Source organism: Mesoplodon densirostris, chromosome 5 (genome assembly GCF_025265405.1).
Source record: "Mesoplodon densirostris isolate mMesDen1 chromosome 5, mMesDen1 primary haplotype, whole genome shotgun sequence".
NCBI lineage: Eukaryota > Metazoa > Chordata > Mammalia > Artiodactyla > Ziphiidae > Mesoplodon > Mesoplodon densirostris.
Window position 1 is genome coordinate 46,697,023 of NC_082665.1, and position 72,089 is coordinate 46,769,111.

The window sequence follows — 72,089 nt, forward strand, 5'->3', positions numbered from 1 at the left end:
GTGTCTCTATCACAAGTTGGGTGATCCATTAGTGGAATATCTCTTTTTCTCTGTCTCTCTCTCACTCTCTTTCCCAGATTGCTCTTACTTACAAAACCGTCACTTCACACTGAGAATGACTCATATTCTTTCATGATCTTAGGTGTTGTATCAGGATCCCAGGAGGAAAAAGGTGGCATCCCAAAATTTGTATAATTTAAGGGGGGCTTAATAAAGGGAGATCACAAGGGTTAGTGCACTAGCCTGGGATTGTAACAACAGAGCTTATATCTATGTCCAAAAGGAAGAGGAGAGGGGGCAATTGCCAGCACCTGAAAGGGGAGCGTTGTGCAGCCCTCTCTAGCCATCTCTAGAGAGGGCTGCCAGCTTGAAACAACCGCACAGGGAGAGGAGCCAGGGGAATAAATACTCTTGAAGCCGATACATGGCATTTTGAAAACATCTGAATCCCTGCTAGTTGAAGCACTTCCTGAAGTAATTCTCTTAATATCTCCAATCTGCTGAAAGTGTATCCCTACTGAGGAGAGGCAGAGGTAGAAAATTTTTATCTACGAATGCACTCTCAAAACAATGCAAAGTTTCTGGTGTGGAATAGGTGTAAGTATACAAATCTAACATGATTCTTTACCTCCAGAATGTACTCCTCTACCGGAGATGAAAAGGTTGGCCAAAAAAGTTCTAAAAGTTTGCTACTTGTTATTCTTTGTAATTAAATACATGAAAGACTGGTTCTTCTTCAGAAACACTCTGTGACTATACTTAACCCATGACCAAACGCCTAGATTTAAAAAGGGGGAAGTCACTCTAGAGCTCACTCTTGAATGCCCAGCATTGCTTCAGAAGGCCATTAGGGTCAAACTTCTACAGTCTTACCATAGAGCTACTTCAGTCTGAGAATCTTACACTGTGTCCTGCTTTATCTGGTGTGTTTCTTTATTTTAAAACCCCAGTTGGATCTATTCTCTTAATTGTGTTTCTACCCAAAAGAATAAGTCAAATTATTCAGCGTCTAACCTGGGGTAGCCAATATATGGCAAAGTGTTTCCACTCTTCACTCCAGTATACTCACAACAGATGTGACTAATCCACCGTTTCTAGTTCCTGGAAATTGCAAAATATGGTAGTGAGTGTCTCTGTCAACAAATTTTCTGTTGGCCAAAGGAATGAGCTTCTGTTTCTTTCGTCTTTTAGTCCTCTGAGGTTTTTCAAAATGGGATGTGTGTATGTATATGTATAGCTGATTCACTTTGTTGTAAAGCAGAAACTAACACACCACTGTAAAGCAATTATACTGCAATAAAGATGTTAAAGAAAATGGTATGAACATGTGCTATAAAAGCCTTGTTAGGGTCTACTGCAATAAACCATCACAACATAATAATAGCTTACTCCCTGAAATTACCCTTCTGCCAGCTTACTTATAATTCCTGCTTCTCTTTCTTATCTGAGCCTCTTAATCTTGTAACATCCCTGGTGTTAAGGAGTTGTCACAACTAATTAACATTTATCCTTCAGGTAGGTCATGCTGTAAATATTCCAGTAATCAGTGTGTTTTCTTATGGGAATGTTGTTTACAACCAAAGCCAGCATTCTTCCACTTCTGAGTGAAACAGGGAGAGGGAGGGAGAACATCAGCTTGAGGGTATAGCATTCCTTCTGCGTCTTATACTTTAAAACCAAACAAACCAAATCCTGGAATACCAAAGTTGGTGGGGGGGAACTTTCTTGATGTTCAAGATAGGTAACTTTTAAGATAATATAAGACAATTAAAACAAAGAACCTGTCATGTACAGTTGGTAACATAAACTAAGATTAGCTTCAAGGGAACGTAGATAATTACGTGTTGGTTGACTTCATTCCTTTGTTCAGCAAATGTTAATCACTCCTAAGCCAAACATTTGCCAGGCACTGTTATTGGCATTGTTTATAGGCTCTTCCTAAACTTAGGAAGTTGTCTGGAGGGCAATCAGCAGGTCATTGCATATATTAACTCTGGATCAGTCTGAAACAGGTGGAATTAGGATGGATGGATCATAGATCTGACCCAGTTTGGCATTTCCTATAATCTAATAACATTTTTATTGCAGATATTGATTTGCTCAAATACATAAGCATAATATACCTAATATAAACCCTGTGATCTGAGTGATTATAAAGAATGTATAAATAGACAAAAATAAACACTCCACCTGAAGTCCCACCTGTTCAGCTGATTAAAATTCTATTTTTTTTTTTAAGACAGATGCTTTGGAAAAATACTGAGTTGACTTTTTCTATCCTCTGTACTGAGCTAAACCAGTTTCTCGAATATCAAAGTTTCCTTTTACACCAACTTTATCCACTCTCCTGCTGCCCAAAGTTCTCATCCCCACAGCTTCACTCTACCCAGTCTGATGACAATACACTGAACGCTTGCAAACAAGAAGGAATGCTTGTGGGATACGATGACAAGTGACTAAATAATTTCAAAATGCTATTGACTTGCTTTCTTTCTAGAGCATACATATAGGAACAATAATAAAAGTTCAAAGGAACTAAAATCTTTATCCCTTTCACCACACAAATTAACACCTCCTTTACATGAAAGTGATTAAGTACAAAGCTGTTCAAAAAAGTAGTTTAGATTTGGGTTTCATTTAGAATTTCTCAGTGGCATATTTTGTTTTTCTCCTATTATTTAACAACTATTTTAATGTACATATCATTCCTAGTACTGAAAACAAAAAATTGTTATGATTTTTAAAAATGGAGTTAGAAAAACAACAGAGAAGAAAACATGGCACCAGTTAGGAAAACAGTCATTGAAACAAAATTTATCTCAAGAAAAGGAAACCAACAGTGCAGCATAAGCAAAAAGATCTTTCTAGCATTATACTTGCTGACTAGTAAGTGACTGATAATTAAGAGAATAAACATACCCACCCTCTTCTATTCAAAATACCTTCTCTTTACACATAATTATGCAGAATCTTACCTTAAAGAGGAAGATCACAGGCTACTATATCACTGCTTTTTTATTCAAACTAAAAATCATACCTTTGTGTTTTTAAAAAGTTAAATGAAATTCTGAAAGCCAAATACAAGGCAAATAGAGAGAGAGAGATAGAAGCCAGATGCATGCCTGTATTTCTGGAAGAACGGTTTCTGAAGGGGTTTTTTTGAAACTTCTTTAGCTCCAGCTAAAGTTAAGGTTAGCCTGAGCATCGCGTGCCATTTTTGAAGGGTCCTTGGGGCTGACTCATTTGCTTTATCACATCTTGTGAAAACGAGAGGTGGCAGGTATCACTAGAGGGCAAGGGGTGACTTGGTGACTGATCTCTTTACTGAACTGAGGGAAGCAATCACACGCAAGGTTCAGAACCTCCCCACTCCCAGAGAAACCCAGCAGCTTTGTAGAAAGGAAGTTATTTCTATCCAGGAAGACAGGTGGTAACTGAAAATACAAACCTGAAGAAAAGAAGAATAAATATCCTTTTCTGAAATATATCAACAGTAACAGTCAGAATTATTCTACTTCTCACCTCTATCTGATGCTCTTAACTGTATATTTCAAGTTAAAATAGAATTGATTGTTGCTCTGTGTTTTAAAAATTCTCTCCCTTTCTAAATGCAACACTTCACTTTTAGCTGCCCGAAGAACCCTTTATAGTTTACTTCCTCTAAAACAGGTGAAATTTTAATAGAATGATGGGGGCAAAAGCCACAAACCCACCCAAAATGTTGAGGAGTGAGCAATGTGGACAGTGCAGAGGGAGACAGAAAGCAATAAATGCCCTAAAAGAAGTTATGGGAAAAGTCAGAGATTCTTCTTTTCTGGGCCAGTGGGGCTTGACTTCTGATTGAGCTGAACTTCAGAGACAGACAGTAATGTCTTTTTGCGTGGATTTGGGAAGGAAATAGAAACAACAAAAACCTTTGTTGGATACTTACTGAGATGGGGGCTTCCCTGGTGGCACAATGGTTGGGAGTCCGCCTGCCGATGCAGGGGACACGGGTTTGTGCCCCGGTCCGGGAAGATCCCACATGCCACAGAGCAGCTGGGCCCGTGAGCCATGGCCACTGGGCCTGCGCGTCCGGAGCCTGTGCTCCGCAACGGGAGAGGCCACAGCAGTGAGAGGCCCGCGTACCGCAAAAAAAAAAAAAAAAAACTTACTGAGATGAAAGTGGGGACAGACAGGCACTTCGTTAAACACTTTACAAACATATCTTTTTTATCCCAATTTTAGACATGGGAAAGTTCAGACACCGAGTTAATGGAAAAGAAGAGTAAAACAGGCAGACTGATCCCACTGTCAATCTGGAGTCTAAATGTTTCAAAAGCGCATCTGCCTTCTTTGTGACTAATAACCAACATTTTTTTTAAAATTTATTTTTTATTTTTGGCTGCGTTGGGTCTTCGTTGCCACGTGTGGGCTTTCTCTAGATGCGGTGAGCCGGGGCTACTCTTTGTTGCGATGCACGAGCTTCTCATTGCAGTGGCTTCTCTTGTTGCGGAGCACAGGCTCTAGGTGCACAGGCTTTAGTAGTTGTGGCTCGTGGGTTCTAGAGCGCAGGCTCAGTAGTTGTGGTGCACAGGCTTAGTTGCTCCGCAGCATGTGGGATCTTCCCGGACCAGAGCTCGAACCTGTGTCCCCTGCATCGGCAGGAGGATTCTTAACCACTGCACCACCAGGGAAGCCCAACCAACATTTTTTATTACTTCAATTAATGAAGAAGCATGTTCTCCTATATTAACTGAATTCATCTTCATTAAAGCACTAATAGGACGCTCTTATTATTTAGCTTGTCACTCAGGTGAGAAAAACGCGTCATGGGGAGTTCTCGAGATCACTCATCCTGGAAATGACAGGGCCGAGATCAGAACATAAATCTTGTGCCCTCAGTTCTGCTCCTTCAGTTTTTCCTTTTGCCTTTCAACTCTGCTCCCCTCCTCCCCTTAGGGTTCAGAAGGCTGTGATGTTCGTAAACTCTCACATCCACCTGCAAGCCAGAACTGAAGCTTTAGCCCATCAGCTTTACAGCTTCTTTCCCCGTTGAAAGACAAAGGTCCTTAAGAGAGAGAGCACTTGAATCTTCCATCCATCATTTGCACTTTAGTATGACAAAGGGTCTGAGATCAGTTGCTTGTTTTTTTATAGACTTGTATTTTAGGGTGGTTTCAGGTTCACAGCAAGATTGAATGGAAGGTAGAGAGATTCCCCCACGTACGCCCTGCCTCCACCCATGCAGAGCCTCCACCCACCCCCCAACCCCTGTTATCAACATCACCCACCAGGGCGCCACTTTTGTTATAACTGATGAATGTACATTATAAAAACATCGTTATCACCCAAAACCACAGTTTACATTAGAGTTCACTCTTGGTGTTGTATATTTTATAGGTTTGGACTAATGTATATATCCACCATTATGGTATCATCCAATGTAGTTTCACTGCCCTAAAAATCCTCTGTTCTCTGCCTATTCCCCCCTCCCTTCACCCTAACTAAACCCTGGCAACCACTGATCTTTATACTGTGAAATTAGTTTTTGATGGGGGGTGGGGAAAGAAGATTAAAACAAACAATCAAAAAACGCAGAAGATGAGAGCATTTAGTCCTAAGGTATACGGGGGATGTGGGTGGAGAAACTGAAGACCTAAAGAGAAACTAAAACAACTTTATAAGCAAGTTAGACACAACTTTTTCTGCCCCACTCATCCTCGCATCTTGCTGAAGACTCAGCTCAGTGGATTTGAAACATGTTTAACAGTGAAAACCTATACTGAAATAAAAGCTCACATTTTTATACATAATATAGTAAGAATGTAATCGATATAAATATGTTAGCATGAACGTTTAGCTATCTTAATGAAAGTTATAGTCTTATGTGCATCCCAGCATCTACCTCAGCTGGCAGCATCCAGTCCATTTTTTAAATTTTGATTTAGTTTAATTGCATTGAGATTAAAATCCAATTCATAATAACAAATATTTGCAAATGGTTCTTTAAAGGAACTCACACTGCAGTTTAGGACTACTTCCATTAAATTGAATCAGAAGTTTTGAAGAGCACTAACAGCTTGCTTGCATTCTGCAGTATAAACATAAAAGGCTAACACACATCTAAAATGTACAGTCCGTATTAACACCATCTATGTCAAAATATTATCAAAATATGACCAAGTTATGTGTTCAATTGCTTTTATCCAATTGTACTGTATTGTATTGTATTGGTGCATGAGGAAAGAATTCACCAAAAAGCGTTCCTGAGTCTTGCCAGGAACATGATCATGTAAGCATTATTATGGTATAGTTTTAGTTGTGCATATTTATAGGCTTAACTTTTTTTTTTTTTGCGGTATGCAGGCCTCTCTCTGTTGTGGCCTCTCCCGTTGCGGAGCACAGGCTCCGGACGTGCAGGCCCAGCGGCCGTGGCTCACGGGCCCAGCCGCTCCACAGCATGTGGGATCTTCCCGGACCGGGGCACGAACCCGTGTCCCCTGCATCGGCAGGCGGACTCTCAACCACTGCGCCACCAGGGAAGCCCTAGGCTTAAATTTTTTAAATGACCAGTGCAAAGCCATAAACCTTTCTAAACCAAGGGCACATCTGTAAGAGCAATATATGAACAGAGCCAAGGAAAACTCTGGAATATCATTTAAAAGGACTAGCCTTGTGAGGTATGAAAAGATATTATAAAACTCTAGTAATTAAACTGTTTGTGTGGGGGAACAGATAATCAATGAAAGAGACTACAGGGTACAGAAATAGACCCAAATACATATAGGAGATATGAATATGATCGAGTTGAGCACTTCAGTATAGAAAAAAATGAATTTGTCACTTGGAAAAAAAAGCCATATGGGGGGAAAAAGCTGGATTTCCCTCATTTCTTATGTCAAAATACATTTCTGGTGCAGGGACGTGCTGGACCTGGCATATACCAGCTGGCAAGAAGCAATTATGAACATCTTTTTCTAACTAACTCTGTGTTCAGTGAAGTTACATTGATAGCTTGTAATTGGGCATGGTGGGACTGTTTACACTCCAGAAATTGGCAAATACTACGTATCAGGGCTTTTGTTTTTATTTTTTGAAATTCAATTTTCTAGTCACCACTTCTGGTAGGGGAAAGAAAAACCATGTAAGATATGAACCAGAAGATAATATGAGTGTTTTTCTTTTTCTTTTTAATTGGAGTATAATTGTTTTACAATGTTGTATTAGTTTCTGCTGTACAGTGAAGTGAATCAGCTATATGTATACAGATATCCCTTCCCTCTTAAACCTCCCTCCCCCACCATCCCACCCATCTAGGTCATCACAGAGCACCGAGCTGAGCTCCCTGTGCTATACAGCAAGTTCCCACTAGCTATCTATTTTACACATAGTAGTGTATTTATGTAAAACCTAATCTCCCAGTTCATCCCACCCTCCCCTTCCCCCTCTGTGTCCACATGTCAGTTCTCTACGTCTGCCTTTCTATTCCTGCCTTGCAAATAAGTTCATCTGTACCATTTGTAGAGATGTGGATGGACTTAGAGTCTGTCATACAGAGTGAAGCAAGTCAGAAAGAGAAAAACAAATATATATTATCGCATATATGTGGAATCTAGAAAAATGGTACAGATGAGCATTTTAATAATTTTAGAGATGCTAGAGAAAACTTTATACAAAAATCTAAAATATTTTTTTAAAGATACAGTTTACCACAAAAAGTAAAAATATTCTACTCGGAAAAAACTCTGTAAGTAATGTCTAAATGGGTGAAAATACGTACACAGGTAAGACAGGGCTAATTTTCTTATTATACAAAGAGCTCTAACAAGTTAATAGGGAAAAGATGAGCAATTCAGTATAAAGCTGAGTGACAGACATCAATTGACAGCTAACAGAAATATAAATATAACTGTCCAATAAATACATGAAAAAATGCTCAACCTTATACCTAAGAAATCCAAATCGAAAAGAAACATTTTTTTAAACCTATAAAATGGCCAAAATTTAGTGTGGGCTGTGATGATGAGGGCAGATATGGGGAAGCCTATTCATTCACTGTGAGACATTGTTAACTTAAATTTGATATTAAGTAAAACTTAAAATTCACATTTGTTTCAGGACTTTCCTGGTGGCACAGTGATTAAGACACCGTGTTCCCCAGTGGTTAAGAATCTGCCTGCCAATGCAGGGGACATGGGTTCAATCCCTGGTCCAGGAAGATCCCACATGCCATGAGCAACTAAGCCCGTGCACCACAACTACTGAGCCCACATGCCTAGAGCCCATGCTCCACAACAAGAGAAGCCACCGCAATGAGAAGCCCATGCACCGCAATGAAGAGTAGCCCCCACTCGCCGCAACTAGAGAAAGCCCACACGCAGCAATGAAGATCCAATACAGCCAAAAAAAAAAAAAAAGACTCCGTGCTCCCTCCATGTAGAGGGCCCGGGTTTGATCCCTGGTCAGGGAACTAGATCCCATGTGCATGCTGCAACTAAGAGTTCGCGTGCCACAACAAAGGAGCCCACGTGCCGCAACTAAGGAGCCCACCTGCCACATCTAAGACCCAGCGCAATAAAATAAATACATTTTTTTAAATTAAAAAAAATAAAATTCACATTTGTTTCAATCTAGTGATTCTACTTCTAGGAATTTGTTTTATAGACTTTCATAGACTCACCAAAGTGAGTAGACATGGATGATTATTCGGGCATTGTTTAGGTAAAAGTTATCTACTGCAGCATAAGAAATTACTCCTGGGCTTCCCTGGTGGTGCAGTGGTTGAGAGTCCGCCTGCCAATGCAGGGGACACGGGTTCGTGCCCCGGTCCGGGAAGATCCCACATGCCACGGAGCGGCTAGGCCCATGAGCCTTGGCTGCTAAGCCTGCGTGTCCGGAGCCTGTGCTCTGCAACGGGAGAAGCCACAACAGTGAGAGGCCAGCGTACCGCAAAAAAAAAAAAAGAAAGAAAGAAATTACTCCCAAACTTAAAGCTTAACACATACTAAACATTACTTTTTTAAAAAAATAACTTTATTTATCTATTTATTTATTTTTGGCTGCGTTGGGTCTTCATTGCTGTATGCGGGCTTTCTCTAGTTGCTGCAAGCGGGGGCTACTCTTTGTTGCGGTGCGCGGGCTTCTCACTGCGGTGGCTTCTCCTGTTGCGGAGCATAGGCTCTAGGCGTGTGGACTTCAGTAGTTGTGGCTCACAGGCTCTAGAGCACAGGCTCAGTAGTTGTGGTGCACGGGCTTAGTTGCTCCACGGCATGTGGGATCTTCCCGGACCAGGGCTTGAACCCATGTCCCCTGAATTGGCAGATGGATTCTTAACCACTGCACCACCAGGGAAGTCCCCATACCAAACATTATTATCTCATGCAGTGTCTGTGTGTCAGGAGTTGGAGAGCAGCTTAGCTGCGTGGGTATCTCACAAGGTTGTAGTCAGGTGTGGGTACAGTCATCTGAAGGTCTGACTGTGGCTGGAAGATCCAGTTCCAGTGTGACCCACTCTCTTGGCTGACAAGTTGCAGGAGGCCTCAGTCCTTTGCCCCATGGACCTCTCAGTAGGACTGTTGGAGTGTCCACATGACATGACAACTGGCTTCCATCAGAGTGAGCAATCCAAGAAAGAGCAAGCAGAAGCCACAATGCTTTGTATGACCTAGTCCTGGAAGTCACATATTACCATTTCCGCAATATCCATGTTACATAGGTCAGCCCAATTCAGTGAGGGAAGTGAATACACAAGGGCATGAGTACCAGGAGCTAAGGATCATTGGAGGCCATCTTCTGAGGCTAGTTACCACAGTTTGGACTAACAAGAAAAAAAAAAAGGAATCTCAATATTCATTAATAAAGTAAAATTTTAAATTTTTTAACTTAATAAAATGTTATAGAACCATTGGAAAGAAGGAAACTATTTATGCTGCTATGGGAAAATGCTCAAAATATAAAGTGTGTGAAACATATATCTATATGTTTATAATAAGATTCCCTCAATATTCTTTTTTTTTTTTTGCTGTACGCGGGCCTCTCACTGCTGTGGCCTCTCCCGTTGCGGAGCACAGGCTCCGGACACACAGGCTCCGCGGCCATGGCTCACGGGCCCAGCCGCTCCGCGGCATGTGGGATCTTCCGGGATCGGGGCACGAACCCGTGTCCCCTGCATCGGCAGGCGGACTCTCAACCACTGCGCCACCAGGGAAGCCCCTCCCTCAATATTCTTATAAAAATAGGCATGTATGCACAATTACACGCATAAGCACATGAAATTTCTGCAACAATTTATAAGGAGATCTATCAGTGGGCCGTGGAATTGGAGACGATAGTGGTTAGGGATATATAGCTTTTTATTGTATGCTCTGAACTTATAGAAATGTTTGAAAAAATTTTACTATGCACATATATCACATTTATAATTTTTAAAACTAGTTAACAATATGCTCCACAGATATTACAGGACAGACAGCCAAAGGGGGATATCATTTTAGCCAAGCTCAGGCAGACTTCCTCCAGACTCAAGTTCCTGCTCGGAGGAGTTGAGTAGAAAAGCAGGGGAAACATAAGATGGTTTTCTGAGTTGAGGACTCACTGCTGCCAATCTCCCTAGTCTCCAGGTCTCCAGCCTCTGCAAAGCTGGATTAACATGAGATGGGAATTATCCCCCAAATAGAAATCTGCTGTGGTGGATTTCTCCCTATTTTGAGGCCACAGGGTCCTTTGGAGTATCTGGCAGCTGAGATGTGCAGGAATAATAAGGTTTGCCGTAGGCAGCAGTTACATGGAGTCACACATCCACGGAAAGCCTCTCAACACCTTGACGTTAGTGAAACTTGGCTCCAGTGGATTTCCAAAGCATCCACTACCAGGAAAGCTGGAGCATGTGAACACCTGTCCTGGAAGATCTTCAGGGACTATAGCTGCTGGAAGTTGAGTGATCACTCCTGATGGATTACCTTGAATAGGTTGGAGACCCAGGAAAGCCCATGCTCAGTTTATTATAAGGCCAAGTTTGGGGTTTAAAGCTTAGAACTGGGAGTTTCTTCCTCAGGTTGAGGAAGAAAATAGCTGAGAATTGTCTACAGCAACATGAGCAAAATAGAGTCACAGAGCTTTACGGAAGCCTCCTAATAGCTTATATCAAATGCCAATAATACAATGATAATAATTATAAAGGTGCATCTAACATTTATTAAGTGCTTATTATTCACTTACTAGTTATACTCAGTTTACAGGTTAAAAAGCTGAGAATTGGAGAAGGTAAGCAAACTTCCCAAGGATATTACACACGCTTTTTTTGAGTTTCAGTTTGGCAAATAATTCAGAAATGTACTTTTAAAAAAACAAACATGGAATCAAACATTTTAAGAATTCATGAAGCACTTCTGCCCAAGGAAATGGAAGACAACTGCTTGCTAACCTGTCACTGGAACCAATGAGTGGCATTTACAGAAGGGGAGATTTCTGTTCAGTATAAAGTATAAGCTTATTCATAATCAAACTATTCAGTCATGATGCATACTTTCCTGAGAGGCAGTAAGCTCCCCATCACTGGGAATGTTCAAGCAGAATCACAATTACCACCTGTTAGGTGTAATATAGAGAAATGTGGGCAGCATATCATTGGGTTCCATTTCAAATCTAAGTTCTGATGTTCCTATGAGAATAGAGGCTTTACTTTGTTATGCTTTGGGTTGAACTGAACTGAAGCTTCTAACTGCACAAGTCTGGATTAAGTATATTTCCTGATATCGTGCGGTTTTAAAAATGCTAGTAAACACTTAAAAAGTGCTTATTATGTGTGTGGCACTGTTTAAAGTGCTTTACATAGATGAACACAGGTAATCTTTCTACCACCCTAGTGAGGTACATATTATGTACACAGGATTTACATAAGATCCTAACCTCAAAATCTGGGAACCAAACTCATGCTCTTCAGCACTCTGCAATGTTTATGCTCCACGTAGTGTGATAGCTGCAATTATAGGACCCTACAGGTGGAGAAGAGTTTAGCTAAGACACTGCAGATAAATGAATAAACAGACAAAGGAAGTGGTTTGTTGCATAATAGGGAGTTTCTATCCATGTTTCTATAGTTATGCCACCAAACCAAAGACTGATACTAAGAAAAAAATCAGTGCCAGAAAAGTCTCGATATCATTAACATTCCTTGATTCTGAACTCAGTACAAGTCAGTTAATCTAAAAATTTTAATTTAGTATGGGAAAAGAAAGATAAGGAGAAAACAATTAAAATAGCATTAGTAGAACTTAAGTTCCCAAGCCTTTGTTTCTTTATTTTTTCTATAACAATAGGATTTTTTTCTCAGAGCAACAACCAGAAGACATTTACCATCCCTTACTGGATGCAATTCATGGTGAGGTGCTGGCGGTACCATGGTGAGAGGCAAGGTCTTGGCACCTGTGCACTTCTGTAATTCAATGGTTCAGTTGCAGCCTCAGAGCCAGACCATTGGTGGCTGGACAAGTGGTTTTGGGGTGTTGAGCAAATACTTCATCTATCCACCCTTCAATTTTTCTCACATATGCAATGGAAATAATAGCACCTCTCTCATAGGATCCTTTCAAATATTGAATACATTAACTCATGTAATTTTAGAACAGTGCCTGGCACATAGTAAATCCTCAATTAGTGTTAACTATTAATATTAGCTGGTGTGAGGGGAAATGGAACATCTAAGTGTAAATCTAAATTTGCAAAGAGATATATAATGTTACTCAGTGGTATGTGAGAATCAGATGAGAGTTACAGATACTAAATATGCCTGGGTTCAAAGCAGGGTGAGATGGTTACAGGTGTGAGTGGTAGGGGCCACTGGGACAGATTCTCAAGGCGAAGAGTGGACCAAGGCCAAGAAACAAATTCTTTTGCCCACCTTTGATGTGGCATACTTTGAAATGCTGTCACGAGTAAAATGTTCTCAGCTAATCTAAGGTGGTCTATGATATACACTTGACCACAAAGGAAAAAAAAAAACAAAGAAGAGAATCAAAAAGTTAAACAATAGGTGGAAAACAATAATACATAAAAGAATTAAAATACACAGAGAAGTGACTTGTTATTTCCTTCCCCAATAAAACATACATATGTATAAAAATATGTGCTTAATATTCTGATATATGTATAAATACCTATCACTGAATTGTTTCTCACTTTTCCAGCTAAATTCCTCCATCAGATTACTCAAATTTCTTAGCTTTAAAAATAATTATTATTTTTGATGTTGACCAGAGAAAGTGAAAAGCAACTGACAGAGGCATCTATCTATATAACGTAAACATACACGTATATGTATATTTTCCACCGGGAGGGGAGCAAGTGTAACCTGCAAATGACTAAACTCTTCTTCCTGACTAATCTCATCTACTCCTTTTCCTACTTGTAAAATGATAAAAATTATTTACCTCATTTTCTTTTTATTAAATATCTGATCACTTGTTTTAATGTCTTCAGTACAGCTTTAACTGATTTACTAAATATGTAATGTCTGGATGCACTTAACAGTTTACAGAGCTCTTTTCCATGCATTACCTCAGTTACCTCTCACAGTAATTTTGAGAGGAACACATTACTCATTCTATTTTACAAATGTGGTAACTTAAGAGTAGAGTCTGTGTGACTTTCCCTAGATCCCACAGCTGTGACTGGTCTGAGATCTGGGCTCAGGTGGTATGGGAATATTAGCAAAGGTTTCAGAAATGATTGTTATACATTTAAGGGTCCTCGGTTGGCTGGTTAAAAAAAGAAAAGGGGGGGACAGTACAGACTGATATTTGAGTCTCTGCCTATACATTTTTTAGTGTTGCCATTTATTTGTCTTATTTCATTTTTATTTTTGCTTTCCCTGTTGAAAGCTAGAGAGTTATTTTTCCTCACAAGCTTCCAAAGCCTGCCAGGGTCAGTAACTAATTCCCACAACCCCTGACTATGGTCTGGGCTTTATTCTTCAGGGGAGGAAGAGAGGGAGTAAAGCAGAGACACACAGGATGGCTAGGTCCTGGGAAATTTTCCCAGGAACTGTCCTATTGTTTATCCTCATCAGGGATTAAAGTAAATTGTTAAAGCTATGGCCTGGGTACTGGCTTCATTGGCTCCAGAAGATGTGGCCTAGGTCAGCAGAGCTACTTCCTACTGTGAAACTCTTTAGCAGAAGTGCTGGCTCATAACAGGCTTGCAACAATGTAAGGAATTTTTACAAAGACCTCGGGGACAGGGCTGTTGGAGCAGAGGTTAGCTGGAACCCCAGGATAACCTAGAAGCCTATTCATAAGCAATTGTTGGCCACCAGAAAAGAGAGGAGGTTCACCCGATACTGGAAATAGAAACTCATGGCCTGATGGCCCCTATGGAATTGAGTCTCGCAAGTGTAAGGAGTGAGAAAAAAGGATTAAGAGAAACTTCATGGATTAGGGAAAATGGAAGGGCGGATGTACCTCCCCAAAAGGCAAGTGGATTGTAAAGGCAAGGAAGGAGCAGGCTTCAGTGGTGTTATGGTTACCTTTATGTGTCAACTTGGCGGGGCCGTGGTGCCCAGATGTGTAGTCGAACATTATTCTGGATGTTTTCGTGAGGGTGTTTTTCAATGAGACTAACATTTAAATGAGAAGATTTTGAGTAAAGCAGATTTCCCTCCATAATGTGGGTGGGCCACTTCCAATCAGCTGAAGGCCTTAATAGAACAAAAGACTGACCTTCCCGAGCAAGAGGAGATTCTGCCAGCAGATGGCCTTCATTTGACTTGAACTACAGCACTGGCTCTTCCCTAGGTCTGCAGGCTGATGGCCTTAGAACTTGAACTGCTTAGAATAAGATTTGCTAGCCTCCATAATTGCATGAGCCAATTCATTAAAATAACTCTTTTGAGACAGAGATAGAGATAGAGAGATATGTATCTCCTATAGGTTCAGTTTCTCTGGAGAACCCTAATACAGGTGGGTTGTAGTCCTCAGCCTACAAGGATGGGACTTGAAGCTGGTGAACAAAAACCAGGGATTGAGCACCAAGCCAAACTGTGACTATCTGGCAAGTATTTGGGTACTGATCTCACTCTTGGCTTCTTAATTTTCCAACATTAATTTCTTCTTGCTAACTTTTCTTACTTTTAATTGAATACATCCTATTATATATTATGTGTTATAAATCACCTTAATTCCTTTTTAGGATAAGTCAGAAGAATAAATAAATAGATCCTCATAATTTGAAGGAATTATTTATGACTAGATTTAGATTTCTACATATAAGGAAGAAACATATGAATTATCCAAACCTAAGAAGAAAATGTTGAGGAAAAAGGAAAGTATTCTAGTAATAGAACAGAAAGTATTGAAATTAATCCAGAGGATAAAACATCAAACCACAGAGATATAAGCAAGAACCATAAACTCTATATTTAAAAAAAAGGATCAGTTATGAAGAGGGAAATGAGTTATTTGTTAGTATGCCTACCTAAATTTTTATGAAAGTTATATATATATATATATATATATATATATTTTTTTTTTTTTTTTTTTTTTTTTGCGGTATGCGGGCCTCTCACTGTTGTGGCCTCCCCCGTTGCGGAGCACAGGCTCCGGACACGCAGGCTCCGGACGCGCAGGCTCAGCGGCCATGGCTCACGGGCCCAGCCGCTCCGCGGCATATGGGATCCTCCCAGACCGGGGCACGAACCCGTATCCCCTGCATCGGCAGGCGGACTCTCAACCACTTGCGCCACCAGGGAGGCCCGGAAAGTTATATATTTTAAAATATTTTCTGGTGTGAGAAAATTAAAGGGTTCAAGGATATGACATATAAGTAATGAAAACATGATGCTATGTCGTCTTTGTACATATACTTTTCAAAATGTGTATGCTTCTAACTCTAAAATATTTTTCTAAATTAAAAAAATGCAGGTAAAATTTCATGCTACGTCAATAAGAGGATTTTAGGGCATTTCTGACTCTAACTATGATTACAGCAAGACCTAAAAAATCATGAGGAACAAATAACAGTGAACTCAGAATGTCACACCACAAAAGGAGAGTAGGAATGAGAGGAATTCACCCACCTGGCCACACAAGAACCTGGCCAGGGTGAAACGAAACCACGTAACAACATTGAGAGAAAGCCCATAGACTTCAGGAAGAAGCATTCTTCATCTAGTAACTCATTTTTCTTAAACAGAAAATCTCCTTCAATCTGATTTCCCTGCTCTCCTATATTGTATCACACCAATCCAACCATGAATTAATGACACTGTAGTGGCAGCACATAGATTGTATGATAGTCCAGGAAGGAGGCCAGATATTTTTCCCAAGTCCCAGGCTGGCGCATTCCTTCCACTGAATTTCTTCTAATCTGGAGGGGATTGAGGGGGAGCAGTGAGGAGTTGTGGGCTTTTCATTGGGTAACTTTCATTTCCATTTCATATTCTAGTGATTGCCAAGGAAACCATGTTGAGGTTTTCAGCCACTGGTAGCAAGCTCTTCAAGTTGTCATTAAAATAAACTTGAAGAAAACAAAGTAGAGCTATAAAAACAGGAACGTTTATTTTTTTAGGTTTCTTTCTTTACAAACACAACTCTGCTCAAGTTCCTCTACAACTCATGAGATGCTTTTGTGGTTAAGCCAGAGGGCTGCTATATTTAGAAAATATAACCCCAGAAACAGTGGTCGTTAGATGGTCATTGATTTCAATATAACTTCTAATCTCCCAAGCAGAAACTTTAAAGAGGTCACATATCTGGAACATTGTCCAGCACCCACCCTCTGAAGTGCCTTCCCTGTATACCTTTATGTGTGTGAAATCTGTGACAGTTTATTTTATGAGCAATAGTTTCACTTATTAGCATAGACAGAAAAGATACTTTAGTTCCACGGTGAAAGTTTTATGGATCTTGAAGATTACAACCTGTTAAATAATTCTTTCCTCTGAGCACATCTGATCTCTTAAACTAGTTAGAAGATACCATGCATTTAAAGAATATTAACATGAGGTTAAAAACAGGAAGAGGTCTTTAAAACACTGATAGGGTAATGGCAACTCGTGATAAAAAAAAAAATCAATGTAAGAGAATGGAAAGTTCTTCTGATAAGAAACATCTATATGATGGAAAAGTATGCATAATGAAAACAATGTTTTGAGATCTTAAAAAAATGCATGGCCTTTACTTTTTAACTCTTTTATTAATCTAATAAATGTCAGCAGTTAAAAAAATCAAATAGTAGTAAAGGCTTGTACTGAAAAATACCAGTTCTCTGTCCCAGGGGCATCTACCCCCAGTCCTGATCTCCAAAAGCAACCAGTTTTAAATGCTTTAGCTTTATCTTCTGTTTACCTCTATATTACTAAATGATAAGTTTAATCTCTTTTCTGAGAATGTTAACTAGAGGTCGGTCTGTCTGTTATCTCTGCTTTCTCTCTCTCTTATATACTTGGAGGCTTTCCTCCAATATCTGATTATCTCTGCCCTTAAAGAGGCACTATAAATTGGACTGAAAACTCTAGATTTGAGAGGTGGTGGGAGGTGGGTGGAGCGTGTGTAAGGAAAGAGTTGTGTGTGGTGAGAATGCCAAAGCTCCCTCCTCGTGGTGGAGTTTGGGGGGCTTTTTGTGTTTTGTTTTGTTTTGTCTAGAACTGTTCTACAAAATTGTTTTCTAGAAAAGAGCTCTTGAATTTCCTGCCCAGCTGAAGGCCAAATCCCTTGAGGGAAAAGGGCGGACAATAGTTTAGAGCCCTCAGTCAATAGGTCACTTTTCCAGAAAACCCCTATTTTCACTGCCAGCCTGTCCTCTGCCTTTGAAGATTTTAAATGAGAGGGAAGTGTTTAAGATATAAAGATAAGGGGGGGAAATCAGGATACAAAATTGTATACACAATTTAACTAAATTCAAATTTACATGAAGTAGCTAGAAAGAAATACACCAAAATATTGAGTGGTTATGGTTATTTCTAAACAGTGGCACAAAATGTGATGATTATTTCCTTTTTGATGCTGTTATTTTCCAAAATTTCCACGAAGTATAGGCATTAATTTAAATATTAGGGAAAAATACTCGATTTTTAAAGACACACGTATCAGGATGCCAAAAGGAAAACCCACAGAAGTAGGTACATGTTGGTATCCAAGTAAAAGAGTTTTTCTGCCCTAGCTTAAAGGGTATAATTATTTACTATTAATATTTAGGAAATATGAGGATATTAAGAAATATCTCCTTCATATATTCAAATACTGAAATGGCCTCTTGTGTACCAGAATCCAGCTCAAGAGATAGGTCACTGCTAACTTTGAAGCTCTCTGGAAGCTTTGCCTCAGTTCTTTCCCCCACTCACCAAAATTGTATTTGCCCTTGGTTTTTCATTATAGTCTTATCACCTAAACACAGTCTATGGCCTAGCTTTGCACCTCCTGAATTTTATACAAATGGAATCAAACTGTATGTATTATTCTACAGGTTGCTTTTTTTCACCCCATATTATGTTTGTGAGTTTTGTGGATAATTCTGGTTTATATTTTTATTCCAATGAACACCTCTATTATTACATCTTTATTTAACATCTTTGTTCTCCATTTCTTTAGACAGTATCCATTAGTTCCCTCTAAAGCTGATAAGAAATTAGCACATTTACATTTCCTCTCTGGTGACTCCAGCAGGGGTAAGAAGACAACTTTATTGTTATTGTTTTCTTCCTTTGATTTATCAAGATATTCTGCTTTCTGATTTCTCCAACTTCATTTTTAGTCCTTAAAAGTATAAAAATGTACACTATCTATTTTTACAAGCAAATTCTGAAATTTTTTGATGTCACTAATTTTACACTCCCCCAAATCTTATATTTGTGAATTAAATATATGCATTAATGTACGAATATGGACAAATAATTATATCACACACAAGAGTAGAACTTCTGAAAGGATAAAAACATTTTCTTACCTTTCCTCACGTAATTATCACATTGCCCCCCACTGGGGGGCAGGGTATAGACACCCTCTCGATTTAGATGAGTAGTCCTCAATCTTTTCAGGAGTATCCTGTTGAGAGTCAAATTAACATTACGAACTCTAAGAAAAATGCACACATTTTCTCATGATTTCAGGCACCTCACAATTCAGGAATTCCCTAGGAACTCAAGATGAAGACCCTGCTTTACATATTGAAAATTATTGGGATTATAGACATTGCCAATTTCAGAATCTCTTTGTACTAAAGAGAGAAGTGAAACATAGTGGAGCCATTTGACAAGATAGAAACATCATAGTCGACTTAACTGTGCTTGGTTAAATATGTGATAACTCCTTCAGATAATCTCTCTAACAATACCATAGTTCAATGAAGGAGAGATCTTCATTCTCTCTTATCTTCTCTCCTTTCCCTCCTCTCCTCTTTGCTGTCCAGTGTTGTGCCTCTCTCTCATCACCCCTCTCCCCTTCCTCTTCAATTTCTCCTCCCCACCCACCAGCAAAAACAAAACCCAACACTCGGGATTAGATTTTCTTGAGCAAATGGGCTCCACCTACTGGTTCTTTAAGGAATTTCATATTTAAACAGAACTTGAGAAACTGGAGACACTATCTAATATGTCAATGGAAGTAATTTTAGTACCTGAGAAGACCTTGGTAATTTATAGATTAGGATTTCTAAAAATCTGAACTTCATTCCTAATTTATCAAACATGTAACTTGGAGCATTTATTATTTTAATATATTCTCTTATATGTAGAAACATGGTAATGTTTTAACCCTTATTAAAATCACATCCAACTTGTCCCTTTTGATTCCCTTCTTCCCTATTCCGTTTGCTCAGTGAGCTGCTCTCAGGGCCCTTTCTTGACACCGTTTTCCCTGCTCACTTCTCTGCCCCCAGTTCAGTCTTTGACTCTCCTTTCTTATTACACTGCATGTACTTCCTCAGATGGTTCACCTACTTTTTCAATTATCGCCTTCACACAAACAACTGGTAAATACATGTTTCTAGACTACATTTCTTTCTCCTGAGCTTTAGACTCACATCTCCAAATACTGGTAGAGGTACCTTGCAGGCATGCCAGGCTGATCAAATTCACTCTCCTCATTTTTTTAATGGCATCCAACCTGTTCTAGTTATACACTGCTGTTTAACAAGCCACTTCAAATGTAGTGACATAAAACAGCAACCATTCTACTATGCTCATGGGTTCTGAGAGTCAGGAATTCTCTCTGAGAGAGCACAGCAGGGACAGCTAGGTAGAGCTGAGCAGACCCTCTTTTGCTATTACAAGGGAGATACCACTCACATTACTAAAACAGGTAGGTAAAGATGAAAAGGAGGTGCTTATTCTTTCTTTCATTGATAGGTGTACATTATTTTTAAGTACCACTCTCTTGTTGAATAGCACATAATAAGATCAAGTACACATTAAAGAATTTAAAATTACTCTCAGCAGAAGTAAGTTAATTTGTATTGATATTGTGGACAATGTCACCTGCCGTTTCTGTAAACAAAGGATGTTCTGGCCATAAAGCTATCAGCCACTGCAGCTGCCCCCAACAGTACACCCTGAGGGGAATTCAGGATGGAGAAAAACAGGATACCGGCCTTAGATAGATAGTTAAGATGCATGTCAAAGGAATCATTTCAATGAGCCCAGATTCTTGCAGCTTCTCATACATAGAAAGGCAGTAAAATCATTGCCTTGAGATGTCTGGGATTTTTTGTGATTAGCAGTAATCTTTTGATGTTCGACTACAGTTTTGCTTTTCTTTCCAGCAAAAACTCCTCTATATCCTGGCTGCTCCCTTTCCTCTTTGGAACTGTTCCTCAGAGCTACCTGAGAGGCTGCCATCCTGGGCTATAGTGCTCAGTAAGGTCACCGAATAAAACATTATTCTCAACTTTTAGGTTGTGCATTTTTTTTCAGTTGACAATATCGATATTATTTTAAATGTCCTTTGAGAATATCTACTGAATTAGTTATTTTTCATAGTTAAACAACAACTTGAACTACAAGAAATTGATAAATTGGGTTGAAATTCTGCATATTACGCTCATGGTTAGAACGATGTCAAGCAGCAGGTATGGAGTATTCTAAAAGCCTCAGGCTGCCTCATCAAGTCAGAAACTGGAAGCAAGTTTCACCAGCCCTAAGCATAGATATTAATCTCTATGAAGACTTTTACTTAAAAAATGCATTATTGGGCTTCCCTGGTGGCGCAGTGGTTGAGAGTCCGCCTGCCGATGCTGGGGAGGCGGGTTCGTTCCCCGGTCTGGGAAGATCCCACATGCCGCGGAGCGGCTGGGCCCGTGAGCCATGGCTGCTGAGCCTGCGTGTCTGGAGCCTGTGCTCCGCAATGGGAGAGGCCACAACAGTGAGAGGCCCGCGTACCGCAAAAGAAAAAAAAAAAAAAAAAGAATGCATTATTCACTTGCTGGTAAATAATAGAGACATTCAACTAGTACAACTTAATTGTGAAACTTTAGTTTTGTACCTTCCTAGCCATCTCTTAAGAAAACACATCCATGACAGAGTCAATGTGGCAACTCTAAATGACCACAAAGCCAATTTGCTTTCCTAAGTAACTGAATTTGTGTCAACTCATTGAAACCATGGTGGATTCGATTATGCCCAGTTTTAACATTCAAACATGTTTTGAAATGTGACAGGAATTAATAGGTGAAGGATACTTTAAAATACTGATGAGTTTAACTTCTGGAATCAAAACCAAGTGCAGAGATTGGAAGATGGGAATGCAATTACCTCGCTCTGCTGGTATATACTGGTGTGTATCTGGCATAAAACCACCTGTAGAAACAAGTCTGAGATTTTACATTGCATGACCCATGACTCAGTTTCAGGTTACAATGTAATGATACTTAGTCAAGCCATATTGTAGATGTCCAAGCTTCACTAACTTGAATGTGCTAATTTAGGTTTATTATGAAACTGGAATTTACATGTGTGTTTCTTTGGAAAGAAGGACCAACTTTCTTTAAATGTGGGATTTCAAATACATAGTTAATATTTGTGGCAGGGATAATACAAACATCCTTGAAAACAATTTCTAAATGGGCTCTTAAAAGATGTTTACTGGGAACTTTTATCTTCACAAACTAGGAATGAGACGGTTGTAAAGTAAAACAATATTAAGCTTGATACCACAATATATTATTGCAAAACAATGTTGGAGGACAAAGGTTAACAGGTCATTCATAAGGTAGCAGACTTTATAAATGAGGAAAGACCCACCTTAGATATTTTGAAGTACAGTGTACTCTGAGTGACTATATGAATACAGACTGTGATGACAGCAATACTAAAGGTAAAATGTGCTGAAGGGGACAAAAAGAGATTCCAAGCGGTGATAGCAGCAGCTATCTGTCAGGTCAGATGGAAGAGGCTTGGGGAATGTTCAGAAAAATGCGGAGTGGTGATATGCAATCTGAGCCTGAAGGCAGGGGAGGCAAGGAGGAGAAGATAAGGCTGAAAAGAGGTCTGTGTCAAATGGTGGATTGCTTTCAATGTCAGATAGAGTTCAGAAACTTTTCTGTAGGAGAAGGGAGGATGCTTAAAATATCTGAGGAGGGAAGTTAAGAATGGGATTTAGTGAAGTAATTTTTTTAACATCTTTATTGGAGTATAATTGCTTTACAATGGTGTGTTAGTTTCTGCTGTATAACAAAGTGAATCAGCTGTACATATACATATGTTCCCATCTCTCTTCCCTCTTGCATCTCCCTCCCACCCTCCCTATTCCACCCCTCTAGGTGGTCACAAAGCACCGAGCTGATCTCCCTGTGCTATGCGGCTGCTTCCCACTAGCTATCTGTTTTACCTTTGGTAGTGTATATATTTCCATGCCGCTCTCTCACTTCATCCCAGCTTACCCTTCCCCCTCCGTGTCCTCAAGTCCATTCTCTACATCTGCGTCTTTATTCCTGTCCTGCCCCTAGGTTCATCAGAACCTTTTTTTTTTTTAGATTCCACATATATGTGTTCCCATATGGTATTTGTTTTTCTCTTTCTGACTTACTTCACTCTGTATGATAGACTCTAGGCCCATCCACCTCATTACAAATAACTCAATTTCGTTTCTTTTTATGGCTGAGTAATATTCCATTGTGTATATGTGCCACATCTTCTTTATCCATTCATCTGTCGATGGACACTTAGGTTGCTTCCTATTCGGTGAAGTAATTCTGAAGGGAGAGAATGGAGATCAGAGTGACCAGAGGCAGGTAGGGTACGGCAAACATTCAGGTGAGAGGGAATGTGGGACCAAAGTAGAGTCATGGCAGGGGACAGAGGCAGGAAATAAGAAACATTTCAAAGGTGGACTCAACAGGATTTGATTAGGGCAATAAGGGAGGGAATGCCAAATCTATTTTGTGGTTTTGGGTGTGAAAGGCTATGTGGTGGTTTTGAAGATGATCACAAATCCTTGACACTCCTCCCATTGAGAGCTGGGGTCTAATTCCCTCCCCGGTGAATCAGGAGCTGTTTTTAGCGACTCACTTGTAACCAACGGAATGTGAAGGACGTGACACTACATAACCTCTGGGGCTAGTGCTCTTCTGTGTCTAGCTTCTTTCACTTGGCATAATGACTTTCTGATATCAGCCATGTTCTTGCCTTTATCAATAGATGTTCCTTTTCATTGTTGAGTGGTATTTTAACATATGGATATATTATAACTTGTTTATCCATTCACCTGCTGATGGGCAGTTGTGTTATTTCTAAATTTTGGCTATTGAGAATAAAGCTGCTATGAAAATTCAACTGCAAAACTTATATTTTTCTTGGGTAAAATACCTAGGAATGAGGAACTATGGTTTTAGTACTAAGAAATATTTATCTTCCCTATGTCAATTACCCTGGAAAAAATGAAAAAATAAACATCTCTTAGTCATATTTCATAATAAAATTTATCAGCACACCTGTTGTAAGAGTTGAATTCATACATTTTCCAGCTCTACAGAGCCACACATGATCATACATTCAACATATTCCAAGATAATGCTTAGTAATAATGTAAGAAGATAACATTCCTTACAAACTTCAATATATTATGAATAAAATATTCACATTATTATATGAACAAAGAAGTCTTGAGAACTTTGTTGTGATTTTCTCTTAATTGCAAAGGTAAAAGTTGCAGAATCTCTAATTTAAAAACAGGACTATTTCAATTAGTCCATATTCAAGGAAATATATTTATAAAATGCCTACATGCTTCTTACACTAGTTATGTCTGCTTTAATTAGAGAAGGAAAATGTTTCTCATTTCCTAAATTCACAACATCCCCAGGATTGTTCTTAGTCTAAACCTCCATACAGAAATGTCTGGAAGAGAAATTTTTAAGTATCAGAATCCAAGGGTATAAGCCTTCACATTCAAAAGTGCAAAAATCTCAGCATAAACAAATTATGGTTCTACAAAAATCAAAATTACAACCTAGATATCCCTTGTTTAAGTAACAGTGATGTCACTTTAGAGTTAACTATAGGTAATCAATGAATTGTAACACATGCAGAGACTAAGAAAATTTCAAGTATTCCTAAATATCTATCATTACAAAAGTGAATATTTTATAATATTATGATCTCTAAAGATATATAAAGATTATGATCAAATAAACTTCAGTAATGACAAAGTAAAATTTTTACTTTCATTTCCAGTTGCTTTCTAAAATTACTAGTCTCAATCTCATTGAATTAATGAAAATAAAATTTGTCCCACTACAGATTTTTGTGGCTGAAACTAAACCTTTAAAAAATATATGAAACAAAAATAACATGAGAAGTTTCCTGATACAAATTATAATATTTAGATCCCCTAAGCCAATTCTTAGAAATTGTCACTGTTTGTAAACTAGTCATATAAAATGATTCTAAAAGTATAAATGAGTTTTACATCAACCAGTTGACTCTGACAAGCTGCCACCTCACCATCCATCACCGACAGCATCCAGCGGAAGCTGGTGGTGCTTAAAACACATTTCACCAGGAAAGGAGGCAGACTCCAGGGCAGAGAAGACTGGAGCTCTGAGACACAGGTAACTAAGTGCCACACAGTGGTGGTGGTGCCAGCCAGTGGAGCAGGGGGCCCATTGTGTGTCTCCCAGACCCTAGGAAGACTGCTCTGCCTGCATCAATGCACCCAGTCCCTCGGATGGCGCAAAACGTCCAGAATTTCAGCTTCTTTGGAGTTCTCTGAGGGTGAATGCATGTACTCCCATCTATGCAGGTTCAAAACAGAAGCAAAAAACGTAGTAACAATAAAAAATAAATTAACAACATACATAGCTCTTTATCTACAATAAATGAAAAATAAAATTCTAAGAGTAATAAAAAGACTTATACCTCTTTGTCTCCACTAGGCTTTTAAAAAATATTTGCTGCTAAAGAAATAAAGTTTCTTAATAATTCCAGAGCATACTCTAGCTAATATTAATATTCCAGAGCCAAAACATACTTTTACTAAAAACCAGGGTTTCAAAAAGTATAGAACCTCAGGTGATCCATGGGCAAACTTCTTTTAGCTTAGTACTTCGGCATTTATTTTAATGTGCTACTTTCTATTTATGACAAAAATGTTGGTTTGCCTTTCATTTTCTCTCTGAAAAAACTAAGAGTATACAATTTAAGTAAATAATACCTTAGATTATATATAAATATACAAATATGGTCAAAATGGTCAAACTGTAGTATGAAATCTGGCAAACACTGGTTTGGATCAGAGGCTGCAAACTTTTCCTGTAAAGGGCCACATAATAAATACCTTAGGCTCTTGGGGTCACATACCTTTTGCAGTCTCTTGCCTATTCCTTTTTTGTTTGTTTTTAATAATCCTTTAAAAATGTAAATTCCATTCTTAGCTTAAGGGCTGTACATAAACACAAGTGGACCTAGATTTGTCCTGAAGCCTTAAGTTTGCAGACCCCTGGTGCAGACTTTAAGAAGCTAAAAATAACCTGTTGCATTAATGTTATTCAGTTGAGCAAGGGATTGATTTATAATCCGCCCTTACCTGCAGTTTGGAATGTGCATTATAATTAGAGGCCAACAGAGATCAGGTAGACTACCCAAGGCCTTAAGATCTCATGTCTACTTTTTTTTTTTTTTTTTTTTTGCGGTACGCGGGCCTCTCACTGTTGTGGCCTCTCCCATTGCGGAGCACAGGCTCCAGACGCGCAGGCTCAGCGTCCATGGCTCACGGGCCCAGCCGCTCCGCGGCATGTGGGATCCTCCTGGACCGGGGCACGAACCCGTGTCCCCTGAATTGGCAGGCGGACTCTCAACCACTGCGCCACCAGGGAAGCCCTCATGCCTACTTTTTAATCACATCTTGCCTCTAGGGTGGCGAGAACACCTAACAGTGACGTGCATGAGAATCCAGCCAAGGACATGAGATCCCACGAACAACAGCTAAACAAGGACAGAGCCAATGCCATTCTGAATGTAGTGACAATGGTAGAGGGTACTGATCTCACAAGGCTAGATCTGCACAGCAGAATGACGCAAGGCAGACCTTCAATGCCAGCCAGTCCATTCTTATTTGGATATTTAAATTCATGGAGAAAAGAAGATTCTAGCTCTTCTAAGACAAGCAATGGTCATATTTTTTCTGATCTTTTCTATTTCAGTCTGGATACACACCATTCTCACTTCCTCAAAGCCAAAAAAGTCAACTGTAGATCTTTATTAACCTAATAGCACCAACATAAATAGATTTTAAAATTCCCCCCCGAGATTCAATTAACCTTTATGGAAGCACACCATGGCAGCACGTAAAGCATCTGAAATAATCCCGCCTACTTTCATACAAGCTTAATACTTCATAGTGGAGAATAAGACCTTTCCGCACAAGTGCAATCATTTCCAATAAAATTAAAGAGCTGTTATGTTCATATAAATCTGCTTTGCTCATAGCTCTTCCTAGAAAATTACCAAGTAGGAACAGTCAATCTAGCTCCCTAGACACCATCATCCACCCTATCTTCTCATTCCCTCTATCCTTTCCCTGCTCTCACATATAAAGCTATATCATTTATCCTGCCACCCCTTAAAAAAACCAATTTGATTTGCCTGTGGTTTGCCTGTGATTTTCTTATACAGGCAGCAAAGTCAAAACCAATGAAGTCTTTAGGAAAGACATTTGTGGTGTCAATGTTCATGTTTTGTGGGGATTAGAGGATTGTGGGGTTAGGGAATAACTATTATTCTTATGAGTTATTCTTACCGGGCAGTGAGAGGTAAAGACATCAAGATGCTTTCGATCCTGGATCCTGGAGTGAAGAGGCCAAACTTTGTACCCCGATCATACAGCAGGTTAAATTCTACATACCTGACATAAAGACATCAAATAAGATTAAGGGTTGGGTGAGTAAACCCTTTCTTAAGATTAGTCCATAACAAATACTTAAAGCGGGGGCATCTTCCCACCACCTCCCACCCCATCAGCTGGAACTGGCAGAGAAAACACCAGTCTCATCCGTTGAGTTTTCGCCATCTGGAAAGGCATAAAGAAAAGGCTATTCTATCCAACCAACAATAGGATATAGATTCAGCCCCAACATAGAGCAGTTACAAAACAATAAGGTTATGTCTTCCAATAAATAAACAGAATGAACACAAAGCTTAGAACTTGAAGGCACAAAAACAATTAAGAAAAGCAAATGGCACCCTTTATCAGGATAAGACAGCTCTTTCTGGCCCTCACCTAGAGTCTGAGATGCTTCACAGTCAAAGACTTCATTTCACTGCTAATAACTCACACGAACTAAGACAGTGTAAAGCTCTTGTAATTGAAAAGCCAAGAAAAGATAGCAGAAATCTATTAATAATTACTAATATATTCTAGATATTTCCTTTTCTTAAAATAGTTAACAGCATTAATAAGCAGTCTTCCTGCAAATTAATGACAAAGTCGTAATAGAAGGTAGTGATTGAGTTGCAGTGGTCAGTCCTTAGCATCAACTAAAACCTGGTTCAGGATATTAGTTTTCCATGAACTGCCATAGAGTCATATCTAAACTCTGTCTAGCTTAAAAATCTGTGATTGCCTTTAACATCATGAGATCCTTTGTAAAAGGGTCTCTTCTCTCCAATTTCAAAAGATAATTTCGACTACCCAAAAGAATTGAGAATGATCCATAAATCTGAAAATTTCAATAGTCTCCCTTCATATCATTTGTCAACTCACTCAAAAACTACTCTCTTGGTCTGAACTTCCCTCAGATATTACCGTTTATGCATTGGTTACTGTATTTAATCACAACTAGAGAAAAATATTCTCTAGGTTCCCACAGTCCTTCAATTTTTAGAAAGCAACCTTCACTGTGGAAACTTGCTAAAGGCTCTGAGAAAATTTAAATAAATTACATTCATGGATCCCTTTCTAGTCCTCACCATTTATTTATCACTGATTGAGTTCTGTGCACTAATAACTGTTTAATACCTTCTTATGTCTGTTTCAAAAGATAATTTAAGTGAATCTTCCTAACTTCTTCCTAAGACCATGGAAAAGAACTCCAGTCTCTCAGCTCCCTTTTTCACCCCTGATGTTACCCTCCTGAAACATGATATTTAAGGGATGGCTGTGATTCTCTATTTGTACAGATGTCTTGTTCAAAGACCCTTGTAAGGAGCTCCCAAATGAGCCTCTATAGGATCCCTGTGCTGCTTTTCTGTTTTGAGTGAACAATGCTCCTTTCTGTATATCAGCCTGACTCTCACCAGGTTTTGCTTAGATCTGATCTTTCTGATCCTTTCCATACATTTATCCTCTCCGAGGTACCTACAAACTATAAACCTTAACCACTCCCTTCAATTTAACTGATACTTACACTGTATCCTGTTTCCCTTTCCCAAAATACAGCAAAACAAAAAAGAAGACTAAGACCGGAGGTTCAAGGTCTGGGGAGAGAATAGTAGTAACTGAGGACAAGAGACTAAATGAGAGAGCCAAGTAAGAGGCTGCAAAGTCAAAAGAGAAGCAGCCTAACCACTGCAGGGGAAAGTCATACAGAAGGGGATGTGAGGAAGTGGGGAAGAGTAATCCAGATAATGGGTTATAAATGCCGTGTAAGAAAGTGAAGACAGGGCTCATAACCGCAGCAAAGAGCTGGGGTTATCTTAAGCCCCAGAGATTTCTGCCATTTTAAGGCCCAGAGATATGGGTGGTAGAAGGAGCCTTTCGTTGAAAGTACAGTCACCCACCACACCACAGAAAATCAACCTAATACCCCACACTTCTGCCTAATTCAAAAAACACGGACATGAAATGATACACACAAACAGAACTTTCAAAATATGTTGTCAATTAATAATAAAAACAAAGCAAACAAAATAAAACATCATTCCTATGTCCAAGAGGTTTTAAAGGCTTCACCTCATTAGTATTCACGAAACCTGCCAGCTTTGCATAAGAAATCTTACGCAAAACTAGAACATTGCACTTTCCACAGAGTTTTTCTTTTCTTTTTTTAGTTTCTTGTTTGTTTTTTATTGGAGTTTGTTGTTGTTGTTTCCACAGAGTTTTAAATTATCCTCTTAGGGTGGTCTTCCCCACTAAACTGTGAGCTTTTCCCAGCATGGTCCCTAGCCATAGGAGGCACCTAATAAACTCAAGTGAAGGGAAGGAGTAGTAAAGGTGTATCTGGGAAATCATGGGACCAAAAAAAAAAAAAAAAAGTCCCAAAACAGATGCATTGTTAAAGGACTGTCTAACAAGAACACTTCATCAATTCTCGTTTTCCCAAGTTTATAAACAGGGAGCAAGCAAGCAGAGGTAGTCCTAAGAAAGAATAAACAACAACATTTACCTTGAGACTTTGAACATTATCTAAGTTGACCTTTTAGCTTTACCTCCTTAAGTACCCAAAAGTTTCATATGCCTGAGACAAAATTAACATAAATGAGAAAAATCCATTTTATAGCCATGGACCAGTAGTACACATGCAATTAAGATGGTAATGAGAAACCGCTGTGAGAGGGAAGACTGGATAATTTGGAGCTGATTCACAATCACACCCCCGCTGAAGATGACCTCACGCTGGTCACCCAACTGAGCTCACCAAGCTGAGTGCACAAAGCAGGGTGGCTAAGGTGAGCATCACAGTCAGAAATAAGACCTACTTAACTTCATTCACATCTAAGAAAGTCTGCAAGTTTTGAAGGCACGATGACCTGGTTCCACACCTGGGATCTTTTATTTATTAGCTGTGTAAACTTGGGCAAGGGACTTACTTTGCTAAGTTTTGTCACCTGTAAAATGATGATAATTACACCAATCTCACAGGTTTGTGAAGAAATTTAGATGCAAACTGCCTAACATATTAGCCAGCACATATTAACATCTCCATAATTAATAAATATTATCATTAAGTGTAAATAATTTCTGAAGTGATTATTTTCATTGTAACACCTTCCATGAAAACCTAAAGATAAATGAAAAAAAATGTGTGATTCCAAATTTACAAAGCAGCAAAAAATATTAAATGATTCCCCTATCTTGGCGTAAGGCTGGAAGGTATTGCTAGAAGAAACTATAAGAAATCAGCTGATGAGACAAAGCGAGAGAGAGGCATGGACATATATACAGTACCAAACAGTAAGGCAGATAGATAGTGGGAAGCAGCCGCAGAGCACAGGGAGATCAGCTCGGTGCTTTGTGACCGCCTGGAGGGGTGGGATGGGGAGGGTGGGAGGGAGGGAGACGCAAGAGGGAAGGGATGTGGGAACAGATGTATATGTATGACTGATTCACCTTGTTATAAAGCAGAAACTAATTAAAAAAAAATCAGGGGAAATCAATTCAACAAGTTCTTACTATAGGCCTAATATGGTTCTCTAATGTATACACAAATTAAACAAACTTCACTCTTTTTATAATACTATTTTATACAATGTTTCTTAATTCACTTGATATTTATCTAGTTATGAAAAGAAATTAGGGTGAGTATTGACAAACCTGACAAAGTATCTGCCCAAGACAACATATCATCCACTCTTATTACGGCTGCCCCACTTCCCGACCTCCTACCCCCCAGAGTTATGCAATGAGACGGTCCTCCTGTCACTCACTCACCGTCCTCTCCGGAGCTGCTGCCACAACTTCTCCCGGGGGGTGAAGGAGTCATCACAGTGCTTTTTCACAAGGGGGATATAAGAAGGAATGACAGCCTGGGCACAGCTCTGCACAAAGCGAAAGACCTCCTCCTTGGATGGAGAGTCAAGGTCATCAAAAAAGATACCCCCGATGCCCCTCCGCTCCCCACGATGGGCTATAAAAAAGTAATCGTCGCACCTGGAAAATACAGCAAGGCCAAATCAGGGACCAAAGAGGAAAAAAACAGACAGACATGAACATCAGCGTGAGCATTTCAGCTTAGAGCACCATCCCTGACTAATGCCAGCACAGCACCCTTACTTTTTGTCCATGTCTGAAAATGAAACTAGAGTTTTAGACAGATTTCCTGCAGTTATCAACAACGAAGAAAATGCTTACACTTTTACCTACAAAGCAACAGGCAAGCTAATACATGTCTATCTGAAGATGTGGCACTCTAAGACCTTTACTGAAAAGAAACAGAGTCCACTATTAATACTGTATTTCCTTCTTTTTTTTAAAGCACTGTATTCCTTAAAACAAGTGATGCTGCTGCCCGCAGAAGCACTGCTACTTTCGCAGCAGGCAGGAATCCTCTACCAACAATGACACAAACCAGGTCCTTGATGGAGTGCTACCCCCTAAGCTGTCTGAATCAGTTCTTATTCACCAAAGGAAGGTAGAATAAATGATCTCTAAGGTCTCTTTCGGCAATAAAATGTGATGACTCTATAGCACGCATAACTCAGGGGAGGGGTGCTGGAAGGAAATGTTCAGAGAATAAGAGTCTTCAGAACATTAAAGGTTGCCCTTGTGAACCAGCACATGAAACTATCAATTTGTTCTTGAGTCTTTCCCCACCTGTGCCTACTAGAGCAGATTTCCTAAGTCTTTCCTAATTGCTAAATTTGCAGTATAGTTTACATCCTGGAAATAGTTTTCATTATCTCTGTATAATGAGGGTTCCTAAATAGAAAACCTGTACAAACAAAAACTAAAAACTATTGAAAAGGTTATCTTAAAAATAGCCTTAGGGGCTTGCCTGGTGGCGCAGTGGTTGAGAATCTGCCTGCCAATGCAGGGGACATGGGTTCGAGCCCTGGTCTGGGAAGATCCCACATGCCGCGGAGCAACTAGGCCCGTGAGCCACAATTACTGAGCCTGCGCGTCTGGAGCCTGTGCTCCGCAACGGGAGAGGCCGCAATAGTGAGAGGCCCGCACACTGCGATGAAGAGTGGCCCCCACTTGCCGCAACTAGAGAAAGCCCTCGCACAGAAAGGAAGACCCAACACAGCCGAAAATAAATAAATAAATACATAAATAAAAATTAAAAAAAAAATAGCCTTAATAGCTTAAAGTTTAAAAAAAAAAAAAGAAAAGGCAGCAGATGCAAATCCCTAGAACTGATGTGCTGGTAAAATTCACCTTGACTGTGACTTCTTGGCTTTTCTTCATAGGTACATTTTATTAACAGAATTAAAGTATATCCTGAGCAAGGCTGTAAAGCCAGCATTAACTAAATCATGTTATTTCCAAATCTCTTTTCATGATATTATGAAATGAAGAGATTTACTAAATATGTATACTAAAAACTTTTTAGCTAGCCCACATCCTAGATATTTTATTAATACTACTCAGATAAAGTTCTTCAGTAACAGCAATAAAAGGAAACCAAAAAAAAAAAAAAAGAGAGAGAGAGAGAATGTCTACCCCATCAATCCTCCTCCTGAAAGGAAGCCGATTTGTAAGAGAAAAACAACCCTTCATCCTACATCTGTGTGTCCATAGCTATCCAGTGTTTAGTGGTAATGTCAAATCAAAGAGAGGTTCTTTAAATGTCTTATATTTTCTGAGGATTTTAAAGCTGAACTCCATATTCTTAGATAAATAACATCAAGATTCCACAAATATTAGCACTAAAAGCAAAGCAAAAAAAAAACAAACCCCAAAACCCTTTCTGTTCCTCCTTTTTCTAGAATGGCAATTAGCTCTAAGCAGTGTTGAGTACTTTATTATTCCAAACAACTTATGCACAGACTCCATTCCACATCTACCAAATATCCTGGGTCTCCTCACTACTTTTTTCTTTACCATTAGAGCTCCTTTCACAAAGTTTCCAATCCCACTTTCTCCTTGTCCAAAATCTCCAGTACATTTGCACCTCTCCTAATAGTTCTCCAACCCTTCCCATGCCCTAACACATTTCCATGGCAACAACAAGATAATAATCCTCGTGTGGGATGAGAATTTAATATCCCACTTTAGGATTAAAAAGCCTCTGATTCTCAGGCATATATCACCTTCAAGTTTATATCCTAAATCATCTGGTATCAAAAATGATATTGCTGGGCTTCCCTGGTGGCGCAGTGGTTGAGAGTCCGCCTGCCAATGCAGGGGACACGGGTTCGTGCCCCGGTCCGGGAGGATCCCACATGCCGCGGAGCGGCTGGGCCCGTGAGCCATGGCCGCTGAGCCTGCGCGTCTGGAGCCTGTGCTCTGCAACAGGAGAGGCCACAACAGTGAGAGGCCCGCGTACAGCAAAAAAAAAAAAAAAAAAAGATATTGCTACCCAATTTTTATCACAGACATTCAAATATTCCTAAGAAAATAATGTATTAAAACCACTTAAAACTCGTATCTCACTTCTGGTGAAAGGAAGGAAGGGAGGGAGGAAGGAAACAATTCAACCTTCATAAGCTGAAAAAGATACTTAGTGACACAGTAGTGCCTTCAGGATCTACAGAAGGAATGGAAAATACTTAGCGGTCATGACAAGTTCAATAACGTTACCTACCATTTTTTAAATTTGGGGTAGAGATCTGGACCATGCTGGTCACAAGCCTCCTTTAGAGTCCTGTGAAAATGCACTGCATCCTCTTGGTTCAAGTATGTTGGGGTAAGGTCACATCCACCACCAAACCACCACTGCTTGTTACCTACCAAATCAAGACATGGGATTCTGATGTGGACTTTGAGATACAGCACACTACTCAAAAGGAAAAGTTAAATACATTGCTTTAAATGCCATCACCTGCAGGGACACCAAAAGGAGTGGCGTGCACTGCACAGGTGCTCTGGCAGGGTGACAGTTGGCCTAGCTAATGGCAAACACAGGCTGGAACTATATTTACATAATGAAGCATGATCAATTGCACCCCATGTTAAACCCACTGACAACGCACTAGTGACTAGCAAAGCTACATATGTGGAAAATAATTTCCAAAAGCAAGTTCTCAATGGCAACTTAACATTGCACGTGAGGTTTTCCTTTGGATGTAATAAATTTATATTTGCAAAGAACCCTGTGTGCACTTTAAGTTCGGGTTCATTGGGGCTTCCCTGGTGGCGCAGTGGTTGAGAGTCTGCCTGCCAATGCAGGGGACACGGGTTTGAGCCCTGGTCCAGGAGGATCCCACATGCCGCAGAGCAACTGGGCCCGTGAGCCACGGCTACTGAGCCTGCGCGTCTGGAGCCTGTGCTCCACAACAAGACAGGCCGCGACAGTGAGAGGCCCGCGCACCGCGATGAGGAGTGGCCCCCGCTTGCCGCAACTAGAGAAAGCCCTCGCGCAGAAACGAAGACCCAACACAGCCATAAATAAATAAATAAATAAGTTCGGGTTCATTAAATCATTCCTTGTGTGTTGGAGGAAAATGGGGATGCCACAGACCAGCCAATACCACTTTCACTTTTCACATCTAATAAATAATCCATTGCACCTGCCAAGGAATAAGCTTTCACATGCTTCCCAAAAAACCTAGTTAAGATGGCATTTATTTTTTCTTGATTTTAGATGTTATGCCCCCTAACGTGCTTTAAAATACACATTTTGCACAATAATACTTTCCACACCTCCAGAGCCCTTACCGTCGGCTTCTTCTACTTCAAAGTATCTGTAGTTGAAATGGATAGTAGGAGCATGAGGATTCTTGGGGTGGATAACAGAGCTCACACCCATAGCACAAAACGGCAATTTACCTGGAAAGTAAAACATGCAGTGAGCTGCACTCGATCACCTGGCTTGATACAAATTAACTCCAACATGGTTTCTGAATCAATCTTCAAAGGCTGCTTTTCAATTGGTCTCTTAAAATATAATTTTTAAAAAGTAACTGTGTCGGGCTTCCTTGGTGGCGCAGTGGTTGAGAGTCCGCCTGCCGATGCAGGGGACACAGGTTCGTGCCCCGGTCCGGGAAGATCCCACATGCCGTGGAGCGGCTGGGCCCATGAGCCATGGCCACTGAGCCTGTGCATCCGGAGCCTGTGCTCTGCAACGGGAGAGGCCACAACAGTGACAGGCCCGCGCACCACAAAAAAAAAAAAAAAAAAAAGTAACTGTGTCTTCAAGTCCATTCTCTACGTCTGCGTCTTTATTCCTGTCCTGCCCCTAGGTTCTTCATAACTGTGGACATATATACACTACCAAATGTAAAATCGATAGCTAGTGGGAAGCAGCCGCATAGCCCAGGGAGATCAGCTCAGTGCTTTGCGACCACCTAGAGGGGTGGGATAGGGAGGGTGGGAGCGAGACGCAAGAGGGAGGAGATATGGGGATGTATGTATGTGTATAGCTGGTTCACTTTGTTATAAAGCAGAAACGAACACACCATTGTAAAGCAATGATACTCCAATAAAGATGTTAAAAAAAAAAGGTAATTGTGAACATGCTCAGCTGGCATAGGCACCCAGATGGAATTTTACAGAAGCAATATGTACTTTGTAAATAAAACTTGCGGGGAGAAAAGGTTTACAATCTCCTATTAAAGGAGATTGTCTGATTTACCATCTTTCGTCTTCAGCTTCTTTCCTCTGCTTTTCATCTGTTTTGCTGCTTCCTCAGAAAGATTTCCATGAACGACAGAAATGCTCACCCCGGCCTTTTCAAAAACACGCCCATCTTGAAGTACACAGCTGATGCCACCACCTCCTGTTTATGGAAATGTAAAATGAGGAGAGACTGTAAGGGGATATGCGAAGTTAAAAACAACTGCTGCATGAAGGTGGTGGGATTAGGAGTTATTTTCCTCCTCTATTTTCCAAATCTTCCATAATATCAGCACATTTATAATTTTTAAGTACAATAAAATTAGATAACCAGCTTAGCTTTATGACATTTGCTACTGATCATGGGTGAATATTTTATCTCCCCACACCACCCAACCGAATACTCTTCTACATCCTTATGTCATCATCTAAAATGAATCACTGGAATAGTTTCCCTTCAAATAAGACTGTTCAGAATGGCAGCTGTTGGTTGTGATACATGAGAGAAAGCTAAGATTAAAAACAGGAATAAGTACATTCAAAGAGTGTTCCAGTATTGCCAAATTTAAGAGCTCCATATTGTTTCAATTGTTTTTTCTCAGTGTGCTGTTTGCCTTTTAATTTTGTTTACAGGTAATTAAAAAACAGATACTGAAATGCTTAAGGAATTCGGAAGCTTGAACTGAGTGAGACACACATTAACATTTAGGTATATGAGCTTTACTACTAGTAGCTGGTTTGTTTTTTGAAGACACTAGAGGTACCACAAGAGTTAATTGTTTCATGAAGCTTCATGTTTGGCTTGTTTTATTTCTTTTTATTTTTTTTGGCTTGTTTTATTTCTAAAAATTTTTAGAGCTGGATGGGACATGAGATGATCCCGTACGACCCTTGTATATTTCAAATGAGAAAACTGAGGCCCAGAAAGGCAAAATACTTTCTCCAAAAACACACAACTAGTAAGTGGCCCAAACAATTTGTCTCAGTGCTTTCTAAGCATCAGACAATATTTGCAGCACTTCAAATATATACACCTTATTTTATCCTTATAATACATTCATATGTTATTTATAATTTCATTTCATAGATGAGGAAACAGAGGCACAAAAAGTAACTACTGAAGGTCACACAGCTAGTCCAGGCTGTGTCCTGATTCAACAGTCTTCACTTAAAAAATTAGAAGATGGAGGACTTCCCTGGTGGCAGTGGTTAAGAATCGGCCTGCCAATGCAGGGGACAGGGGTTCGAGCCCTGGTCCTGGAAGATCCCACATGCCGCGGAGCAACTAAGCCCGTGCACCACAACTACTGAGCCTGCGCTCTAGAGCCTGTGAGCCACAACTACTGAGCCCACGTGCCACAACTACCGAAGCCCACGAGCCTAGAGCCTGTGCTCCGCAACAAGCCACCCCAATGAGAAGCCCACGCGCCCCAACAAAGAGTAGCTCCTGCTCACCACAACTAGAGAAAACCTGCGCGCAGCAACCAAGACCCAACACAGCCAAAAATAAATTAATTTAAAAAAAAATTACAAGATGGAAAACACTATGAAAACCAGATTTAACTTCATTTAAAATAAATATGGCAGTATCACAGCCCCATATCAGCTGATGAGAAGTTGCTGCAGTAGTCCCAGGTAAGAAGAATCAGAAATCCTTTAAGTTTATGACCAAGATGTAAGGTTTCACTATATAGGCAATAACATGGTCATGAATGTAGGACGCTATAAGAACTAGGTTTTAATACTTAAGTATTTTACCAGTGGAAATAAAGATTTTCCTGGCACGAAATCTGATGGGTACATTTGGCAGAACTACTGACAAGCCAGGTCAAATATTTCTTGCGCAACCTGGTGAAAAGACACAATGACACAATAACTCCCTCAGCTGGAGGAGACTGGTTGACCCTTAGTAAAGAGGAGATGACTTTCTTCTTCCACCTCCAAAGGAAGAGAAAGGGTAAACGCACCCAGAGAAGCAGAGGAAATGTGGAGAAAATCTATGCTGAGTTACAACCTTGGACATCAAAGCCTGTTGGCTAAAACTGACCTTAAGACTTGTGTGGAAAATGCCATATAAAATTGCAAAGATTTTTTAAATGTCCAGTACTAGAGTGACAGCAGATTTGGGTCCACACCTGCAAGATGACGGCTGATGACCCTGTCAGTGTCAATCGTTTTAAAGGTGTCCCTTTTAACCTAGCAGCCGCTGTGTAGGTACCCCTTTCCTTACTCCCATCCCCTATTCTGAGTCATTTTCTGCCTGCAAACTAAAGCCCGACCTCTCTTCCCCATCTCCACCTCCCGCTAGGGGCCGACCTCCTCACCTTCCTTCCTCTCCCACCGGTCCACAGAGAAGCGGGCGCCCCCGTCCACCTGTGCCAGCGCCTGGCACACCTGGGCCTGGGTCTCCAGGATCAGCAGCTCCATCTTGGTCTTCATGTCGTCCGGCCTCCTCCGCAGCTCGTGTAGGTCGGTTACAGGTGAGGCCATGAAGCAGCTGCAGCGACGGGCCAGCTCGTCGTCCTCCTCCGGCCTCCCCGGCGAGGGGCTCGGCGCCCCCGAGCTCTTGCTCACCATCTCCGCCCGCTCCACGTGCCCGAAGGCGGCAGCGGCCAGCCCGGCCAGCCCCGCCAGCCCCGCGGCCAGCCCGGTCCACAGCCGGGGACCGCCTCCCGCAGTAGGGCCGTACCCCAGCCCGCGGCTCTGCTCGGGGCAAGCGGTGCCAGGGGGGCGACAGAAGCGTCCGGCCGCGCAGCGCAGGGACCAAGAGCGCAGCTCCCCGCAGCCGCCCCGCGCCGCGAGCCAGCAGGGGCCCGCGCTCAGCCTGCCCAGGTGCATGGCCATGCTCCCGCAGTGTCGCCCTGGGCAGTGCCCACCTCCCGCAGACAGGCCCCTGAGCCCCCTGGAGTCGCGAGCGGCGAGCGGCGAGCGGCGAGCGGCGAGCGGCGAGCGGCGAGCGGCGAGCGGCGAGGTCAACCTCGCGGAAAATAGCTACTACCGGGTCGGCTGCCCGGCGTAGAATGCCGGGAGCTGTAGTCCTGGCTCCTATCGCCGCCTGCAGGGGCGCGCCCGGGAGATAAAACAATCCACCGTCCCCAGAAGGGCGGGTCCCGCGGGTAGAGAACTGGGGTGCTGGGTAGGAGAGGGCAGTGGAAGCGAAGGCGGAGATAAGAGGCTGCGGTTCACCCAATCACAGGGAGAAGACAAAGTAGGGCTGGATGCGCTGAGGGCTAACCGGAGAGAAATGTGGCCAGAGACTCCTGCCCCGACTTATATTTCTAAACAGCGTTGCAAACCCTGACTCCTGTATGTATAGAAGGCCCCTTCGTCCCCGGTTCTAGTCCTCTAGAGCTTCTAGTGCTTGTAGGATTGGTGGGGGCGGAGCCTGAGAAACTCCTTACCTATGGGCTAGTTTTTTTAAAGGAGTCGGAAAAGCTAGTTAAAGGACTCCTAAGAAAATCCTAGGAAAAGACTTTCTGGGATCAACTCCATATCACAGTTCTATCATAAAAATCTTCCCAGGCCTTGCTCCTACAGTGCCCACTTAATTATTTTGGAACTAGGAAAAGCAAAGTGTTTTACTAAACCAGCATAGAGCTTAGGAACTGGTGTGTCTGGCTGCTCAAGGAAGAAGAGATTTAAACATACGGATCCTACAGTCTGTAGAGTGCTGCCAAGTATTTCTCACGTTTAGTACTTCCAGCAACTCCAGTAAGCTAGGCAGGACAGACATTCACACTCCTTCCTCTTCTCACCCCCAGCGCGCGCGCGCACACACACGTTAAGAAAAATGAGGAAAGAAGCTAACATAGATTTGATAGATTTTTTTGTACCTGTAACCATGCCACAGTTCCATGTTGTCTGGACATAAGAGTGTAAGAAGGACTGTCATGGGCTAATTCGTCCCTTAAGTCTCCAAGATGATTTTAATTTCTAGTAGTAGATAATTACGTAAGCCACTGGTGGTAGTTTCTACGTTTTTTCTTGGTGGCTAGATGCAGTGATGGAAATTCCATGGCTGCGGGTCAAAACAGTTTTTCAAGGCAGTATACTTTATCATCCACAACAGCATCCAGCAGCTCTTACACAGAGCATATTGTTAGCTGGGTGGGCATGCTTGACTCTCTAGCAGATTCAATGAGTGTTAAAGGCCTGGATTAAGAAGTGAATAAAGTACGTTGGGGGAAGCTTTTAGCTGTAGTGTGACTTGCCGGGAGGCTGAGTTGGCAAAGGAAAGAAAAGATGAGAACTATCACTGTATAATGCAGCCCACTGCAGGGAACATGGGGGCTCAGTGAGCACCAAGAGGGGACCAAAGCCAGCCTGGAAGCCTGGCAGGTCTTTTGGCAGGGGAGACACCAGAGCTGAAAAACCTTAAGGAGGTTTAGCCCTCAACAGGGTGAGGGAGGGTCTGGGAGCTCTGTAGGCGAGGGATTAAGAAACATTAGCTGAATGGGAACATATATATATATATATAACTGATTCACTTTTTTATAAAGCAGAAACTAACACACCATTGTAAAGCAATTATACTCCAATAAAGACGTAAAAAAAAAAAAAAGAAACATTAGCTGGGTATTAACCCTCCTTGACTGGTCTAGACCATTGAAAAGAATACCTCAAGGTGTAAGGGAGGAGGTGAAGGACAGATGGTGTCTGTGTTCAGAGAAGAAAGATCCACAGGGCAGTTTGGGGCCTCAGCCCTATCAGGGATATCCTTGCTGCATCCTGGATCCTGGGCCTATGCACCTGCCCACAATCACTTTGTCACTCCTAATCCCATTCCTGCCTCACCTCTCTCTACCTGGGCAACTCTTCTGTGCCTTTCAGAACTGGGATCTGGCTTCACCTCCCAATGATGCCATCCCTGACACCCCCAGGCTGACTTGGATAGCATCTTCTCCTCCTCTAGCCTCCTGTGCTCACCCCTACCTAACACTTGTCCTACAGACAACACATCTGTCTACCCCACCAGACTGTGAGCTTCGTGAGAGCAGGGTCTTTGTATCCCCAGCACCTACCACAATGCCTAGCATGTGGTTGGCTCTGAATGTTTATAGAATGAGTGAACAGAGAGAGGGCAGACTGAGCAGGAGAAACTGCCAGATGCTCCGAAGGAATCAAGAAGAAAGAGTGTTGTGAGACAGTGAGATGTGAGGGGAGAGGGAGAGGGGGCAAAATTGATGAAGGGGGTTAAAATGTACAAACTTTCAGTTATAAAATAAGTAAGTCCTGGGGATGTAAGATACAGCATGATGACTATAGTTAACAATACTATACTGTGTATTTGAAAGTTGCTAAAAGAGTAGATCTTAAAAGTTCTTATCACAAGAAAAAAAATTTGTAACTATGTGTGGTGATGGATGTTAACTAGTTAATTGCAGTGATCATTTTGCAATAGATACATATATAAAATCATTAGATTGTACACCTAAAGCTAATATTACATGTCAATTATACCTTAATGTTTTAAAAAACAGAAAAAGAACTATCACTCAAGGAAGGCTTTGTTTGCCTTTTCTAGATGCCTGTGATGGGGTTTGACTGAGCCTGGTGGTGATAAGTGAACCTCATTAATGAAAAGGAACCTCTCTGGCCCATTTCCTTTAAGAACCCCCTTCATTATTGCTCGAATTCTGAGAATACCCAAAAAGTTAGTAAAAGATAAGCAGGCACAGGCTGTTTTGAACATTTGCCTGGTCAGATAGGCTGGACTTGAGCCCAATTGTGTGCTAGTTTCCAGGTTTCCACCCCTCCCCACCCTTAGCCTTTCTATGTGCAGGGCCTCTCTCATTTCCTCCTCTGGTTTCCAGCGCCTTCCCTACATTCACCTTGTTATGGTACACTTAAGAAAGACCTTAACATCCTGATTAGTGTGAGTTTAAACCACACTTCCTAGGGGTTCAAATTATCTCCAAGGAGGATACTTGTATGTAAGTGTTATTTGTTGGGGTGGAGTAAAAGGCATCCCCTTGTCAAGCAATTTCAAGCATCAGAAAGCTGACAGGGACAAATCATACGTTTAGAGTAAGTTGTAAGACATAAGGTGTAAGGTAGATATTCTCACCCTTTTTGAACCCAGTTTCCTGCACTGCTGTGTGTTCTGTGTGACCCTACCAGCCAAAATGATTCTGACTAGACTTATACAAACTCATGAGGTATAGGTATATTAGTATCATTTTTCAAACACCACATGCTTCCCAGAATCCTTATGAACTTTACCCCTCCTCTCTGTCCCAAAGCTCTGTTGAACATAACTGACTTGAGGCCTGCTGATGGTATATGAGTCTGCCCTTTTCTGGAGAGGATTAGAAAAGACTCTGACATCCCTCTGGCCGATTTTCTGCCTTCTAAAAACACACAGTCATAATTCCCAGTAACTTTACTAAATTGTACTGCTTTCATCAATTCCCAAATTTTGAGAGCCAAACTTAAGAAATGTATTGGGTTGGCCAAAAGGTTCGTTCAGGTTTTTCATAAGATGGTATGAAAAACCTGAACGAACCTTTTGGCCAACCCAATATTATTCAAGTGACTCAGCTCTGTTATTTTCTGCTAGATACAGAAACTCAGGATAATTATAAATTGTGTTGCCAAACAGATATGTTTGTCTTGGCAAACTTCTGCCAATTTATCCAAAATTCTAATGAGGGTGGTCATGGGTGATAGTAGTGAGATTATCAAAGAAGTGGAATTTTTGAGATTTTTACTCAATTTTTGTCCTAGAATTTGCATTTTAAATTTTTAGGATTTTGGAGGCAAATATTTACACAAATCATTAAAATAATTGTTTTTTAAAGCTAATGTAGCCTAAATATCTAATTCAATTTGGTGTTGCTAATTTGTTTTTTCTTTAACTGAAGTAATTTTTTTTATTGGAGCATAGTTGCTTTACAGTGTTGTGTTAGTTTCTGCTGTACAGCAAAGTGAATCAGTTATACACATATATATATATCCCCTCCTTTTTGGATTTCCTTCCCATTTAAGTCACCACAGAGCACTGAGTAGAGTTCCCTGTGATATACAGTAGGTTCTTGTTAGTTATCTATTTTATACATAGTAGTGTATATATGTCAATCCCAATCTCCCAGTTCATCCCACCCCACCCCCGTCCCCCCTTGGTGCCCATACATTGGTTATCTACGTCTGTGTCTCTATTTCTGCTTTGCAAGTAGGTTCATTAGTACCATTTTTCTAGATTCTACATATATGTATTAGTATATGACATTTATTTTTCTCTTTCTGACTTATTTCACCCTGTATGACAGTCTCTAGGTCCATCCACGTCTCTGCAAATGGCACAATTTTGTTCCTTCTTATGGCTGAGTAATATTCCATTGTATATAGTACCACATCTTCTTTATCCATTCCTCTGTTGATGGACATTGAAGTTGCTTCCATGTCTTGGCTATTGTAAATAGTGCTGCAATGAACATTGGGGTGCATGTATCTTTTGGAATTATGATTTTCTCCAGATATATGCCCAGGAGTTGGATTGCTGGGTCATATGGTAGTTCTATTTTTAGTTTTTTAAGGAACCTCCATACTGTTCTCCATAGTGGCTGTATCAATCTACATTCCCACCAACAGTGTAAGAGGGTTCCCTTTTCTCCACACCCTCTCCAGCATTTATTGTTTGTAGATTTTTTTGATGATGGTCATTCCAACCAGTGTGAAGTGATACCTCATTGTAGCTTTGATTTGCTTTTCTCTAATAATTAGTGATGTTGAGCATCTTTTCATGTGTTTGTTGGCCATCTGTATGTCTTCCCTGGAGAAATGTCTATTAGGTGTTCTGCCCATTTTTTGGTTAGGTTGTTTGTTTGTTTGTTTGTTTTATTCAAACAGAAAGTCACAAAATTATAATCATCCTCATCAGTTCACTCAGTCCCATGTAATTAATTTTTTTTTCTTCTTGATCTTTTGTTAGCACTTTTATAAATTCATCAATTTTCCATTAGAGTTCTGAAAATGCTTATTCATTCAGTTCAGCAGCATAGTCAGTTACCAGAAACCTGTACTTGTCAGAGTCTTTTCCATGAATTCCTTGAAGATGAAACCCTTTTATAGGAACATTTTTGTGAAAGCATCAGAGTACACCCAGAACTGTCTGTAAATGACAAAAGGCTTAAAAATGACTACAGTTAAAGATTTGATGAAAGTTCATAATAATGCAATTGACAAGGCAATTTAGTTATTTCTGAGATATACATTTTAAAGTAATAACTAGAATTAAGACTTATAACATTATACCAGAACATATACGATTTTTAGAAATTTTATGTAATGTCTGAAACATTTATATTAACATATTTCCATACAAATAACCCAAAGAAAGTTTAGTATTAGTTGTTTTGTTTGTTTGTTTATACTGCAAGTTCTTATTAGTCATCAATTTTATACACATCAGTGTATACATGTCAATCCCAATCACCCAATTCAGCACACCACCATCCCCACCCCACCGCGGTTTTCCCCCTTGGTGTCCATACGTTTGTTCTCTACATCTGTGTCTCAACTTCTGCCCTGCAAACTAGTTCATCTGTACCATTTTTCTAGGTTCCATATACATGCGTTAATATACGATATTTGTTTTTCTCTTTCTGACTTTGTTTTTTTTTTTGATGTTGAGCTGCATGAACTATTTGTATATTTTGGAGATTAATCTCTTGTCAGTTGCTTCATTTGCAAATATTTTCTCCCATTCTGATGGTTGTCTTTTCATCTTGTTTATGGCTTCCTTTGCTGTGCAAAAGCTTTTAAGTTTAATTTGGTCCCATTTGTTTATTTTTGTTTTTATTTTCATTACTCTAGGAGTGGGTCAAAAAAAGATCTTGCTGTGATTTATGTAACTAAAGTAATTTTAAAATTAGTTTTTCATAGAAGTGTAGATACCACCCAAATATTCCAGAAAAATTTGATTAAATAGAGAAAGCCATGGTCCTGCCCCTTATATCTTTTATGTTCTGCCTTTAGCCCCTCTATAATTCTTTCCTATAGTAATATGTATGTGATATCTGGAGTTACAGCACCATTTTGTGACCAAGATTAAGAAAGTCCCATGAAAAAGTTTGCACAGCAGTAAGATTGAAGGAGCCTGGGTCCTGGTTACATCCTTGAGCAGATACACTAGCCCTGGGCTGCCTACCTTTGGGTTGTTATTATATGAGAAAAAATAAATTAAGGTACTGGTTGTCAGGTTTTCTTTTACTTGCAGCTTAAGTCTTTCTAATACTCTAGTTCTTCCTTGTTCGTTCAGATGCCCACCCTGGAACAAATCCACAATGGCTGGGGTAGGAGATAGGATCATGTTAGAACACAGGGGACCTCCCCCTATAATTAGTGTTGGAGAGAATGAGTGGTGAGTGTGGGATGTCATTTCTAGAAAAGGGGAAATATGGTAAGCAAACAATAGCATAAATGCCCAATTTAGAGAGAAATTTTTGAAGATTATCCCAGGTATTGAGCCTGTGGATCTGAGATTAACAAAAATATGAAATTCAGAAAGAAGAACTAGCAAGTATAGGGGGGACAGGAGGTAACCACTTTGATCCAGACAGTTGTTAAAAGAGTTGTTTCCACCAGTTTAGCCAAAGCTCTCCAGAAGTCCATTTGCCCGGATACAGCAGTTTCCTGGCCACCTACCCCTTCACTATACAATGCTCTCAACATCCATTCTAGGAGGCTTAAGAATATCATGGGTCAGCTGAAAGGTGTGGGGGAGGAATCATGTGGGAAAATGTTAGGGACAAAGTGTTGGGATATATGCAGGTGTCCCTTCTGTTAGGCAACCAAGGAACAATGGGCATTGGGCTGCTGTTGAGTAATCCTCACCAGACAGAAATGAGAATGACATTTAACATTGCTCCTGGGTACCTGCCTCCATGATGATTTCGTGACCCTAGCAACCAATGGTATTTGCAGAAGAGATGCAAAGCTGCTCCCATTCATGCCATGGAGAATTCATCTCATTTGGTGGACTAGAATACTCTCCTGGAAAATACACATTTAAAACCTTTTAACTTAAACCCATATCAACATCTTACTAAGCTTAGGAGTCGAGAATTGGTTTCCTTTGTTCTTGTATCTAACTAGAGTGACATTTTCTCCGATGTCTAACTGTTTAGCTAGGACCAGAACTTGCTTCTAAAAGTGATGGTGTTGAATGAATGCAGAGGGAGGGGAAGCACATTTAAAGTACTATCTCTTATTGCAGACACATTGAATTTAAGATGCTGGTGGGCTGTGTAAATCAAAATGTGGGTCCAGAAAGGGGTAAGGACTGGAAGGGTAGGTTTGTGAGATACCCACAGCTGGAATGATGAAAAGTTCACAGAAGAACTTTTAGAACAAAAGGATAAAGGGTTCAAAGTCCGAAGACAGAGCACAAGACACATTTAATGACAAAAGAAACAAGAAGTCTTGGCACCTTTGGTGCTATGTCCCAGAGGCATAGGGTGGGGGGCATCAAGGAGGAGAGTGTGGCCAGTGGACAGAAAGCTGCACTTTCTGATCAGAGAACTTAAGTGCTGAGTACCAGATACTAAAAATTATGAAGTCACTGGATGCCTTTGAGACAAAAGCTTCAGAGAACCAGATGACGTGGCAGGTAATTTAAAAGAATATATAGAACAATAGTAGCTCAGGGTGGGCAGTTATAAGATTGATCTTTTATCTGAGTTGGAAGACTTGAGCATGTTTTTGGTTTTTGTTTGTTTGTTTTTTGCTGAGAGGAGTGAGGCAACAGAGAGAACTAAAAATGCAACAACGTGCACCGCTAGGAGACCCCGTGACCAGACCCAAGTTTTAATTCCTTTGCTCTTTTTCCCAAATTGAACCATTCAGCCTCCATTCAGAGAGCACAAAGGTCAAGGGGAATGGGAATGAGATTGGGGGAAAGGATTAAACACTTTTGGTCCTGATATATGTACCTTCAAGGGACCAGGCTTTCTTGCTCCAAATAGTTGGTCCTACCCTCACCCTCATTCTAACCGGTTCCCAGGCAGCCTTAATGTCCTAGCCTCAACTGTAACCAAAGGGTTATGAGAACTTTGTGGGGTAACTTCTTGGTCAAACTGGATCCTGGTCATTCATTCTTCCTATAGACACTCATTTATCACTTTCTATGTGCTATGTTCAGAACAACCCCATAAAAGACGTAACCACTCTTATTACCCTCACATGATGAATCAGGAAACTGAAGTTTAGGTTTAGACAGAGACCAAGTGTAGACCTTGTTTCTAATGCTGTCTTTTTTTTTTTTTTTTTTTTGCGGTACGCAGGCCTCTCACTGTTGTGACCTCTCCCGTTGTGGAGCACAGGCTCCGGACGCGCAGGCTCAGCGGCCATGGCTCACAGGCCCAGCCGCTCCGCGGCATGTGGGATCTTCCCAGACCGGGGCACGAACCCGCGTCCCCTGCATCGGCAGGCGGACTCTCAACCACTGCGCCACCAGGGAAGCCCCTCTAATGCTGTCTTAACATTACTGCACTGTTCTTCATCTGACCCAGAGTCATTGTCCACTAAAACAATGAAACCAATATTTTCTAAATACCTGCACCTTATTAGGAACTTCAGAGTATGCAAAGGAGCTAATACCCTTCTCCCACCCTCCTAGAAAGAGGTTCCATTTGAGCCACCTCTTTAAATGAAATACCACACAGGCAGTCCCCATTCTGCATGGTACTTTGGGATCATAAAAATGACCATGCACACAGAAGCCAGAAAAATCAATCTTAATAATCAATGTGAAAAAAACTGATTGTTTTGTGATTTTTTTTTTTTTTTAGTGTTTATTTTTACTTGTTGACAGTTTGCTTTATTTATTTATTTATTTATGGCTGTGTTGGGTCCTCGTCTCCGCGCGAGGGTTTTCTCCAGTCACGGCAAGCAGGGGCCACTCCTCATCGCGGTGCGCGGGCCTCTCACTATCACGGCCTCTCTTGTTGCAGAGCACAGGCTCCGGACGCGCAGGCTCAGTAGTTGTGGCCCACGGGCCCAGTCGCTACGCGGCACGTGGGATCCTCCCAGACCAGGGCCCAAACCCGTGTCCCCTGCACCGGCAGGCAGACTCCCAACCACTGCGCCACCAGGGAAGCCCTCTTTTGTGATCTTTAAAAATGTTTTGTCAAAACGTTAAAGATTTAGCTACTGTAAGTTATAAATGAAAAAATATCAAAATTAGTAGTTATTTAGTACAATGCAATTTAAAGCATTAGAAACATTCAGAAGTAAAGTGTTTTATTTCTTTGCACTTATCAAGAATAGTTTCAACAGTGTTTGCCTTTTTTTTGTTGTATATCTTTATGATATGGAACGAGCATTTTTTCTATGCCTTGGTGAACTGTCAGGCTCCTTTCTAAGTTTGGATTAGCTTCCACTATTTTATCCTTTGTGCTTTCAGTGTTGTGAAATATTCCAAGAGTTCCTTTAATGTCAAGGTTTTTTGTTTGTTTATTTGTTTACCAGCATGACTTCCTCTGGGACATCTTTAGCTGGCTTGTCATAACCACTTTCTTCATTTATGTCAATAAGTAAACCTTCACTAAGTTCCTGTGATGCTTAATTTTATGTGTCAACTTGGTTGGGCCATCGTGTCCAGATATTTGGTCAAATTTTGAACTGCAATATCAGCTTTCACCACGGTCTCCAGTGTACTGGTTCACTATGCAGATTTTGGACTTGCCAACCTCCATAGTCATGGGATCAATTCCTTAAAATAAGTCTCTCACTATGTATATATAAACATATCCTATTGGTTCTGTTTCTCTGGAGAACGCCTACACAGTTCCTCTGGCTAAATATCTGTCTCAAACAGTGGTGGTGATGACATTTCCATGGTCAGCTTTTTCTAATTCTGTTTATATTCAATTAGAATTTCACTTTTTGTCGCTTTAGTACACTTTCGTCTCTATTGTCCAGTTACCTCTTTCAGTTTCATTCTTGTAAAATGTCACATGAGTTTATTACTGTTAGACAAAGAAGCAACATAGCTACACACTTTGCTCTTGGTATAGGCTCCGGACGCGCAGGCTCAGCGGCCATGGCTCATGGGCCCAGCCGCTCCGCGGCATGTGGGATTCTCCTGGACCGGGGCACGAACCCACGTCCCCTGCATCAGCAGGCGGACTCTCAACCACTGCGCCACCAGGGAAGCCCCTGTAGTATGTATATGTTAATTCCAACCTCCTAATTTATCCTCCCCACTGCCACATTTTCCCCCTTTGGTAACCATAAGTTTGTTTTCAAAGTCTGTGAGTCTGTTTCCATTTTTAAGTAAGTTCATTTGTATCATTTTTTTAAATTCCACATATAAGTTATATAATTGGTATTTGTCTTTCTCTGTCTGACTTAATTCACTTAGTATGATAACCTCTAGGTCCATCCATGTTGCTGCAAATGGCATTATTTCATTCTTTTTCATAGCTGAGTAATATTCCATTGTATATATGTACCTTACCTTACCTTATATATGTACCTTATATATGTAAAGAAGATAAAATCTTCTTTATCCATTCCTCTGTCGATGGACATTTAGGTTGCTACAGTCTTTCAAAAAAAGTAATGTGATTGGTCAGTGAATATCATGTGCACCTGTTATTTATGTAGTGATTTGTGGACTGAAGAGCTAGCACAAAGTTTGTGCTTTATTTTTTATTTTTTTAACATCTTTATTGGAGTATAATTGCTTTACAATGGTGTGTTAGTTTCTGCTTTATAACAGAGTGAATCAGCTATACATATACATATGTCCCCATATCTCCTCCCTCTTGCATCTCCCTCCCACCCTGCCTATCCAACCCCTTTAGGTGGTCACAATGCACCGAGCTGATCTCCGTGTGCTATACAGCTTGCACTTTATATATCCATCTTTATCTCTATCTACCGTGTGTGTGTGTGTGTGTGTGTGTGTGTGTGTGTGTGGTAACTGAAATTTGAACTATGTTGTTGGGGAGCTGGTGATACTTAACTAAACCATGGTAACTAACTGAAATTTGTGCATATTGAGGTCATGCAATTCAAGGACTGCCTGTATTTACTTTTGAATTGATTGTCTAGGTCCATAATTAATAAATCTCTACCATGAAGGGCAATAAAGCAAAGAAAACAGGTTCTCAGCTGAATCAGCAGCATCTCTGTAAAAATTCTACCATTCTGTCATTCTTGAAATACCTGATACTTGTTTTCTTGACTATTTTCTGTGAATAACTGGCTGCTTATAGAATCACATAAAAATGTTCAAATATAGAAAGTGGTTTGTGGCAAAGACAACTATTTGTCCACCGAAAATCCATTCTCCTCTTCTTCCTTTAATTATGGTACTCCAGGTTTTAGTGGGGCATATAGCTGCCTCACTGAAGACTACATTCCCACCCTCTCTTGAAGCTTATGGCCAAATTCTGGTCTATGGGATGTGAACAAAACTGTTGTATGCCACTTCTGGGTTTGTTCTTAAAAGGAAGGGCTGTGTTCTTCCCTGGTCTTTTCTCCATTGGCTGGGATACAGATGTAAGAGCAGGAAGTGGAGCAGTTATTTTGAACCCAAAATGGAATCTGTGTTAAGTGTAGATGTCAGGGCTACTACCTCTGGACAGTTATATCAAAGAGAATAAACTTCAATCTTGTTTTAGCCACTACATTTTGGGGTCTTTTTGTTACAGACATTTAACTCTAACCTAAAAAAATCCATGGATGGTTTCCTGTTCGGGAATAAGCTATAGCCTAACATAGTAATACAGGGGATTTATATATATCACACTAAATAGTTAATTGATTCTCCTCCCTTCCAACCCTAACTGAAAGAGGATAAGAAAAAAAAAAAACAGAAAGCTCTAAGTATAATCCCCTTCTGAGAGAATAAATTGAGCAGAACCTACTGAAGACAATTAATGATATAATGAAGCCACCACAGATAAGATGAGTAAAATCTGCCACTCCACAATGTGGATTTGATATTCCACATTTATCAGTTACTGTGCACTAAGGCTATGAGCCTCTATTCCTAGTAACCAGATGTGCTGGTATGGAGGCTTCCAATAATTAAATCGAATTCCCAGGAACTGCTGAGGTCTGATGAGAGACAGTTACTGGCAATATTTACATAACTTTTGGGACAAAATTAATTTAATGTAGTGTCAATCAGTTAAGTCATTGACATGGAAATAATTTACCCTGATACAGTTCTTAAAATTTGTAATTCATGGGGGCTTCCCTAGTGGCGCAGTGGTTGAGGTTCTGCCTGCCAATGCAGGGGACACGGGTTCGAGCCCTGGTCTGGGAAGATCCCACATGCCGCGGAGCAAATAGGCCCGTGAGCCACAACTACTGAGCCTGCACGTCTGGAGCTTGTGCTCCACAACAAGAGAGGCTACGACAGTGAGAGGCCCACGCACGCGATGAAGTGTGGCCCCTGCTCGCCGCAACTAGAGAAAGCCCTCGCACAGAAACGAAGACCCAACACAGCCAAAAAAATAAATTAATAAATTAAAAAAAATGTGTACATCATGAAATGTGGCTCTTTTGTAAGGAACTGATAAAAGATCTGATTCAACACCAACAAACGTGTAATACTCATGTATATACACTAGAGGGCACTCACCTTCTACTATTTTCTATTTGAGCTACATTTACCATAGTGGCTTTCAAACAAGTGTATAGAAGAATCACATTGGGAATCTTATTTGAAATGTATACCCTTAGGTTGTGAAGGAGGCTGTGAATATGTATTTTAGTAAGAGGCTATAAGGGAGCATGGTTAAGAGGATGGCTCGTGAAGCCTGACCGCCAGCGTTTGAAACCTGGCTTTGCCACTTATGAACTTGGACAATTATTTAACCTCTCTGTGCCTCAGTTTCCTCATCCATCAGATGAAGTTAGAAATAGCACCTACCTCTTAGGGTTGTTGTAATGATTAAAAGAGTTAACCTAGAACATACAGCCTAATGTCTGGCAATAAATATTCACTCTATTATTAGAAGATTTTTTTGTTTTTGTTTTTGTTTTGTTTTGTTTCATTTGGTTGGTTGTTTTGGTTTACCCGAAGCGTTTTATTTGGGCAGACTTGGGGACTGCGAGGGCCTGCACATAAAAGAAGGTGTTGGGCCTCTTGGTGGTGAAGCATGGCTTGTGCTGACAACACAGGACCTGGTGGGGCAGCCAGAAGTTGATCTTGGAGTCATGGAATTGCTTGACTGATGGTGGGGGACACCTGCTGGCTGCGACCTCCTCCACCTTCATGATCTGGATCGAGTGGGCCCAGGTGCGGGGCCGGGCGCCCACGTCGTGGTCTGCAGGGCTCAGGAGGGGACAGGGTGAATTGTACATCCCCCCAAACCTCCCATCACGTGTGGGGGAGGTGGGCACTTGGGAACCCGGTGGTCACAGCATCTGGTCCCAGCAGGCACTGGCTACCAGGGGTGTAGACCCTCCAAATTCACTTTGAGAGGCACGACCGCAGCCCCCAAAGGCAACGAGATCCACTTGCTGGTAGCACCTCTGTTTAAATTGCTGCTATATGAAACAGCAGTTCTTGGGGCTAGGGCCTTAGAAGTGTTTAATAAAGATGCTCATTGATTTTGTTCGAAAGAGACTTGAGAACCATGCTTGAGAAACACAGGACTCTTTTTAAAAGAAAAAAGATATTTTCAACATTCTACCCAGCTGGGCTGAGACTTCAGGCTTTAACCCCTGCTAGAGTGAAAACGGAATGGCAGGAACCAAAGGTACAGGGTGGAGAACGGAGCAGGATGAAGCTGGTCTTCGTATGTTCTTCCAGAGAGTTTGTATTTTATTCAGAAGTCAGTGGAAATTCATCTAAGACACTGAGGGAGAAGATGGCATAATCAGATTGATATTTGAGATAGATCACTCTGCAAGTGGAGTGGGGGATGGAGAGTGAGTGGTGATGCTGAGGCAGATAGATAGGGGAGGTCAGGTAGATGCAGTACTGCTACTTTTCCATCCTACGGAATGGTCTCCAGAAAGCATTACAGTTATTTACATTAGTGACTCCAGTGTTAATAATTTGAAGCTTATATATGCTTTCTTCTTAGTTCAAAATAGAGTGGAGTTTGTAATGAAGCACTCTACCTACCCTATGATTTATATACACTATAGAGTATACAGTACCTGGCAGGCATCCTCCCTAGGTTTTTTTTTTTTTTTTTTTTTTTTTTGATTGATTTATGGCTGTGTTGGGTCTTCGTTTATGTGCAAGGGCTTTCTCTAGTTGTGGCAAGCGGGGGCCACTCTTCATCGCACGTGCAGGCTCAGTAATTGTGGCTCACGGGCCCAGTTGCTCCGCGGCATGTGGGATCTTCCCAGACCAGGGCTCGAACCCGTGCGTGTCCCCTGCATTGGCAGGCAGATTCTCAACCACTGCGCCACCAGGGAAGCCCCTCCCTAGGTTTTGAGGCAGTCACCAACTGCCTCACAACACCAGAGGCTGTAAAAGGGGCACATTTTGCATCCTGACTTGAGATACTGTAGAGATTGGGGTAGATTTCCAGTAGCCATGGCAGCTTTGAAGTGTCTGACCGAAAAGGTTTAAAATAAACTTCAGTTCTGCTCTATCACTTCCTCAGCCAGAAGGGGAGGAGCTGCCAGTGGGGTGGGAGGAGTGGAGGAGGAGGGGAAGGCTGAAGTTACACTCTCCTTATTGGCTTTACCTAAAATTCACCAACACTGTTCTGCTACCATCAAATTAGCAGAGTCGACAGTGCTAGGGAAAATAGCTACATGAGTCTTTTCTCTAGTTCCTGAGGAGGGGCTATAAACGATTTTATGAGAAAAGAATCCATCCCTTGGGCTTCCCTGGTGGTGCAGTGGTTGGGGGTCTGCCTGCCGATGCAGGGGACGCGGGTTCGTGCCCCGGTCCGGGAGGATCCCACATGTCGCGGAGAGGCTGGGCCCGTGAGCCATGGCCGCTGAGCCTGCGCGTCCAGAGCCTGTGCTCCGCAATGGGAGAGGCCACAACAGTGAGAGGCCCGCGTACAGCAAAAAAAAAAAAAAAAAAGAATCCATCCCTGGAGCCCCCTCTGACAGGATCAGTTCCTACTTGTGCACTCAGCCAAGCCTTATATATCACCCACATACCTAGTCACTAAATTCCTTAGAAACATATCTGTTTCTAAGTCTCTGAAAACATGCAAAATGTAAATAGATAAAACAGCTCTTCCCTCTGTTGTTCAGATTGCAGAATCATAGATTATTATCTTAGACTGCTTAGAGCTAGAAAGAACCTAATCCAATGGTTTTCAAATTTGTTTTAGTATCAGATCCCTTCAAATGAAATCCTGTCAAGTTCAATTAATATGTTCAATTAATTGAACATTAATATGTGAACAGAAAGCAGAGCTACTTCTGTTTCTATCTGGGCAGTGCCTCTCTCTGTTTGTCACACCTCCAACACCCTATTGTGTGAATTAATTCTTTGAACACCTGGGACTTAGAGGAGCAAAGTCTGATTTGGAGCAAAGTCATGATTAAACAATTCCTTCCATTTTACAGAGGACAGATATGAGTCCCAGAGAGTTGGTAATTATTTGAGTAGAGTGTAAAATCAACAGGGGGATGCACAGAAATAAAATCAAAGGTTATTGTTCAAATGCATGATAGAGAATAGAGTTTGGAAAGGATTTTCTTAATGGTTTCTTCAAAGTTGGATCAATGAGTCAAGAAAAACATGATAAATTGCAATGTGTGAGGGACAAGAAGAAGGTTTAATTTAGATCTAGAGAAGGATTTCAATAGAAAGAGATGCAAACTTTGGAACTTTGAAATCTCTGGCCCAGAATTTGTTCAATGTAGCAAAGCTGCATATCTGTCTACAGAGAATCAAAGCCAGCTTTTAATTAAAGTCCTGCATTGTGCTGGAGACCTTCAGCCCTATCAGCCATTAGTCATCATCATCCTTGGCATTATCAAATATCCATTACAGGTCTTTACAAGTTTAACCCAGAGGTCCTTTTTCCACTGGACATGGTTTGTGCAGATCAATAATTTAGACAGACCACAACATGGTAATTTCCTGAAGATTCGTAGGAGAAAAACTACTCAGTTCCAACCTTTCTTGCTTTTGTTTCTGCATTCAAAATCAAACTCAAAACTTGCCTGGTGCAGGAAATATCTACCCACCTGACTTGGTTCATTACTGTGCTCAGCAACTTCTGTTTTGAACTTAACTTGCTGAACCTCTGTTCCTCACCTGTAGAGATAATAAGAAAGATTTCTTACTGTGCTTATATGAATAAATGGAAATAAAATACATTAGCCATTTAGCACAGTGCCTGGCACATAGTAATTATATTAAAACTGTTAGTTTCAGCATGAATCTCTGATAAACCAAGGTCAAATTAATAAAAATTAGAAAGAGGTTAAATTTCTCTTTAGGTATCTTCCCATCTTTTCACTTAGAATCCACTCTAATTTCTGGGCTCTGTTATTTTTTATTTTTTCTCTTTTCCCCTTTCTTTCTTTTTATTCTGGAATAACAATGATCAACTTTCATTAGTGTAGAGGTTAACTGATGATAGGAATCAAAGTAGAGAATAAATTAGATACACTATTCAATACTGTAGTTTGCCTTCAGTTACAAAATTTTTAGAACTGCATTCCCTTAGACAGCAGAGGTGTTTGTTTCCCATGCCTCTTTCATCTCTAAATGGTTAGAGAACATCTGTTTTTTTTTTTTTTTTTTTTTTTTTTTTTTTTTTTTTTGCTGTACGCGGGCCTCTCACTGCTGTGGCCTCTCCCGTTGCGGAGCACAGGCTCCGGACACACAGGCTCCGCGGCCATGGCTCGCGGGCCCAGCCGCTCCGCGGCATGTGGGATCTTCCGGGATCGGGGCACGAACCCGTGTCCCCTGCATCGGCAGGCGGACTCTCAACCACTGCGCCACCAGGGAAGCCCTTAGAGAACATCTGTTTTTTAGTTAATACATTCTATAGTGTTGGACAAGGTAAGTATCTCTGGAAATAAGCATGTGGTCAATCCAGACCAGCTGAAATTAATCCACACTATTCAAGTGGAAATTCTAGAACTGAAAAGTTCAATATCCGAAATGAAAAATTCAATGTATAGGCTTAACAACGGATTGAATATTTCAGAAGAAAGGGTTATTGAACTTGAAGACAATCAATAGAAATTATTCAACCTGAATAACAGAGAAGAGAATAATAAGAAAGAACAGCAAAAGAAGTTCCATGTGGGAAGTTGATAGCAATACAAGCCTACCTAAGAAATAAGAAAAATCTCAGATAACAACCCAAACATACACCTAAAGGAACTAGAAAAAGAAGGAAAAAAAACTCAGTTGAGAATATGTTTCCTTTAAATCCAAAGATTACCACAGAATTCACCACTGTAACAGAATAAAGGAGAAAAGTCATAATATCAACTAAACAGGTGATGATAAAGATATTTGACCAACTTCAACATTTATTCACAGTTTTAAAAAAACTCTTTAGCAGAAACTAACACAACATTGTAAAGCAGCTATACTCCAATAAAAATTAATTTAAGAAAAAAAACTCTTTGGTATAGCCACAATGGGAAGTAATTCAGCACTTCCTTATAAAACTAAACATGAGGGCCTCCCTGGTGGCGCAGTGGTTGAGAGTCCGCCTGCTGATGCAGGGGATACGGGTTCGTGCCCCGGTCTGGGAGGATCCCATATGCCGCGGAGCGGCTGGGCCCGTGAGCCATGGCCGCTGGGCCTGCGCGTCCGGAGCCTGTGCTCCGCAACGGGAGAGGCCACAACAGTGAGAGGCCCACATACCGCAAAAAGGAAAAAAAAAAAAAAAAAAAACTAAACATGAAAGCACCATATGACCCAGCAATTTGCACTCATGGACATTTATCCCAGAGAAGTGAAACTTATGTTCACACAAAAATCTATACATAAATTCTCATAGGAGTTTTATTCATAATAGCCAAAAATTGAAACAACCCAGATGACTTCAATAGGTGAATGTTTAAACAAAGTGGGATATATCCTATGGAAAACTGTTCAGCAGTAAAAAGGAATGAACACTTTATATATATAAAAACTTGGATGAATCTCCAGGGAATTATGCTGAGTGAAAAAATCAATTCCTAAAGATTGCATACTACATAATCTATTTGATTTATATAAAATGTTAAAAAAATATTTTTAGAAATAAGGAACAGATTAGTGCCTACCAGGAGTTAGGAATAGTAGGCAGGAAGAGGAAAGAAATGTGCTTATAAAAGGGCAGCATGAGGAATCCTTATGGTGATGGAAACGTTCTGTATCTTGACTATGGTCAACTTACACATGAAATAAAATTGTATAGAACTAAATACACATGTGTAAGTAAAACCAGAGAAGTCTGAATAAGATTGTTGGATTGTAATGTCAAGGTCTTGATTGTAACATTACACTGTATCTCTGCAAGATGGCACCACTGGAAGAACCTGGGTAAATGGTACAGACTCTCTCTGTATTATGTCTTAAAGCTGCATGTTAATCTACAAATTATCTCAAAATAAAAGGTGTAATTTAAAAAACCACTCCTAACAACCTAGTAATAGATGAGAACTTCCAAATCTGATCAAAAGTAGTTCTAAAAAGCATATAACAAACCTTATACTTCTTGGGGAAATATTAAAAGCTTTTCTTTAATATCAAGAACAAGACATATACCTGCTCTTCCCACTTTTATTCAGCACTGTATTAAAGGTTCTAGCTATGGAATAATGCAAAAAAATGAAATCGAAGTTATAGGACAGGAAAAGAACTAAAATTGTCATTATTCACAGGTCATATGGTTGCATATGTAAAATTGCAAAAGAATCTACAGTTAAATTTTTAGAATTAGTAAGTGTACTAGCAAAGATACAGGAAAAGTCCATATACAAAAATTGTATATATAATATACAAAAATCAATTGTATACATTAGCCAAAAAAAACCCCAAAATATTTAAAATATGCCATTTAAAATAAAATAAAATTAAACACAAGAATAAATCTAACAAAAGACATGAAAGGCCTCTACACAGAAAATTACAAGCATGATTAAGAAAAATTAAGGAAGATCAGATAAATGAAAGAATATACCATAGATGTGTTAAATACCAGTATTATAAAAAGGTCAGTTTCCTGAATTGATCTATGGTGCAAGTGCAATACTGATCAAAATCCCAATGAGTTTTTGTTATTGTTGTTGAAATTAACAAGTGGTTATGTAATTTATATTGAAATGTAGAGAGGTAAGGAAAGCCAAATTGCTGTTAAAGAACACTATGGGAAAATTTGCTCTGCTGAGAATTAGTTAACAGAACTATTAAATAATTTTAAAATATTAAAAAGTTATAGAAGTTAAAGGAGTGCAATACTGGTACGAAAATGGACCAAAAGACCACTGGAACAGAAGAGAAAATGAAAATGCAGAAACAGACAATGAATAGATGAACACGTAATTATGACAAAAGTGGAGCTGTAGAAAAGTGGGTAAATGATAGCCTTTTCAATAAATAGTGGTAGGTCAATGTATTAATTTTCTGTAGCTGACATAACAAATAACCACAAACTTAGTGGCTTAAAGCAACACAAATATATTATCTTACCGTTTTTTAGGTCAGCAGCCCAACACAGGCCTCACTAGGATAAAATCGAATATTGGCAGGACTGCACGTTCTTTTCTGGCGGCTCTAGGAGAGAACTCGTTTCCTTGCCATTTCCAGGTTCCTAAAGCCACCCATGTTTCCCACTCTACGTTGGCTTGTGACCCCCTTCCTCCATCTTCAAAGCCAACAGTGTTGCCTCTCTCTGATTATTCTTCCCTAATTAAATCTCCCTTTGACCACAGCCTGGAAAGATTCTATTTTACAGATCCATTTGGTTAGGCTGGGTCCAGTCAGATAATCCAGGATAAACTCCTCATCTCAGAGTCACATCGGCAAAGTCCCTTTTGCCATGGAAGGTAGCATATTATGAGGTTCCAGGGATCAGGAAAAGGGCATCTTTGTGGGGCCATTGTTCTGCTTACCACAGTCAACTAGATACCCTATGTAAAAAATAAGAAACTTTCCTTTACCACTCACCAAACACAAAATCAATGACAGATGGGCTATAACTGGCTGTAAATATGAGAGTTTGAAAAATTAAAATTTTGGAAGAAAATATAGAAGAACATCTTCATGATATTGGGGTAGTGAAGGATTTCATGACCAGGACACAAAAAACACGTAAGATTGAGAAACTGATCTAGATTAAGATTAAGAACTTCTTTTCATCAAAACATCCTATTAAAGAATGAAATGCAAGGCCACAGAGTGGGAGAAGATACATGGAACACACATCGTCAATGAAGGACTGTGTCAAAGTCTGGGTTCCCCTGAAAGCAGAACCTGAAAAAAAAGACTTGGGTACAGGAGCTTCTGGGGATCTATTGTGTGTGTGTGTTATGCTTCACAATAAAACAAGTTAACACCAATAACAACAAAGGTCTTAAATGTAATAGCTAACACTTATTAAATGCTTTCTATGTGCTAAACTCTGTTCTAAACATTTTACGTAAATCAACTCAGTTAATGCTTAAGACATGCCCAGAAGTAGATACCTTTATAATCCCTGTAAAGGAGGAAGCTGAGTCACAGTATAGTTAATGTCCTAAAGCTAGTAGGTATGGTGTGTGATGGCAGGGATTGTTGTCTCTTTTGTTGACTGCTACATTCCCAGTGCCTAGAAAAGTGCCTCTTGATTGAGTAAAGAGGCAAAGCAGGATTCAAACCCTGCTGCCTTTGGTAAAGCCTGCATTCTTAACATGGCACAGAACAGCTCATGTTATTCATTTAAAATCTCCTATACATGTCCAGGTCATAAGAATGAAGATAATAAAAGTATAGGGAAATTAAAATTAATTTTTTAATTTGACAAAGCGAGAGAGTGGCATGAACATATATACACTACCAAACGTAAAATAGATAGCTAGTGGGAAGCAGCCGCATAGCCCAGGGAGATCAGCTCGGTGCTTTGTGACCACCTAGAGGGGTGGGATAGGGAGGGTGGGAGGGAGGGAGACTCAAGAGGGAGGAGATGTGGGGATATATGTATATGTATAGCTGATTCACTTTGTTATAAAGCAGAAATTAACACACCATTGTAAAGCAATTATACTCCAATAAAGACGTAAAAAAAAAAGGTTTCTATTTTAAAAGATAAATTTTAAAACGTTATCCATTAGTCTAGATTTCTTAGATGAAAGGGGGATGGGAAAAACTGATCTCGGAGAGTGAGCAGTGAGCAGTGACTTGAAGAGAGATCTTAGCTCCCTGCCCAAGAATTGAACCTGGGTAGCCGGGGTGAAAACCAGGAATCCTAGCCGCTAGTCCACCAGGGTCTAGAAGCTAAAAGCAAAATTCCCCTGGCCCTTGCCCCCATTGAAAAATGCATTTCTCAAGGAGGCAAACATGTAAAAACAGGTACAAGTTTACTATTAGAGGCACAGCACAAGTGGGAGAGCACACAGAGAAACTGTTTAGTTAAGACAGAAGTAAGGCAGAGATATGCACCCAGAGAGAAAGGGGTGTGGGCGTCCTCCCTAATGAAGAGGAGGGCGGTAAAGAGGTAACTCACTTATATAGGGCAGTTCTTCCAGGTCTTTTTTTAACTTTGGCCAATTATCTGGTTTCTTTTTCCACACCTGACCTGCCCTAGGCACCTCCCCAACATGCGTGCGTAACTTTTTTCCAAGATGGATTCCAGTCCAGAGGCCTATGCGGGGGCTTGGCATCACCTATTATGGTGTGGTGCCCCCTCCTTTTTGACCCCCAAGGAGCCTTTCTGCACATGTGCAGTGTCTCCCTTGCCCCAAGGACGGGAAATATGTGACCTCTTGATCTTTCCTCAAACAGAGTTTAGCCTCTCTCTGTCCTGCCATGACTGTTATCTTAAAGTGTCCAAACTCCAGCTATTTACCCTGTCCTTGTTGTTTTTTTCCTATCTCGAAGTGCAAATGGGAGGCTGGTTGTAAATATCTAGCCTAGAGCCCACCTGCTTCCTTCCTCAGGAAAAGTTAACAGGTTGTAAATGCCTAGCCTGGAGCCCATCTATCTCCTGCCTCAAAACCAAAGGCCTAAAGAATGTTTTAAAATACTTTTCTTCCCCACAAAATGTGTTTAAGATCATATTCCCATCATTGCCAGCCAGCATTTTAGCCCTTGCCAATGAACTTCACAGATCACAGAAACCCACCCTTCATAACCCTTCTTCCAACACCTGAGCCTAATCCCTGCACGACCCTCTCCCAGCTGAAAGACTTGTTCGTGTTGGCTGTTAGTTTAGCAGTCGCGTTTCCAGCCACTGAGTCATATTAAGCTGAAATCAAAACCAAACACATATTCCTCTAAGAAACAGCCAAGGCTTTCATGCTGAATACCAAGCATTTCTCCCCATCAGTCCAGGAGTTCTAGCACTTTAAGATGTTGACCAAGTATTGTCCAGACTACAGGTCACTGCTTAGAAGTTTTTGTTGCTGCTGCTGCTGTTGATGGTGGTGGTGATGTTGTGTGTGTGTGTTTTCAAAACCAATATAGAAAAGTTCATGCAATAGTCCGCTTTCATTTTAAGAAAAATGATTACAATATAATTTGTATAATAAAATCTCTTCTGAGAGATCACAATTTCCCTTCTGTTGGATGATGGCCAGGTTGTTTTGGGTGGGCAAGGGGAATATTCAAAAGTAGTATTCATGCTTTTTCAATGAAACATGCATTTAAATGAAACATGCATTTAAATGAACCACAAATCAACATTTGTCAGTTGAAGCTATGGAACTGGCTACTACAGTGACTTTTTTTTTTTTTAAGTTTTAAAAATTTTACATTGGAGTATAGTTTACTAACTATGTTGTGTTAGTTTCAGGTGTACAGCAAAGTGATTCAGTTGTACATATACATGTATCTATTCTTTTTTGAATTCATTTCCCATTTAGGTTATTACAGAATATTGGGCAGAGTTCCCTGTGCTATACATAGGTCCTTGCTGGTTATCTGTTTTAAATATAGTAGTGTGTACATGACAATCCCAAACTCCCAAGGTTTTGGTGCTTGTGATAATGTCTTCAGAGAAATTATGCAGTCTAAAATACTAATGTATTCCTACTCTTGTGTATTTTATTTTCTATGAAATATATTTATGTTCATATCCATTATCATATCAATCACAATGCCTGCTTGTTATTTCCTTGAGCCTATTAAAGTAAATGATTTATATTTTCCCTAGAAGTTCATATACAGTGTTTTTTTATTCACTCATAAAAACCATATTTATTTTGAAAGCTATAATTTCACATACTCATACTAGAATTATATATAATAAAGTTCCAGCCTGTAGGGAACAAGTTAGAAAAAAAAATAGGCATACCTGAAGAAACAAAGAACAAATTTCAAAGATCTTATATTGTACACAGGATTATTTGCTATTTATCAAATTTTATATTTTGTTTAGTATTTTTTCTTTTTTTTCCATATAAAAGAGTCCATAATATAGTTAAATGTATATATATATATATTTTTTTTTTTTTCGCAGTACACGGGCCTCTCACTGTTGTGGCCTCTCCTGTTGCAGAGCACAGGCTCCGGACGCGCAGGCTCAGCGGCCATGGCTCACTGACGCAGCCACTCCGCGGCATGTGGGATCTTCCCGGACCGGGGCACAAACCCGTGTCCCCTGCATCGGCAGGCGGACTCTCAACCACTGCGCCACCAGGGAAGCCCTAGTTAAATGTATTTTAAATGTTTGTATCCTTATAGGTCTTTTCATATTCTTACATAAATAAATCACAAAAGGAAAGTATTTATTTGAATACAGTGAGATGATTGGAACATTAGAAAAAGCCTGGATTTTCGGAGTCAAACAGAGATGAGTTCAAAATTCAGACTTTGCTACTAATTAGCTGTGTGACTGTAGGTGGGTGACTTGACCGCTCTTAGACCTTGCTTTCTACCTCCCTAAGAAGGAATAACATCTGCTTTGCAGGGTTGTTGTAAAGGATTTTTATCCATCCATTTCATCAACATATAAGCATTTCTAAGAGCTACTACTTTATAACACAATTTTTTTTTTAAGTTGGGAGGAAATTTTAATGAAGAAAAAATTACGAGCAAAAGCAAGAGACACGTAAATTTGTTTTTCCTCCAGAGACCATACATACTCCAGCAATGTGGATGAAATGTCCCCATTTTCAACCCTATATATTTATCCAAATCAGATAGATAGATAGATAGATAGATAGATAGATAGATTCAAGGTGCCCTTCTCCTTCCTACAGAGAGCTGTTTATTGAGGCAGCAAATATTTCTTGAGTGTCTAATCCATGCTGGGCACTATGCTTGGTGCTGGAGGCTGTGAACAAGACAACGAGTAGTAGTCATTCCACATGCTAATATAGGATATTAGTTAAGAGTTCCGGCTACAAGAAACAGCTACTCTAGCAAATGTAAGCAAAAATGGGAATTTATTGGAAAGCTACTACTGGTAGAGTTAAACATCCAAACCCTGGATAGGGTAGAACCAGGAATTCATGGACCTTCCCCTTTGGGCAATGATGTCATTATGGTGACTCAGCCCCAACAAGTCCCAACCACTGTGTCTTTCAGGTCAAGTTTCTGAAGAGAGAAACTCATTGGCTCAGCTTGGGTACCCATGGCCAGAATGGCCAGCTCATGTGGCTTGAACTTGCCCCGACATATTTGAGTCTTCCCAGAAACTGAAAGAGTTCGTGACTAGAGCAGACACTCGTTAGTTTCTATATCTTGCAGCCCTAACATTTCAATAGGTTCAGGGTTATATTCAAAATATTTAACAACTGCTATGACCCAGGCAGTGACTAGTCCAACCAGTGCTGGTTGTAGCCTAGAAACAGGGTCCAGGAGGGTCCTTGCTGGGTCAGGCGTTAACCCTGTATAACACCAATATTGAAATAAATAAAACTCCCCTTCATTCAGTTATGTTACGGTTCATCAATAACTCAAAAATGTGGCACCAGAATTAAATACAAATATGATAAAATGTTAAACAAAAAGCTCTTCAAGTCTTTGTTTACCTTTATTACTATGTAGCACTGATCAGCTACTTTGGGAAGTGCTAGGTAAGTGTGTGTTGGATGGGTAGACCCTTCAAACAAGAGTCACTGCCAAGTTACAACAGGACTAGTTGCCTCCTGTGATCTGGTCACTAAAATGGCTAATTGAAAACTGAATTGCAGCCATGAGGCTTCAAAAGAGGCTCACCTCCACTATCCTTCACTGCAGCAAAAAGAAGGTCTGGTCAGACCCAAATGAGACCAACGAAATCACCAATGTCAATTCCCAACAATGGATTGGGAAGCTGATCTAAGATGGGCTGATCATCTGGAAACCTTTAACTGTCCATTCCTGGGCTCAATGCTGGAAAAACACCTTGGCCTGTCTCAAGGGCAGGGATGGGGACATGGGCATGCAAAATGTACTATCATTGTTCAAATGCCTAAGAAGGTAACCTGGATGAGAATTCTTCATTGGCTGCTCAGAAGATACCATGAATCTAAGAAGACTAATCACCACATGTATCACAGCCAGCACCTGAAGGTGAAGGGGAACATGTTTAAAAACAAGTGGATTCTCACGGAACACTGCCACAAGCTGAAAACAGACAAGCCCAGCAAGATGCAGCTGGCTGACCAGACTGAGGTCTAAGATCAGGGAAGCACTCTGAGAGCAACTCCAAGCCAAGCAGGAGGAGATCACGAGGAATGAGACCAACAACTAAAGCTCTCCATCTCTTGTCTGTACATAGTGGCCTCTGCAATTGTATAGATCCAGTGTTCGATAAAACAAGCCTTTATCTGCCTGAGGTGGAAAAAGTGAATTGCATTTATTTTTCTGTCAGCTCTTTGGATATATTGAACATTCAACCAATTAAAAATCTGTGTCGGGCCTCCCTGGTGGCGCAAGTGGTTGAGAGTCCGCCTGCCGATGCAGGGGATGCGGGTTCGTGCCCCGGTCTGGGAGGATCCCGTGTGCCGCGGAGCGGCTGGGCCCGTGAGCCATGGCCGCTGAGCCTGTGCGTCCGGAGCCTGCGCGTCCGGAGCCTGTGCTCCGCAGCGGGGGGGGCCACAACAGTGAGAGGCCCGCATACCGCAAAAAAAAAAAAAAAAAAAAAAAAAAAAAAAATCTGTGTCTTTTTCACATGAACTGTTGTTCAATGAGATCTCCCTCTCTCTGTTCATGGGCTATTGATTTACTGAACTGAAATATAGGATTTTACGTTCATCTTTAGTTACATTTCATCCTATTAGCTTCAACCAATTTGATTTAACCTGTTGAGTTCTGTTGGCTCTTAGTATGTCATGATGCATGCTAATTATTCCTTCCAGATTTTGACATTTGTGACTTTGATTACAGTATAAAACTCTATTCATCCAAATTGTTGACTTAAGAAAGATAAATAAAAAAGAAGATAAGGGCTTCCCTGGTGGCGCAGTGGTTGAGAGTCCGCCTGCCGATGCAGGGGACGCGGGTCCGTGCCCCGGTCCGGGAAGATCCCACATGCCGTGGAGCGGCTGGGCCCATGAGCCATGGCCGCTGAGCCTGCGCGTCCGGAGCCTGTGCTCCGCAGCGGGAGAGGCCACAGCACTGAGAGGCTCGTGTACCGAAAAAAAAAAAAAAAAAGATAATGTGGAGTGTAATGCCTTGTAACACATCACCCAAGCCTTGTGCTAAGTTGTTCCCAATCCAATAAATGGCCACCCTTGATTTTCAGATGCCAGTTGGTGTAACTATACGTATTTTCGTCTAGTGCAAGTTTCTGCATTTTTTTCTGCCAGGATATAAAAGTCTTTAGTTGTATTTTGGCATTTCTCTCCAATATTCTTTAAACATCACCAATAGTACTTCGTAAGTCGCTTACAGAAGTCATTCCAACCAAAGAATAAAGTTCAGCTAGATCTGGACACGTTCCCTGATTTAAATTATCTAGGTACCCTTATTCCCTGCTACTCTATTTGGACTTCCCTCAACTTCCTACTTCCCTACGACTCATATTTCTCTATTAATATTTGAGATTTAGTTTGCAGAAACTAACACAACATTGTAAATCAATTGTGCTTCAATAAAACAAATTAAAAAAATTTTTTAAATACTGCTATCTAATCACTTAAAAATGACCTCACCAGGGCTTCTCTGGTGGCGCAGTGGTTGAGAGTCCGCCTGCCGATGCAGGGGACACGGGTTCGTGCCCCGGTCCGGGAAGATCCCACATGCCGCGGAGCGGCTGGGCCCATAAGCCATGGCCGCTGAGCCTGCACGTCCGGAGCCTGTGCTCCGCAACGGGGGAGGCCGCAACAGTGAGAGGCCCACGTACCGGGAAAAAAAAAAAAAAAAAATGACCTCACCAATGTACAGAAAAAAGAGGAAAGAAACACATCATCAACAACAGATGAGTTAGTGTGGTAGCTTTATATGTAATTTTTTTCTTTTTTCTATTTTCTAAAAATATGGAAATATTTTTCACTTCTATTTCAGTTCAACCAGACATGGATTAGGCTCAAACTAAGAATTCACCAGACTATAGGAAATCTTATACCACTGCATGTGTAAAATATATTTTTACTTAACAAATATTGATTCAGCATCTATTACTTACTAATGAAGAAAGAGCGAAAAGGTTCCCAAATGGAACAGTCTTACTGCAGTTTGGAGAAACCAGTCATATTTTGTCCCTACAGCCTGTGCGTACCTGTTCTCCAGGTGAAATGCCCTTCTTCCATTTCCACCTCTCTACATTCTTACTCACCTTCCAAGGCCAATTTCAAATGCTAATTTACCAACGAAATCTGCCCTAATCCCCTCATCTAAATATGCCTTTGACAATTCAGAAGTCCCATCATATCCTGCCTTAAGATCAACTGTGTATGTTGAGGCCTTATGGGATGGGGGATATGTCCTTTATAGGCAAAAAATGTATTTAAGTCAGTTTTCTTAGATTCTCCACAGGACCTAGCATGATATGCCATAAATACGTTCTGAAAAAAGGAAACAATTAAAGGTAATTAATCTATCCTGTTAACACTTCCCTATTCAGGAAGTAAATCAGCCCTCTCAAATCACAGATAGAACACGAGAGAGAATACTAAACCCTGGCTGGGATAGTTAGGAGGATTAACTTTTTTCCACCTTTTTCTCTAGTCAGATTGGTTCTTTTGTGTAGAAACAATGTCCTCATTGGTAGGTTGGTAGCTCTTAATCTCAGCTGGATGGAATTTCATCTTGCTTTCAGCTGGATAGAAGTAGGCTGGCTATATGCTTGTTAGTATTTAAGAAGTCCCGTACCTTGTGGGGTAGCACTTTTTATGCCTGGTTTTTCCTAAAGTTGAGATGGCATCCCAGGCAGAGGGCCTTCTTTCTGAAGAGTGTAGGGTTGCTATTAATCAAATAGCATCTTATGAGCTGCATGTCAGTGATGCTTATTTATCTATGGTTAGTATGGGTTCTTGAGCCACTGTGAGGGAGGTTTCAGTTCTGATCTGGATAATATATCTTATATATCCTTTCTAATTGTGGTTATGGCCATGTTTGTTGTTTGATACTAGATGTAACAACAATTTAGTGGCTGGGATTTTGCTTCTCTGTGGCCCAATAATTTACAGCTGTGATTGCAAATTGCGGGCTATTATTGGGAGAATCACAGTTCTTTTCCAGAGGATTCCCAAAACTTGTATGGGCATCAGACACTGTTATAATTTTTCACCCGTCTGCTATTTTAGAGCTAATGTAGATGTGGTAGGGTTAATGAAATAGATTGACTTTACAACGTCACTTAATTTATGCTGGACTTCTGCTACTTGTCGATGTAATTACTGGTTATAGTGCTAGCATATAGGGTTCATAAATCTGACCCTTAAAGAGGCCTAATAGCAAAATGCTAGGCACCAGCATATTAGAATCTGAGTGGCTTCTCTTTGAAGTAGGCTGGGTTCAGGAAGGCAACTGGGGCCTTCTGGAAGTCAAAGAACAAACTGAGGACCCTGGACTGAACAAAGAAGGCCTCTTTTGGATAGCCGCAGAGACAACAAAGTGAGTTTGTGTGAGATTACAGTCTTAAACATAGACTTCTCTCACCTCCAGTCTCTCCCTATTCTTATCCCTGTCCTAGGTCTGTTATTACATTGAAGATACAGAAGTGCCTTCTTTTCATACATTTTTCCAAGACCAAGCTGAGGTGAAGAGGGAGCATGCAAAGCAGTTCATAAAATATCTAAGAAAATATAAGTGTAAAGTCTGCCTTCCGGTGATTAAGGTGACTATGTAACTTTGTTATGATGATCTCCATGGGGCCTTTGCTGGGTCTAGAGAACTAAATTATTAGTTGCTACCTGACTTGTTAGCTTACTCATGTTCCTACATGGGATTTGAGGGCAAGCATGTGTCTTCTTTGTAGCCTCTTCATATCATTTTGAGTAAACTTTAGCCGCTAAATATATGTTTGGCTTTTCTCAAGGAGCCATACAAAGTGTCATCTCTGGACCAGCAGCACCAGCATGACCTGGGAGCTCACTGGAGATGCAGATTCATTGACCCCACTCTGATAAACTGAATCAGACTCTCTAAGGATGGGGCCCAAGGAGCTGTGTCTTACCAAGCTCTCCAGATGATTCTAATCCTCTGTATAGTTTGAGAAGAACTACTGGTCTCTTCCTAGAGCTGTTAGTATCCTATATTAGATCTTTAATTCAGATGTACGCTCAGGTATTTAATGCAGCCGTCTCTTCGATGTAGTAAAACAAACTTTTTTTTCACTGGAACAGACACTAAAGAAACAATCTGAGCCTTAGTCGAAGGTATTACATTTAGAAACATTCCTACTTATCTGAGGGGGTTCTTTTAACTCCAGGTCTATAAAGAAAACTAAATGTCTGGTGACTGAACTGAACCACCATCCAAAGCTAATGAAATCCCAAAGCTAATGGAATAGTTCATATAACCGTGCTAGTGGTACCCATGCTTTGCAGAACATTAAAGTCACCTGGGGAGCTTTTAAAAACCCTACTCCTCTGTACCAATTAAGTCAGAATGTCTGCAGTTGAAAGCCAGACATCAGTATTTAAGGTGCTCCACTGATTCCATTGTGCCAGGGAAGTGTGGAAATCATTGACCTCTGCGAACCTAGTCATAATTCTACCCAAGAAGTAGGATGTAACCAAGCTGTGCCTCAGGTAGGGTAGTGACTCCCCTGTTTCTCTCCAACAGAGGCCTGATATAGATAACTGGGGAACTGGCAAACAAGCTATAGAGTCTGCTCTGCAGTTGGAGAAAGCATTAAACACGCTGCTGCAAGAACTGAAGACCTTGGCTTCTAAGAATAAAGAAACCAATGTAAGTAGTAAACTGGTTCTGAAAGCAGTGTCATCTTTCACTTCTGGATTATGGCTTGCTTTTGGGAAAGAGCCCAAGGCAATGGATTATCTAATGTGTCCATTTCCCCCGAAGGAAATATATGAACTTACTTCTTGGAGTAGTTGGGACGTGGGAGGAGTAGGTGTCCTGGTAAGGAGAAATGCAACTCAATACAAGATGGGAAGACGACTTTTCAGGAATAACGCACTCTGGATATAAATAAACACATCTTGAGAACCACTGTCCTAGACTGCCCCTACAAAAGGGAATGTCAGTGGTGACCTATTCTATAGACTTCTCTGAAGTATTCTCAGTTAATAGTGAGCACTCTACCTCGCAGTGGTAACTTATTTCTCACCAACCCTTTAACTTTTCTGGAAGTCGAAGTGAAGAAAATGACCTAGTAGAAAAGTTTTCAACCTAGATGCATACTGGACTCGCTGTGGAGCCCTGAAAATGATCAAATGCCTGAGCCTTATGCCAGAACACTAAAATTTAAATGCTTGAATGGGGTCTGGGAGCCTACTCGAAACTTACATGTCATTGAGATAGGGTGGAAAAACATTGCAGTAGTAGCTTATTACTTCAATTAATCTGTACTTTTGATGAGTTGCCTTAACACTCATACTCACTGAAAGTGGATGTTTGTATTCATCTGGAGGTCTTGAAGGTCATAGATCAGTGCTCTTTGAACTTCAATATGCATATGAATTGCCTAGTTGCTTCTTAAAATATAGATTCTGATTTAGTAAGCCTGGAAGGGATTCAGGATTCTGCATTTCTGACAAGCTCCTAGGACTGCTGGACTAGGACTGAGCTATAATTTGGGTAGCTAGATCTTAGATTGCCTCCCATTGCAGACAAGGGCCTTGATGAGTTCTTCCTTGTTTTATTTCTGTAGCTCTCACGCTTCATGAAGAAGTTCCTGGATGAACAGACCAGGAACATAAGCTATCTGGAATACCAGCTTAACTATCAGAAGGACTTAGAAAAGGCGGCCCAGAGTGAAGGACAGCCTAAAAAGGCTGCTGAAGCATCTGAAACATCAGGTAAAGAGACAACATCTGAAGGCAACACAGCAAATCTTCCCACCCAGCAGGTCCCAAAGTCAGCTACTTAAGAATCTTGATCTTCTCCATTTGACAGAAGTGTGCTTTCTTTTTCACCTCACAAATAAATCTGTTTTGCATTACAATTATGTGTAAAGAGATTGATATTGGAGCACAAGAAGGGTTAGGTTCATTAATGTGAGTTTGGTGAAAGCTTCCTGAGGTACAGTGGGTACACTTAAAAAAAAAAAAAAAAAAAAGGCTTTCCTCAACACCCAGATACAGAGTTAGGATTTGATAAATACAGCTAGTCCAAATGGATAAAGCAGAAATGAAGTAGTGAAACCTTAGGTCTCCCTAATGTTCTCCTCCCCCAGCTTGTATACACATCTTAAGTTTACAAAATAGTAGGGTTTTCTAAGTAAATGCAAAGCTAAAACTTAAACAAGAACTCTTGGTCTAGAAGAGGTGACTCTCACTTGAAAGATATACAGTGACTAGGCAGCTGCAACCCAGGTGCATTTCCACAGCTGGAGGTAGGCATAGGGAACAGGAGGGTACCTAGGCAATTAAGACACTACAGACAAGTGTTGGGATGGCCCGCCCCCCTCCACTGTGGGCTACCTAGCAGCTACTGGGGTAATTGCTTTCAGGAGCAAACAATGAGCATGCAAGCTTGGATCAGACCCAAGGCCCTCAGGTGGCTAGTACCACCTGGGAAGAAAGGGGGCGCTATAGGATTGTGTCCTGGCTTTAAAACTGACCAGCTCCATGGCCTTGAATAAGTTTTTATTTACCTCACTCATTGATACAGTTTAGTCATCTGTAAAGTAGGATTAATATTACTTAGTTCATAAAGTTAATAAGAGGATTAAGTATGTGAAGTATCTAAAGACAGCACCTGCTCAGATTATGTATTCTGTCATTTGTATAATAAACAGTGCCATTTCTTAAACTTGGAAAGCCAGTACATAATGGAAGCACTTAGAATAAGAAAACATGTCACTGAAATTGAGACAGAATCTTAAAACATTTACTATTAGAAGTATCTTGTTCTACATATTTAATCATCACCACAAGCCTATGAGATAGGTTCTTTTTTATCTCCATTTTACAGATGACACTGAGACAAAGCAGTAACTTACCCAAAGTCATACTGCTACTTAGTGGTGGAGCTGAGGAAGGATTAATTAACTGTCTGATAAATATTCTCTATTATGGTGCTCATGAAAAGTGATGTTGAATTGCTTAAAAAGCTTAACTGATTTCAACTTTTATGTTTATGTTTTGCTAAAACTACTTATTTTTGAACCATGCTTCTTTCATTTTATTTTTTAAAATTGTGTTAAGAATACTTAACTTGAAATCTACCCACTTACATTTTTAAGTGCCCAATACAGTATTGTTGGGACTTCCCTGGTGGTTCAGTGACAAAGAATCTGCCTTCCAATGCAGGGGACACAGGTTCCATCCCTGGTCAGAGGACAAAGATCCCACAGGCCACGGGGCAACTAAGCCCACACACCACAACTACTGAGCTTGCACGCCTCAACTAGAGAGAGAGAGAGAGAGAGAGAGAGAGAGAGAGAGAGAGAGAGAGAGAACCCGCATGCCACAACGAAGAGCCCCCGCGCCGCAAGGAAATATCCCACGTGCCTCAACGAAGATCCCACCTGATGCAACTAAGACTCAACGCTGCCATAAATAAATAAATAAATAAATAAAATTTTAAAAAAATACAGTCTTGAAACTATAGGTACTATGTTGTACAACAGATCTTTAGAACTTATTCATCTTGCATAACTGAAA

The 72,089-nt window shown here is 40.6% G+C and overlaps 1 protein-coding gene, 1 non-coding gene and 1 pseudogene across 3 annotated transcripts; 1 reads left to right on the forward strand and 2 right to left on the reverse strand.

Moving 5' to 3' along the window:
• Nucleotides 1-22,712: 22,712 nt before the first annotated feature.
• Nucleotides 22,713-38,906, reverse strand: CPOX (coproporphyrinogen oxidase). 2 transcript variants are annotated; one of them, XM_060098652.1, is made up of 7 exons: nucleotides 38,159-38,906; nucleotides 35,854-35,997; nucleotides 34,938-35,048; nucleotides 33,865-34,006; nucleotides 31,050-31,268; nucleotides 27,201-27,305; nucleotides 22,713-23,157 (listed from the first exon to the last, which is right to left on the reverse strand). In XM_060098652.1, exons 1-7 carry the CDS (start codon nucleotides 38,676-38,678, stop codon nucleotides 22,935-22,937), a joined length of 1,464 nt encoding a protein of 487 aa, XP_059954635.1. In that variant the 5' UTR covers nucleotides 38,679-38,906; the 3' UTR covers nucleotides 22,713-22,934. The 2 variants fall into 2 exon arrangements, with proteins under 2 accessions (XP_059954635.1, XP_059954636.1); XM_060098653.1 differs by lacking the exon at nucleotides 22,713-23,157 and adding an exon at nucleotides 23,865-25,197 and having other exon boundaries at nucleotides 38,159-38,887.
• Nucleotides 38,907-52,247: 13,341 nt separating this feature from the next.
• Nucleotides 52,248-52,379, reverse strand: LOC132491471 (small nucleolar RNA SNORA68). The gene has a single exon (XR_009532688.1). It is a non-coding gene; the product is annotated as a small nucleolar RNA SNORA68 (small nucleolar RNA).
• An 11,678-nt stretch (nucleotides 52,380-64,057) lies between these two features.
• On the forward strand, nucleotides 64,058-64,533 carry LOC132491017 (large ribosomal subunit protein eL19-like; annotated as a pseudogene).
• The last annotated feature ends 7,556 nt before the right edge of the window (nucleotides 64,534-72,089 follow it).

Bases quoted from the DNA above. Each gene is read 5' to 3' on its own strand.
- CPOX (XM_060098652.1), bottom strand. From the start codon at position 38,678: ATGGCCATGCACCTGGGCAGGCTGAGCGCGGGCCCCTGCTGGCTCGCG. The intron at 35,049-35,853 runs GTAAATCAGACA...TTTACTTTCCAG, and splicing joins GAAGCTGAAGACGAAAGATG to GTAAATTGCCGTTTTGTGCT. The intron at 27,306-31,049 runs GTGAGTGAGTGA...TCTTTATGTCAG, and splicing joins CAGCAGCTCCGGAGAGGACG to GTATGTAGAATTTAACCTGC.